Genomic DNA, 72,089 nt, shown 5'->3' on the forward strand with positions numbered 1-72,089 from the left:
AGTATTAGGTACAATAAACCTGACTAATTACAATCCTTGATTGCTGATTGTAGGCACTTGTTCTAGTTTCTCCGATCTGGATCCTTTTGTGATCTGATAATCCTCACTTCTTAAAATAGACTTCCTTGCGAACCCTTGTATATCTTCTCATACATCTTATCTCTCTTTTTCATTTTACAATGAAGTTTTTGTCTTCCTATATAGAAGTCTGATTTGCCTTTACCGCTCAATTCTCCCTCTTCAATTTTAGGGTTTCAAAATTGATTAGGTAGGATACAATGTATCTACCCCATATCTTGTTTTCTTCTTGAAACTTTTCCATTTGTATCTTAAAAATGTTATACATGGTGTTCTGTGCCACCAACTCATCATTCTTATCTTCCTTTTAATTCACATATTTCTAGATAACCTTGTTGGCTTAGATATGGTGAATCTTCGATTTCCTAAATAATGCAGCAACTCGGCATTATTGAGTTACTGGTGCTCGGCCCTTGAACTTACTCAGCACTTGAACTTACTCAGCATCTAAACTTACTCGGCACTTGAATTTACTTGGCACTTGAAGTTACTCGGCACTTGAAGTTACTCGGCATCTGAACTTACTCGGCACTTGAAGTCACTCGAAACTTGAAGTTACTCGGCATCTGAACTTCACTCGGCATCTGAACTTCACTCGAGATCTGAACTTCACTCAGCATCTGAACTTCACTCAGCATCCAATGTGGAATATTATTAAGTGTGTTGGCACTCAAGTGTCAAAAACATTATGATGTTAACAATGACAAGATATATTGTTGAAGATTCTATAGTCAAAGATAGAAAATTGCCTAAGTATTAGATAGTTTTACTAGTAGCATAGAGATTTTTTGTGGTATAGAAAAGAATATAGGGATATTCGGTATGTGAAAATTTAATGGAAGATATATTATAGTGTCATGATGATGTACCTAAGTGTATAAGTTAGTATGATCCATATGGATAGAGTTATAGGATAAATATCAATAAAGACAGTATGCACAACATTACAAAGTACATTAGGTAAAGATATATAAAACTATTAAGGAATTAATTTAGTCATGAAATAATTGCTTATTTTTGTATGGATGACATCCTAGATGTTTACACTTGGTAAGTGTAATGTGTGATTGCATCAAACTGACTACACAAGAGTTTTGTGAAAGGAAATGCTATAAGTAAATAGTTACTTTATGCAAAGTATTGTGATATGTTATATATTTGTGAATGAAAAGTTTATGAAATAAATGTGAACTATCTATATGACATGAAAAGCTATATGAGAATTCTGTGATGTGAATTTTGATGTCATATTAGGCTATGTGAAGGAAAATAGTTAGCTATAAATTTTATTTTTGTATCAATCTCATTTGTATAAAGGCACTATATTGTATAACTACATGTTAGGGCAATGGGCTCTTCTTACATATAGTTGTACTTGTAATACCAACACCTAATAGCATTAAGGCTTTCAATAAGGCATAGTGCTCTAGGAAGGAAAAAGATACTACATGTAACTCATAGACTTATAATAGGGTCATTATCCTTAACATGATTCTTTTGTTTAGTGGATCATCTTCTATGTATCATCCCCTCTAGGGTTTTCCCTTGGCCAAAATTTCCTTAGTTAAAAAATTATGTTGTTATGATTTATCTTTGTATATGGTTTTATTTACTATTCAACATAATTGGTTTACTTTCTTGTGCATGTTGAAAAGTAATTAATACTATCTAGTTGTGGAAAAAAGTTTGTAGAATACTGATTCACCCCCCTCTTAGTAATATCTATTTCTAATAATTGATATCATAGCATAGTTACTCAAAAGAAGCTTTATAGGTTGAGTATGATCCCTATGGATATTGAATGGTTAAAGAGAAATCTTGAAGTAGCCTAGAGAGAAAATTGACCTTCTTACAAAAGAAGGAGACAACCTAAAAGATAGGTATGAAGATGAAAAAGATTACATTGCTAAACTAAAAGATAAGATTGATTACTTAAAATCTAGAAAGGAATTAAAAGAGAAGATTAGTGATAGTGATGAAGAAGAAACCTCCAATAAAAAAATTAAGATATTCAAACATGAGTTGAAAATTATTGAACTTAAGTTAAGTCTTAAGAAGGATGACAGTAAGAACTAGATTTGAAATCCAAGAATGTAAACCTGAGATCTCATATTTCTCAAGTAACATCTAAATTATATTCTATTAGAATAGAACATGCATAATTAGAAAAGTATAATACCATTTTGAAAAATAAGCTTAAAGCAAAATTTGGTGGAGCAGAGGAAGATGAAGAAGAGGAAGACAATGAAGATGAAGATGTTCCTACTCAAGCACCACTAGCCCTAACTAAAAGTCAAAGAGAAGATAAAGGAGAAGAGGAAGTCGAGCTTGAAGAAGGTGCCAAGGGAGAAGAAGCCAGTGAAGTACCTATAGCTACAAAGAAGAAGAAGAGTAAAGCTAAAGCTCTAGCAGTCAGAAATCCAAAGAAGGGTGTAAAACCTAACCCTACAATTCTAGCTACTTGAACCAGTACAAGAGCTATTGCTAAGAAAGCTCAAGAAGTGGTAATGAAAAAAGAAATAAAAGCTAGGAGAGCTATACAAGTTGATGAGTCTGTGAAGAGGCCAATATAAAAGTATGTTTCTCTAGCTAAATCAGATTAGGAGAGGAAAAAATCTAATGATAATAGTCAATTCAAAGTGGTAATTCACAATCCTTCTTTTGATTTAGATAATCTATGTGCAAATATAAAGAATAATGCAGATTTGAGTGGATTTTCACATTTTGAATTTTATAAGCTTGGAAAGTTAGACATGGATAAGGTAGAAGAGTCAATATATGCCATGATAACAACATTTAAGATTACTCCAGTTGACATTTCTAACTCTCTACCAAAGGAATTATATGATAGAGTTGAGAAAAGGTGAAAATATAGTCTCACAAGAGAGATAAACATAAGAGAGACTAGAGGTAATTTGGGTGACTAGGGATTTTTTTAGAATAGGTAAACTACTACGGAGCATAAATAAGACCTTTATTTCCCTAGTTCTAAAAAATTCCAATCCTCTGAATTTGAATGATTTAAGACCTATAAGTCTATGTAATACTATCTACAAGGTCTTTGCAAAGGTTTTAGTGAACAGATTAAAGCCTTTCTTGGAAAAAATTATTGTTAGTCCTTAGAAGGGGTTTGTGCCAGGAAGGTAGATCCTTGATGCGGCTATTACAACCCATGAGGTTATCCATTCAATGGAAAAGAGCAGGCAACTAGGAATGGTATTCAAGTTGGACATTTCCAAAGCTTATGATAAGGTCAATTGGGACTTGCTTTAGGATGTACTAGAAAGAATTGGATTTAACAATAGGATTATAAACCTGATCATGTTGATGGTGAGCTTAGTGCAGTACTCTATCCTACTAAATGGGTCCCCATGAGGTAACATAATGGTAGGAAAAGGATTAAGATAGGGTGACCTACTCTCACCTTACTTGTTTATCATAGTAGCAGAAGTCTTAGGAAGGTCATTCTATAAATTAGTGGATTCGGGCTGCATTAAAGGTGTTAAACCAACCACTAATGCTAAAGCTGAGGTTATACAACAATTTTTGGATGATACCTTCCTATTTGGGGAATCTTCAATCATGGAGGTTGAAGCCTGGAAAATGATTTTATTTAATTATGAAGAAAGCTCAAGGCAACAAGTGAACTACCATAAAAGAAAGATTTATTTTTTTAACACTGATTCTTCACTTCAAAGAAGGATTAGGAAAATCTTGGATTGCCAATCTGCTTGCCTCCCAGACACTTATTTAGGCCTCCCCCTCACTAACAAGGAGGTTTCTAATGAATTTTGGAATACAATAGTGGAGAGAATTCAAAAGAAGCTTGCAAGGTGGAAAGGGAAGATATTAAGCAATGCTGGAAAACTACAACTGATTGTTTCTACTCTTCAAGGAATCCCTATTTATTTCTTATCCATATTTAAGATTAATCTAAATATGGCTGAAAATTTTGAGATAATTCAAAGGAATTTCCTATGGTTAGGGACTGAAGAGAAAAATAAATTGAATCTAGTCAACTAGGAGGAGGTGTGTAAACCAAAAGCTAAGGGGGGGCTTGGGATTAGAAGAATGAAAGACCTTAATAAAGCTCTTCTCAAAAAAATTGGATGGAGGCTGGAAGAAGGAAAGATGGGATGGGGAAATATTATGAAAGATAAATATTTGTATAATACCTCCTTTCGATGGAACCTATATAATAATGACCTCCTGAGAGGTTCAAAGATCTGGTAGAACATTGTTAGAAATAGAGGGCTGCTAAGAGAAGGATTGAGATAGATTGTGGGCAATGGCTTCAATATAAGGTTTTTGGAAGATAGGTGGATGGATGGGAAACCGATGGCCTTAAGTAAATATAGTGGTTTAATGGAACTCCTTAAGGAGGACATAGGGGTTAAAGTGGGAGACTACATTGATCAGGGGAGGAGATGGAAGAAGTTGTATAAGGAGGACTATCCACAAGAGATAGTTATTCTCATAGAGGAACTAGAAGAACTAATAAAGGAAGAGAGACTCCCATTATTTCCATAGGAGGATATCATGGCTTGGGATTTAACTCCGAATGGGAACTTCATTGTCAAATCTGCTTATACCTTAATGTTCAATAAGGAACTATGCCCAACTACATGGAGCAAGATATGGATCAGTATCCTGATACCTAAGATTAATTTCCTTTGGTGGATAGTTCAACATGGAAAATTTTTAACAATTGATAATTTAAAAAAAAAGGGGACTCTACATAACAAACCATTGCTGCCTTTGTGAACAAAAGGAAGAAATTATTTTACCACCTTTTCATTGAATGTTAGTTTGCAGTTGACATCTGGACTAAGGTTTGGGAAAGATTGGGGATGGCTTGGGTCATGAAAGATAACTTGGGATAGTTTTTAGACAATTGGGATTTCCCATTCCATCATCCAAGACTAATCCTTTTATGGAAGATTATGCCACCATATGTATGCTGGCACATATGGAAAGAAAGGAATAACAAGATATTTAGGGAGGAAAATAAGATGGTTGAAGTGGTTTTTGGAGTGATGAACAAATTGTTGAAGGAAACTCTAAGGGTAGCTAAATACAATATGCCAAAGGAGGAACCCAGAAGACTTGAAGGCATTGTGGCTAAGAATTGGGGTTGTTAAGAGGATTTCTTTCTTTTTGATAACTTCACTAGGAGGAGAGAATAGACAATATAGAGATCACCCACCATCACACAGTATAAACTAAATTTTGATGGAGCTACAAAAGGAGGACAAGGAGCGGCAGGAGGTGTGCTGAGAGATAGGAATGGTGATGTGCTATTAGTTTATATAGGCCAAGTGGGGATTGGTAGCAATAATGTGGCAGAAGCTACAACGTTATTATGGGGTCTTCAACTCTCTAGGGAAAGAAACATTTTAGAGTTAACTATAAAAGGGGACTCCAAACTAGTGATCGATTGGGTAAAGGGGGAGGAAAAATTGGGATGGAAGATTAGAAATATCATGCTGGATATTAAAAATATATTGGAGGAAATGAGAATGGTCCACCTACAGCATATCTAGCAGGAGGGTAATCAAGTGGCAGACGCTACGGCTACCATGGGGTTTAACATTAGGGCAATCACATGCTAGGAAAATTTAGTTGATATTAATGAAAATTTAAGGATGTTGATATCCAAGGAAAAAGGTGGCAAAATTCAAAATGGTGATCACTAAATTTAAAATTAAGGCCAAATTTGGCAAGATGGAGAACTTTGTCACTAAATTAAACTTTAGCATTTTGGAAATAAGAGATAGACATGGCCATACAAATGACAAGTGGAGTAATTATGAATTAAGGAAATTGTCTATTCATAATTATGGAAACTTGTTGCAAGCTTCAAATCACTCTCTAAAAGGAAGTATGATAGATATTATGGATTGGGATGTCATAAATCGACGGGGAGAGAAAATTATGTTTTTTTAATACCCACGAATCTCATAATAAGATGTTATGGGATTCTAGAGCACATCCTACACGGGTCTATAATTTTGATCCCTATTTCCTCAAAGGATTTAAGCAATAGAGTAGCCATAGATAATTTGAAATTGATAAAGTTATGATGTGTATTTTTGAGGAAGAGAGGCTAGATAGTGGAGGAATTGAAATGGGAGGTGATCTGAATCGGTTGGAACCAACGAGATTAGAGAACTTCAAGGACAAGATGGCGACCTAGTATCTTCTGAAAGAAGGGGATTTTTTTCCCTATATGATGTCCATGGCTGGGTACAATGAAAATTATGCATTAAATTTGTGAATAATTGGAATGATAGGAAGGTTACAATCAATGGCATTACATTTCAAGTCACAAAGGAGGTAATTGCCATGGCAACAAGACTCACAGTGAAGGGAAAAAAATGGAAGAAAGTCACTAAAGTCTCAGATGAGGCTAGCATGAATAACTTATTTGTGAAGAATGAGGAGCCAATTTGCTATAGAGGAGGGTTTAAAAGGGATAAGTTACCTGAGCCTTGGGATGATGTGTGTCTAGTCTTGATGAAGTATCTCACACTAGAAGGTAGGTTTGGAGTGTGCTATCATTATCATTTTCCTTTGTTGAATCACTTTAGAAATAGGGTTTTCATTTCCATTCCATTTTTCATTCTACATTTTCTTAAGGATATGATTAATGATATTAGGGAAAAAAAGAGTAAAGGCTTAAACTTCACCATTATTCATTAGGGGTTAATTTTTTGTCTATATTAGTTTCACTTAGCTTTGTGTCCCCCCAGAGAGGTTGTAGTGGAAAACCCCCACCATAGTCTGATTTCCCCCTTGAGCTCCAATAAGGGGACAAAAATCTGTACTCCTAGGCCATCTCCTAGCAAGGATACTAAGAAAAAGAAAAAACCTGACATAGCCCTAGAACAAAAGAGAAACAAGAAAATTAAAGTTGATAAGGTGGTTGAGGTTGTTGGAGAGGATTCTAGTGAGGATATTGGGGGAAAAGAAAGAAGAAGGTTTGGTAGGTTAGCTCAATCTCAGGCTAGGGTTAAGCAGAAGTCCATTAGATACCATGTTGAGGAAGTTGAAGAAACTAGCTCAGGCAATACTAGTGATACAAGGGAGGAGGAAAATATTTCCAACTCCAAAAAGGATGAAGATAATGAGGAGGGGGAAAAAAGTTTCAATTCTAGAAACATTTTGATGGATGATACTCAAACTCAAGTGTTAGACAACAAAGAAAGGAATACTGAGACAGCCCATGTTTCAGCCAACTTCTCACTTAAACCTATTACTTTTTGTGATGAGATGAGCAAAAAGGATAATTCACCAATTTCCATTTCTTCCCCTGTTAAGGAAAATTTGAAGATCTCCTCTAACCCATGGGTGTTGCAGGATAAACCATAGGGATAGAAAATGAAGGAGGTTGTTGCAAAGAAGGTTGGGGAGCATAAAGAGGAGACTGAGGTAGTGGAGGAGAATTACATGAACTCGAAGGAAAGGGTCAAAGCTTTGGAGGAGGGGTTTTTCACCTTCTCCAAGTTTGGACTTAAAGTTACTCATGTTGCTTCTATTTCTCTCTAATTTCTGGCATAGGAGAAGGAGGAAGATGGCTTAGACATGGAGGATAACAAATTACTCTTCAAGTTTCTTGCCAATGACTGGGCCTAGATTCTACTTCATGCAAAGGGAAAAGGGAAAAAAGAAATCTAAGTCTTTTTTGGTTCTGTTTAGTTGTGGGGATCTAAGGATCCAAAGACTTTATATACTTTTATGGTAGTTATGGTTTTGCTGGTAATCAGCTATATTTAAGATTTTATTAGGCCTGGGTGCCTTTATGGACTATGTGGTTAGTAGCTAAGTTGTTTCCTTTCTGGTTCTAGCTTTCTGGTTTATGGTACAAGTCTTAGCCTGCTGGTACTCCTAGTCTATTTGTCTATTTTTGTTATTGGCTGGTAATGTGCTGGTTACCAACCTTTTGACTGTTAAGGGCTAAACCCCTTGTTTTTGGTCGCTTTTAATTTCAAAAACATAAGAGATACTACATTTGAAAGAGTGATGCCAGATTTAGATAAATCTAAGATGACAAAGGCCATTAAGAAATATTAAGGAAAATATTCTCCAAATTACTAAGCCTTTAACATTTTATAGAACAAGATTGAAGATATTGTTCAATAGAGCACTCAATTATAGAAGGTAATTTATTGGTTGAGAACAAAAAAGGAAATTGAGTAGAAACCTATTGAGGTAGGTGATGAAAATGATGAACAAGAATTAATTGAGGCTACGATAGTTGACACTAAGATAGTTGCACATATGGAAGGCACTAAGATAAATGCAGATGCACTAGCACCAACTAAAGATGAGGAGCAAACAAAGCAAAGCATACACGATATACAAATGTCAAGCAATAGTCGACAACATGTGATACAAGAAGATACTAAGATTTTATAGGTCAAGGATGTTTCTAACAATATGCCTTAGAACATCAATCTCCTAGCAAAGGAAGAAATGCAAAAAATATTGCTAGACACCACCACCAAGGCACAACTATGTAGTCATCCTATATTGGTGAGTCTAGATGAACTCAAGTAGGCAGAGATGACATCTACAAAGGTGAAAACACAAGGAATATCAAAAACCTCTCAATTTACTATGATACAACCTAGATTACCCCTTGTAGTGTATCAAAGAAAAGAGACAACCATAACAAACATCAGCAAATTGATGCACACCGTGTCTATAGAAGAAGTTTCTATAGAAGCATAGGCTACAACACAAGTTCCAATAGGTTAGGTAGATACTCTTGCACCTACAACAAAATCTCAAGGTGCAATTGAAGTTGAAATGCAAGAAGAGAAGAGGACTAAATAGTCAAACTTGACTACATAGCCTAAGGAATAATTAGCAATATAAACACATGTTACCTTCCTAAGAACTACTACTCCTCCAAGTCAAACACTTCAAAGGTTGAGTGTGGAAGCTACACCACTATAGTCATCATGATTGAGTATAAATAAATCCAAGGTATATTTCATTACATGCTTTGGTGATGTTAACTTGGATGAAGTGATTGTTCTACTAAAGTTTGACTATACAACTATTACTATTGAACAAATGGGCATACTATAGGATGCACTTGTAAGGAAAAAGAAACAAGAAGTTTGTAGAAGGGAGCTTAGGTAGAAGCAAGAATTGCAAGACATCAAGGACATATTTCTTGATGCATTGAACCTACCAACACCTAAAGAAGACAAGCCTATAATGGGGCAGTTGGAAAACATTATAGAATAGATCAGTGATATAGACCTAAATTTGAATGTAAAATTTATTGAATGATCTGAGAGAAAATTTCAAGGAAAGGTAAATGAAAATATATCAAGTGCTATTTCACTTAGTCAAGTTGAGTTAGCAACCAAGATTGATAGTGCAAAGAAATCCTTAGAAAATATTTTCTCACTTTACACCAAGTTGTGTGATACAACTCTATTCACACAAGAATTCTAGCACCATATTGACAATTTGGAGGGAGATACATAAAAAATAGGTACAACTCGACCTCATTCTCTAGCTTAGAGTCAAAAGCACTTTAGGAATTTGACGAATTCCCAAGGTCAGTTAGTAGCTCTACATGCTCAAGATGAAAACATTCGAGCTACATTGATCAACATCCAATCCATGTTGACCCACCACATTGAAATACTTCACAAGAAGCTAGACTTTATAGAGACATTGATGAAGAAATATCCCCATCTTTCAACACAAGAAGCCTTAGTTCATCTTTCTACTAAGTTAGCCATCCAAATCAAATCATTAGAGGTAGCTTGTGATAACTAGGATGTAGCTCTGAAAATCATACTTGAGGTCCATAAACCTTTCTTGGACAAACACACTATACATGCACAACCCATGACATAAGTGTCAAAAATTGGGAAAATAATTTTTGGGGAAAATGAATGAAGGGATAGAATGCATGATAAGTAGAGAGATCATATATAGATAGACTCATGATACGAAGAATTTATTTAGAAAGAGTATTCAATTTTTCAGTTTAGAGGTATCAACTTTGGGGGAGTTATTAAATTTTGAGGTCATAAGTTTTGCAAAATTTTGAAGTTTTGTAATTTTGTATGTATATGGATATTATATGATTTATGCTTGAATGACTAAGGTTATTCATGCATGACCAAGTATTTTTCCACTCATGTCAAAGGGGGATAATGATAATCTTAGATTGGTTTTGACATATGAGTGACAATATACTCAAGTCAGTTACTTAGTTCATGCCAAACAAGTAATACATGTTGAGCATAAGTTGTCAGATAGTATATGCCGAGTGAGAGATATTCAGCATGTGTCGAGTAACTAGTAAGTTCTGAGTCACTAAAGTGCCAAGAAAATAGTAAGTGCTAAGTTATTCAGATGTCAAGAGATCAATGGATGCTGAGTCATTCAAAGGCTAAGTTATAAAATCAAATTTGTAGTTGATACCAAGCATCAAGGACTTCAAGTGTCGAGCAATATAGTTTTGACATAGTTGTTTGTAATGGCACAAACTTCTATGTAAACCATTTTTGAGTCAAATTAATGATTTTTTTGCTATCTTAGATGGTAATAATGAACCTTTATTGTGAATCCCTATGCATTACATGTAGATAATTAGAAAAAAGGATGGATTAAGTAATAATATGGGTGAATCACAATCATTGATTCTATAAGAATTTGGTATAGCTATGATACCATGTAAGAATTTTCCTTAAGGAAAAATTCCCCCAAGAACAAGAAGCACAAGACAAGCACAATATTGACCAAATAAAGTATGATTAGAATAATGATATGAGAATGAATAATGTTCTTAGATATTGGATATTGGATATAAAGTACACTAGGAGTGCATGTATATAAAGGCCTCTAAACTGACTAGGAGTCAACACACTAATAAGTCTTACAACAAGACACATGTCTACTAGAGGTGGATTATCCTCCATTAAGCACAAGAGTTAGTGTGATGTTAGAGGATAAGCCTACAAAGATGTATCATGTAAAATTAAGTTGTAGACACCATGTGCTAAAATAAGAGTATGAATAACTATGTTGTTATCATGACAACTCGGTTAATTATGTAAACTCTAGTGTTGTAAACACCATGTGCTTAATTAGAGTTTCTTACTCCAGTGTTGTCAACATGAGAACTCAAATGAGTACACAAACTCTTAAGTGTCTAACCTAAGAAATAATAAAACAATGCATTTATCCTAAGTAAACTTAAGTAAAGTGTAAATAATAATTATTTACACTAACACCCCCCTTAAGTGCAACTTAGGGGAATGCACTTAAGCTCCCAAAAGTTATGATGAAATGCATAATGGGTCCCAGCTACTAGGCCATATTAGGTACCCATGTAAAAATTAAATACTAAAAATCAATGAAATGTCTCTGCAAATGGGGAAAGAAGGAAGACCTTATGGGAAAAACCCTCCCCCAAAAAGAGAGAAAAGTACAATAAAGAAAAGATGCATGAATGGATGGAGCAATCAACACCCCCCCATGATAACATCCATCTTGCATATACAATAGAGAATCCCTCAATGGAATCCACCCTTAGTGAAGGATCTCATAACAATAAGTGTTTGAAGGCAGAAGAAAATCCAATGTTGAGAAACAATGTTTCTCCCTTGAGGAAGAAGATACACCAACTATAGGTGCAAGTATGCTTCCCACTATGGATAGGGAGATGAAAGAGGAATCTAGATGTAGTATATGGTGGATGTTATCTTTGAAGTCTGCTCAAATGTCAATAAGTCCTTGATGAATAAATATGTCATGAACCAATTTGGTGAAAGCCCAAAATATGGTGGAAAGCAAGGTAACATTTCCATGTATGAACCTAAATTAAGCTCCAAAGATGATGAAGCATCTAGATAGGAAAATGTAGGAAGAGAAGCAATGTCACCACCCTTCAATAATGTAGGCACACCTATGAAATAATCTCCTTGATGAATGAAGAAGCTGCACCATGAAAGTTGAATGAGGGTCCTCTATGTGGGAAGAAATAGTGCCATAGATGTGGTAGAGAACACTCCCCAACTAGTAGGAAGAATCGTTAGAAAATAGGATTCTTAAGGAAATTGGAGTACAATCTCCATAGACTAATGTGTCTCCTCATAAATGAAATATTCCTCCTCTAACTATTATAAAGAAGCCATAATCATGGCATAATGATCAAGTGGTTAAGATTCATAGTGTACCCTTGCAATAAGTGAAGAAGTCTCCTCAAAAAAGAGAAGATTGATTTCATCGATGATGTCTCCTACATCTTCAATGTGAGACTCCACAAATAGCCCTACAATGTCTAGAAGGAAGTCGTCCCACAAAGTTGAAGTAGGAAGAAATGGTATGTCTTGCTACACTGAATCAGGAGCATCTGTGGCTAGAATTGGATGAGTAGAATCAACAGGAGCATTAGGAGGTGGAGGAACCATTACTAAAGTGACTAAAGATAAAATGTCCTCTAGAAATGGAGGCACTTGTGGATCTCTGTATGCTTCCCAAAGAGCCATCCAAATTTCATGAGGAAAACTTATCATACTAGGAGGAGCAAAAGATTCCTCAATCATACTTCTATACATAAAGTGAAGAACATGAGAAAGATATCTCAAAGTAGGATTCGGTGACAATATCTTTGAAGATATATAGGGAAACAATTCCATATGTTCCCTTGTTCTATGAGCAATGATTAATGAACTCCATTTTAGATAGTTCCTCAGTGTCAACTTTGATCTTACATAGACTAACATATTTGACAAAAATCCATGAGATTAATAAATGTATGAATCCCCCAAAATGAAAAAATAATCAATCAAACCCCCCTAATGCATGATTTGGCACTTTATAGGTAGTTTGATTACAATGGGCCACTTTATCACTTATGAGCTTAGTGGACTTCTAATTTTTCTGTTGACAACCTCCTTTTATAGTTCAAATCTAGAACTTTACAATGTAGCTCAAAAATACAACAAATTTGATGCAATACAAAGCAAAGAAAGGACCTATTTCTCAAAGTGACATATTTTTTTTTCACAAAATCCTATAATCTAATTGTAGATCTGGAAAGTAGATGAAAAATTACAAACTTTCAAAAAAATAAAACCTAATTTGGAGTCCAAATGAGCCTATACTAAGCATTTGAGCTTGCAAAAAATAGGATTTGTGACTTGCAAAAAAAATTAGGAATAGAGGTATCAAAAATCCTACACCAATGTGTAGATCAAAAAATTCTAGCCCAAAACAAAATAAATTGCTTGCAAAAAGGAGTCCATACGAGGGAGATATTATTGTTTGAAAATCATCTATGTTATTATTTTTCTGAGTCACCACCACCATGCCTCCAAAAATCAATTGAATCTAGATTTCACCTTAGATGTCCAATTTTGATGAAACAAAAGTCAATTTGGGGGTTTCTTTGACCTTCTAAATATGATGCCAATATCTAATTAGCACCAGCATGATCCAACCTTCACTTGCAAAAAATATCTCCTACTGGCCTGATGGCCAAAAAAATTTGGGAAATAATGCAAATCCAAAAAATAATGTAGAGAAATTGTAGAGATTGAAATAATAAAATATGCAGATCTAAAAATTATATTCAAAGATTTGAAATGATCATATCAAATTTGCAAATCAAGCCTTCGAGTGTTGGCTTGCAAAAAAAATTTGCCTCAATTTTAACTATGGCCCAATATAGGCATATTTATAGTCAATTTTCACCCAATTGATACTCCAGACACAATGGTGAGGTTCTCTTTGACTCTAGATGCTCCCAATAGCTGGACATATGTTGGATCTGAATTGAGGTGTCCTTAAAGAGGTGAAGCAAGAATGGTCTCCAATGGCTATGAAACGATGCCTCTATAGCTATGATACCATGTAAGGATTTGGTATAGCTTTGATACCATGTAACAATTTTCCATAGGGAAAAATTCACCGAAGACCAAGAAGCACAAGACAAGCACAATATTGACCAAATAAAGTATGATTAAAATAATGATATGAGAATGAATACTATTCTTAGATATTGAATATTCAATACAAAGTACACTAGAAGTGCCTACATATAAAGGCCTCTAGACTGACTAGGAGTTAGCACGCTAATAAGTCTTACAATGAGGCACATGTCCACTAGAGGTGGATTATCCTCCATTAAGCATAATAGTTAGTACAATGATGAGAAGGTAAGCCTACAAAGGTGTAGCATGTAAAATTATGCTGTAGAAATCATGTGCTAAAATAAGAGTGTGAATAACGATGTTGTCAACATGACAACTCAGTTAATTATGCAAACTCTAGTGTTGTCAACATGACAACTCAAATGAGTATGCAAACTCCTAAGTGTCTAACCTAAGAAATAATAAAATAATGCATTTATCCTAAGTAAATTTAAGTAAATCATACATAATAATTATTTACACTAATAGATTCATACCTAGCCATAAGTCACTTAAGTCTTCTTAAGGAGGACAAACCCTAAAATTTTAATGAAAGTGAAAGGAGAAAAGAGAGCAGTTTGCATGCACAAATAGAGCATTCATGGTGACTAAGGAGTTGTGATTTGAGATACATTGCAAAATCAATTAGAGGAGAATAGAGGAAAGAAATTAGAAGACAATAGAGATACATCTAATCAAGAAGTACCAAGTACACATCAGGAAAGAGGTGATCTATCATCAAAAAACATAGTGCTAACCATAGGAACATTGATGAAATATTCTAATAGGTGAATAAGTTAAATCTCTTAATAGAATAGTCTTAACTAGTTGTTGTAAATCCTTTAACAAGATGCTTACTTTATTTTAAGTCAAAGTCCTTTTACTAGGCACACTTCTAATAGGGTGTTCAAATCCTTTAATAGTGTAAGATATAACAATCTTGTAAAGCCTTGAATAGGGCAGACTTTTCACAGAGTAGATCATGTTTCATGATCAAAATATTGTAACCTTCATTGGATACACTTGATTATTGTAGTAGCGGAGATTTTTTTGTGTCATCCCCACCCTAGTTTTACCTTCTCCTTGGAGAGTTTCTAGGTAACCAAATATCTTATGTCATACATGTGTTGAATTTTTTACTTTCACACTATGGATGTATATGCTTAATTTGGTATTTCAATTTATATGCATAGATTATGAGATGGATGTGTGATGAATGATTTTGATGTTGAAGCTTTGAGTGATGATTCACCCTGCCCCCCACTTTTAGAGTTTACTTTTCCCATTGTATTTCCAATAGGTAGTGATGATATCAATGTGTCATCATTTGTTGAACTTCTATATAGAGAGGGAGACACTCATGAGCACTAGGTAAAAATTTAATTAAAATTTATAAAGTACATATTTATTTACTTTCTACATATATGCATAATTATATTAACCATATTAATGTATGTTGATTTTTAATTAATAGAAGATGGATGATACTATTCCTCCTAGGTGTGATTATAATCTATTTTTGATACATATAGACGTTGGGATCTCTCTTATGATATGCACTTTGAATTACATTGTAAATAATGTACATTGGAACTCAAATTTAATAACATGTGTTCATATGTTATTTGTATATGATTTTGTAGGGATTGTAGTTTGTTACACAGTTCGATGTTTGAACAAGTCCTAATCCATCAACCACTGAGGCACTTTTGAAGACAAATAATTTGTACTATTTTTATGTACACATTGTTATTAACTTATATTTAATTTTCATTCATGTATATAATTTGATGTATTTTGGATATAGTAATAGGAGACGGATCATACTTATCCATGTAGGCCTCAGTATAGTTTATTTTTGGCTCCTTCATCTTTTGGCCATTTGAGAGATGTCAATGATCATCATGGTGGCATAGATTTAGAGACCTCTGTGACACTGGCTACTACTCAGGTATGATATATATCTTTTTATTTGAAAAAAATGTAGTGTAAATTATGTACTTTCTAGTTTACATACTTTCTAATTCATGTACATATATAATTTTGACTCAAAGTTTATGTATCCATAATTTTAGGAATATGTCACCATGTGTGTTGCTAAGAGTATGTGACTAAGCCGAATGGAGGTATAGAGATCATCTTTTGAGGTTAGTATTGTGATTTATGCATACATAGTTCATTATGATCTTTATCAAATTTTTAAAAAAATATGTATTATAAATTACAGAACCTCACCACTTCCACATTTGGTAGCTTTCACAATGCACCTTCTCCTATTATAGAGGGACACCTATCTCTTGTGGTATTGTTTTTATTATGTACTAAATATTTAATTTATTTTCTAGCTAGATTTTTAAACCCATTTAAATTAAGCATGTACATATTGGCTTCTTAGGATGTGACACATGATGCTCCATATGGTATCCCACATGATGAAACTTCATATGAACATCTTCGAGAAATTTAAAAATCACCATCCAAGTCACTGAACATCTAAATATGATGACTGGCTTAGGAAAATACTTTTTAACATCAATAGGAATGACATTTGGGAAACCATAGATACCATCGAAGCATAATGCCATGTATCTCTTGGTAGAAAAATATCTACAAACATCACTAATCAGATGCATACTTGATGGAAAGAAACTTGATATTCTATAAACTTAAAGCTCATTCACTATAAATACTTTCAGAATTCATTACTTGTAGTAAATCTAAAAATACTTCTTACCAATTTCAACTTTAAACATACTTGAAAATGAAAAAACACTTTTACTGAATCTATCTCTCACAAAGTATGTTGAGATGTATTAAACCATTTGATGGAGAATCCTTTGTAAAGTTTACTTTCATGGAAATAAAATCACATGAAAGTGGAAAATACTACTTTCTTTCATGACAAGAATGACATCATGAAAAATAAAATACCTTAAGTGTTGATGTTGGAAACATTAATCTGTTGATTGACATAGATGGCAATTTCAATTCCTCACAACACTAATCAAATCCTTGTAGAGTTGCCATCTCCTTGAGGACAACAAAATGAAATCATCGCTATAATTCATTTTCAAATTCAAATTCTTATGACAATAGATCAACAAAAAACTTTAAAACTCATTAGTCAAGAACTCATAGACTCTATCTTCTTTCCTAAAGCTTAACATAACTTTAAGATTTGTATAACCAATCTAAAAACTCTTTGAAAACATGTATATCAAACAAATTTAAACTAGCACTAATATCCTTTAGAGATTCACCACTCATAATTGTGAGAAAGATTTCAAAACATGATTCATAACATGAAAAATCTGATCTAGATTTTCAACTTGTATCACTTTGCAAATCATCAAGCACTTAGAAGAGAAAAACCATTTAAAAAAATTATGACTCTGAATTTATAATAGTACTTTGAAAACCAAACTGACTAAATTGATTGAAAATAATACTTAGTAGCAACACAATCTGCATTCAATCCTTCAAAGCTACTATTATCCTTAACAAAGCATGACTGGGGTGCAAGAAATTTGAGTAAGAAAACTGGAAAAACACATCAGAGACTTACTGCTGCAACTTTTTCCATGCACTTCTCCTACTACATTGAATCTCCTTTTTAAATTCACAAGTTTTGTCTACCATTTAGATTGAATACACTCCCTAGTAGAGTCACCATTTTTTTGGTGTTTTGAAACACTACAGGTTTCAAATTACTCTGAAGATAATAGGATACATCTAGGGGCAACTACTTCCCATTCTTAACATATCACTTTAGACACTAGGCCAACTATAGGGCTAGAGCCTTCTTCTTCTTTAGGCTCTGCAAGACCTAGGTGGGTGGACCTCAAATTCAATTTATATTCTATTCGTGCTAAACATATTCTTGAATCTTTTAATAATAGATGAAACCCTTATTTCTCTTATTGATTCATGCAATAACATAGATTTTTAATAGGTAAATGCAAGATAATGCAATTCATAAGTTGAGTGAGGGTTAGACTTTGAAAAAATTTCAACATAAAGAGAAAAGATGATTTAATATGTTGATAACAACAAGACCTCGATATCAGCAAAAAAATTGAATGATCCTATCGCTGATTAGTGCCTTATCTATTAGGAAATTGCATGAATTAAAACCATACATCTTCTAGAAATCTTTGACATAACTCCTACATCAAGATCCCTGATCTATCTTTCACCTTATGAATAGAAATCTTCATCAAAATGAATCTCATACTCAACCTATCCTACCATGAACTCTGCAAACCCTGTGATAAATATCAAGCAATTACATGACTCTTTATTCCACAAGAAAAATACTTCAACTGCATGTGTTTTTTTTTTAAATGCAACCTAATTCATGTTCTTTGTTCACAAATTAGAAGAAATTATAAACCCATGAATAGGAGACAAGATTCAAAATAAATGTAAAACCTTTGCTATGATTTATTCATTTTCCTTGTAAAAAAATACATGAAAGATGTATAGAAAATGACTCACAAATCACCTAACCAATGAGAATTATCTATATAGCACTTAATTCTATTCATTATAAGAGAATTTATTGAAGGAAATGGTATCACAATAGTGAGCAATTTTTCTCAAAAACTGGAAACCCCATGAAGAATGAGAAAGAGAATGATATAGAGGAGAGTGAATTCTTGGATCTGTTGTGCATGTAACATGTTACCACTTCAAAAACATCTCCTAGAAGTGACAAAATATCTCTCTAATCTCTCTCTATAAATAGTAAATCAAATCACCTATCATTTGGCCTCCCAAAAGCATAAAAAATATCTCAGATTTTTGATGGAACAATAACTGCTTTTGATGTCAAATCTAGAATCAAGGCAAAGGAAAAAATTATTAAAAATGACCTCTAGAAGCCAAGAAAACATTTCAAGATTCATATATGCTTCAACAAACTTCAATATTTGCACTCCAACTGATTTTGATACTCAATGACGAAATTTACCCATTTTGCGGAGAATGCCTCAAAAAATATAAATCTATTTATAGAGCGAACCAATGAATATTTGTGCAAAATTTGATTTCATATTTGGTAAATTCATCTAATCCTAATTCCAACAATATATTAGAGTGCATATTTTAGACAAAAATTACCCCTGTGATAGCCATTTGAAAAATAGGCTCCTTCTATAGCCTTACACAACTTTATTACAAAAACTTGAATTATTCAAAAGTTTAGAACTATAGAATAATTCAAGCTTTATTTAAAAGTTTGATCTGCACATTTAGAAGAGGAAACAATTAAAAAATTATTTTTTGGACCTGGCATCTTTTCCCTCCTTTTATCAATCTAGGTCAAAGCTATTTGACCACTCTTCTAACATGTTTTATCTTGTCATTGGCTCCTTCTTGCTTAGTCATCTAACATATGCCACATGGCTGCTAGATGTTTGCCATGTCACCGATTGCCATGTCACATGATGAGTCAGCATTGTACCACATCATTGCAACATAGTGACTACATGACATGTGTCACCTTCCACCACCTCAACCTCTAGTTATTGGTCCACCTTCACTTGACACATTAGTGCCAACTCATTGCTACATGTCACTTAAGAGTTGGGTCAACATGTCACATGGTTAATAGTCTTGCAACTTCCCTTTGGCTACATACAAACCACTGTCATATCTACCACACGTCACCATCCTATGCCTCTATGAGATATGTGCCACATCACTACCTGATGGTCATTATGCTTGTCCACCTCTTGCAACATACCAATGCATATCTGGCTCTCAAGTCCACATCATCACTGAATCATCATACCAAGTGGGCCCCACAATCTCATTGGATTAGAAGTATTCTGGGAGATTGCCATGGTGCTTAATGAAAAACCTCCCATTTTTTAGTGGTAACATGGCAACCACTGGATTCTTAAAATTTTTTGATGAGTTTTCTCCTTGGGACACTTGGTAAAAATTTATTCATCTTCTTCATCCAGTCGATGATATGCCCCACAATGCATGAGCCTTGCCTTTTAAAAGGTAGTGTCTTATAGAAACCATGCAATGTGTGTGTTTTTCTATTTACACACTTGAATACTCTACCACATAACAAATGTGGAATATATTTTTAAAATTGTTTCTACACCTGTTGATTGTCTTCTCACCCATACCACTACTTTACTCTTCATTGGATGTTATTGTTATTAAATGACAATAAAATGTGGGTGAGTCCAGATATGGCTTTGATCTTTTCCTCCCTACAACTTCAGCTTGACCACTACTAATGGACGTCACCTCTCTATGGGGATTTCTCCTTGCTATTGATGTGGATACTCTACTTTGTAGCAGCCATGGGCTTCCCTCTTTTTACCAATCCTTAGACTTTTGGCTTTTGTGGCTTTCCCTACCTTGTTACAAGGTACAAATTTGTGTATTTTTTGTGGGGATATCTTTGTCTATCGTGGCAACATTCATAGCCCCCTCTGACTTTTCCAACCATCTCTTGTTCTTAACTCAGCCATAAAGTTCTCTTGAATTCATGTATCAGCTTCCTCCATAGTCAACCCCTACATCAAAGTAGTCATTTCCTTCCAACACTAGCCTTATCTCCTCATCTAGATCAAGGTGCTCCTCAAAGAAATTCTTGAGCTTGTCCTCATAGTTTGGAAGTTTATTAGGGGACGAAGTGATTGTGTCTGAGTAATTGCAGCTTGTCTCCTAATTGATCTATAGGAGCTCTTCATAGGTATCAAAACTGTCACCCTCCAAGTACCAATACAAAACTCCCAAATCTACTAGCTTCTATAGTGAGATGTATTCTTTTGGTTCATAGTGATGAGGCAGCCATTGATCTTCACCTTCACAAATATCCTTCATGTACCACACTTCCATTCTCAAAAGCCTCCAAAAAAATGCAATCTATCTTTCTTTCTCCATGTAATGCTCTACATCTAGATGCTATGTAGAGCTTTCCTTTCCTTTGCATGGATGACTCCCCTATAGATTCTTCCTGGGCATGAGTCTCCTTGTTACCTCTACCCTGCCTCCTCATTTGTTACGGCCTCCTCAGAATGAGATGTTAGCTTGAGGGGATGGTAAGGTAGGAGCTTGTTGAAGGAACTTGTAGGATGGTATGTAAATAGTAATGTAGGAATTTAGTGGTACTTTTAGGGCTTCCAAATTTTTTTTTTAGGGTAAACTTACTCAACATCTAAAACATAGATGAGGGAAAGAGAACATTTGTGAGTCTGTATGAGGATTGGAATGCATCTAATTAGAGACCCATCTATGAGCACTAGGAATGTAGTATCAAAAGAGAACTTTCCTATCGTCATTGGCTATCCAGAAGGAATCAAGCTTATGTGTACTCTATCTAGAAATAAAAAGTCAGCTATTAATAATTAAATGAGAAACCAAATTCTTGGACCTAATGTCGTAGCTTCCTAAATTGACTAGATTCAAAATCGAGCACTGCTCTATCAATTAAAACTCATTTTATCACTTTGTTACAACTTGTCAATTTAGTGCTAGGAGGTCCTGTGGTTGGCTTTAAAAACTAACAAAAACACTTGCCCAAGCTCTGAGATCTAACATGTTGATTCTTTGTTCCACATTCCTACACCCTACCAAATCTCATCTTGGGATGGATTCTCAGTCAAAACATATTTACTATTGAAGTTTCCATCTTAGAACTTCCTCCAAGAAAATATGTTAGAAAACAATAAATCACATATAGAATCGACTCTGGAAATAGGGAAAACTGACACTTGGGGAAACAAAAACTATGACATTGGTTCATTTTCACGAGGATAATAGGAATCTAGGATTGGGGCTCATGATGAATAATTGGACACAAATGGAAAGTGGTCAAAGTGGGCTACTCAGAATTTGTAGACTAGAAACACTGGTAAAAAGGTGATTTTTCAAATGGAATGGACCTAGGAAAGTTCATAAATAGATTCATCAAGATTTCAAAATTGCTATACTAGAAGTATTTTCATAATAGAACACAATGATATAATTCATTTCATTTCACCTATAATATATTCAAAGTTATGACCTCACGAATAGGGGTACTGACAAATCTACACTTCTTGACTCTAGTAAAAAGTTACAAGTTGCATTTGGAATCATGTTCAAAAACTAATCAAATAGATTTATCATAAGCTCAAAATTGAAACATAGAAATTCTTTGACCTCTAAAATGCAACATAAAAGGAATTTTCTTAGTTTAATGAACTGGGTCAAAATTATAATAAGTCAAATAGGGCTTTCTAGAATTCAAAACAATTCACATCAACATGACATCTATAAAAGACCAACTTTGAAGGATTTGAAACCTAGTCAAATAGACTCAAACGATTTGAAACCTAAAAAATGTTCTCTAGCATGGACACTGAACACTCCTAAAGTGGTGAGTCATGAAAAATTACTGGGTGTGAGATATTCAATTGCAAACATAGCCTAATATCACTACTTGACACTTAGGCAAAAAATGCAGAATTGAACATTGCTCAAAACAAGACTTCACAGGATGGCTTGGAATGGCAATTTATCATCATGGGATGAGTGGATATATTTAATGCAAGGTTTTAGAAATATTAAAAGCTCTTATGCCTCACAAATTCAACTGGGTACACGTATCAAAAAACATTCATAGGGCCTAATTTTTTTAATGGTACTCAAAATAGGGGCTTCAATTTTGATTCCCAACAAGTTCCAAGGATTTAGTTTTGAAATTATTATATTTACATAAAGAAATATGCAAAGTGTTGTTTAGAATCTAGAAGAAATCTTTAAGTTTTGTTAGTTTGCATGTTACTGTCGAGCATGAAAAGTTTCACTATAGTTGCCAAGTGAAATATAGTTAGTGCCAAGTTATTGTAAGTGATAGTGTTGACCAAGCTCGTAGTGGTTTCCAAGTGTAAAATAAAGTACATGGAACCTAAGTGAGTTGAAATTTATATTCAAGCTGAGCTTATAGTTGTGTAAGTATTGAGCATTAAATGCAAGGTCTTAAGGTCTAAATGATCAATTTTTGACTCATTTGACATCATTAGAAATTGGAGAGAGCACAAAGAGGTAAAGGAAAATTTAAGAGACCATTCCAAGCATTTTCAAAGTGAATTCAAACACCATTCAACACCATTCATTAGATTTGAAAAGGTATTTATCATGTGTTGAGTTATGTTGTTTTGAATTTGTGCAAACCCTAGATATTAAATGGAATTTAATTCTCATGCTACTAAGGTCAAAGAAGGAAATTAACTTTTAAATGTTCAAATTAACAACAATGAGATTAGACAACCAATTTTCAAAGTAATTCCTGACATTTCTTATAAATAGGACCCGTCTAGTGCATTATCCATATACCACCACAATTTCTAATGATTCAAGATATTAGATGTTGTTACACATGCAAGGTGGGTAGTATAGGAGACATGGAAATCAAATAAATATATGATAAATTGTGTGAAAATGGAATACTGAAGGAGGAACACAAAATTATAGAAAGAAAAGGGTTAACCCATGTTCTAGAATTTCCAAACATCTTTAAGACAGAATGGATTAAGATTGTCTTGAGTAGAATTCAAGATAATTTTGTATGGTTTGATAATGGACCTCTCAAGATAACAAAGAAGCTTGTGCAGAGGGTAATACATTATCCAACCCTAGACAAACTCATAACCATGAGAAGTGAAGCAAGAAAGGTGATTAAGGAGAACACAAGGGGCTGTGTGGAAAAAAAGAGGAATGAAAATTAACACCATCATTGATCCCATAATTTCTTTTGTATTTAGGATAATTTTACACAAATTATTTCAATTAAGTAGGTTGAATAGTGTACCTTGTATTTTTTTTAACGCAGGCTACATGATAGTGAAGAAATATCATACTTATGACCTTGCCAAGTTTCAGTTGCAACAATTATTAGAAAAATTTGGAGCTATAAGGAAAATCAAGAGTGCACAATGCAAGTTTGGATTAATACTTTTATGTGTATTTTTCTATGTGTAGAGCACATTTCTTTCCTTTTAGAAGGTATCATGTAAGACAAATAGATCTATCATAGTGAAAATAGGTGAATTCATTGAGTAGATGGAAGAGAACTTTGAGTTTGTTATGACTAGTTATTTCAAGGACTTTAAGAAGTCTATGAAACAAAGATAGGATTCTAGTGTCACTAGTTGAGACATATTTGAATGATGTTTTCTTTCTAGTTGATACTAACTTTAGATATGTAAAGGATGTAGTTCCAAGTGTAAGATGGTTAAGACCTCTAGGATACGAGATCAATATAGATGAGGCATCTATAGAAATTACAACTTTTATTGAAAAAGAAGTAGATAATAAGGCTACTACATTCAGAAATTATAATGTTTCTAAATCAAAGATAACTATGGACTTAAAAATAGCAACATTATTAAGAAAGAATAAAAAAATGGTCAAGAAGCTTAAAGAAAAATTTGGTGGAGCAGAGGAAGATGAAGAAGAGGAAGACAATGAAGATGAAGATGTTCTTGCTCAAGCACCACTAGCCCTAACTAAAATTCAAAGAGAAGATAAAGGAGAAGAATAAGTCGAGCTTGAAGAAGGTGTGAAGGGAGAAGAAGCCAGTGAAGTACCTATAGCTACAAAGAAGAAGAAGAGTAAAGCTAAAGCTCTAGTAGTCAAAAATCCAAAGAAGGGTGTAAAACCTAACCCTACAATTCTAGCTACTTGAACCAGCACAAGAGCTACTACTAAGAAAGATCAAGAAGTGGTAAAGAAAAAAGAAATAAAAGCTAGGAGAGCTATACAAGTTGATGAGTCTGTGAAAAGGCCAATGAAAAAGTATGTTTCTCTAGTTGAATCAGATTAGGAGAGGACAAAATCTAATGATAATAGTCAATTCAAAGTGGTAATTAACAATCCTTCTTTTGATTTAGATAATCTATGTGAAAATATAAAGAATAATGCAGATTTGAGTGGATTTTCACATATTGAATTTTATAAGCTTGGAAAGTTAGACATGGCTAAGGTAGAAGAGTCAATATATGCCATGATAACAACATTTAAGATTACTCCAATTAATATTTCTAACTCTCTACCAAAGGAATTATATGATAGAGTTGAAAAAAGGTGAAAATATAGTCTCACAAGAGAGATAAACATAATAGAGACTAGAGGTAATCAAATCAGAGGTAATTTGGGCAACTAGGGATTTTTTTAGAACAGTTAAACTACTATGGAGCATAAATAAGACCTTTATTGCCCTAGTTCCAAAAAATTCCAATCCTTTGAATTTGAATGATTTTAGACCTATAAGTCTATGTAATACTATCTAAAAGGTCTTTTCCAAGGTTTTAGTGAACACATTAAAGCTTTTCTTGGAAAAAATTATTGGTAGTCCTTATTACCGATATGTTCAATTTCATCTTGGGATGAATTAATTTCAACCTTCATGAAACAATTTGGGGAAAGAATAAGCATCTCTGATTATTTTGATAAGTTCTTAAAAATCCAAATCAAGAATGATTAATTAGTTCCTAAATTTAATATTAGATTTTCAAATGTTTTAAATGAGATTCTTGAAAGGTGTAAGTTGGATGATCAAGTGTGTTTAGTGGTATATCTCGACACATTTGATAAAAATATGAGTTATCTATTATGAGATAAAGAACCTAAGACTTTGTATTAGGAATTCATGATAGCAATGGAGATCAAAAACAATATAAAGTACAGATTAACTAGGAGTCACTTCTCTAGGAATGTTTGGTTAAAAGATAAGGTCATAAGGAAGAATCAATGTCATAAAGAGTGTTTGATTTTAGATCAGAAAATAGGTACTACTTCTATTGTAAGTTATTTTGTAGAAAATTCAAAAGTAGCATTGCAAAAAGGAACTAAGTCTATCCTTGATGAATTGAATGCACATGTTTATAATATCACAACAGCAAAAGATAGAGTTGATTCATTTGACAAAGTATACATGCAAAATATAAATTCAGTGGTTTCTTCTCCTATTGATGACTTGTTTTATGTTGAAAACATAAGTGATCATGAAGTTGAAAGATGTTCATCTCAATATGATGATAAAGAAGCTGAAAGTTATGTTTCAAGTGATGAAAGTGAAGTTGCTAATCTAATGTATTATGAAGAAGCATCATGTGAAGACAATGATGAGAGTTGTTCCTCAAGTCAAGAAGAGGATAGTGGTAGTACATGTTCATCTTCATGTGAATCTGATGCAAATTGGGAAGAATAAATCAATGACAAAAGTGAATACTCTTATGAAAGTAAAGCTATGAGTTCTTTTCCTAATTCTAAAAGTGAAGTTCCATTCTAGAGTTATACAAGTCAGTTTGATGTTAAAAGTTATGAAGAATATTTATCTATACAATATGAAAATAAATAAATTATCTATAAGAATGGAGTACCTGATTGTGTAGATGAATGTCTTGAAGATATATGTAGTAGTAACCAATGATATTAAAATGATTCTGAGGTGAATGCATCAGCACCTAAAGATGATTGGTTTGTAAGACATTTGAATCACATGAATGAAGAAAATGCAAGTAATATTGACTCATAGTCTACATGCTTTGTTGATGGAGTTAATGGTGTGTCTTTGGGTGATGACTTTAATTTTTCTTCTTCACATGCTGAAAGTGTCCATGATAATGGTGTTAGAAATGGTTTTAAGGTTTTCACTAATTTTTTGTATGGTGAAGAGTTTAATGTTGATCGGCACATCACTTGTTATAATGTCTACAAAGGAGCTTTGCATGGAGTTATCAACCTACTTTTTGAAGAGCACATGGAATGTTTAGATTTAGTTGAGGATGATTTTAATGATGATACATTATTTTACTATTGTAAGAGATTAGATTGTTCTTTTTCTAGATGTGATAGTGAAAATGATGATGTCACATCTCATGAGATTGATAACAAAGTGTTTTATGAAGTTATTAATGAAAAACAACATGCACCTTGTAATGAGTTTCATGATGAATACTCTAATAGGATGGCTAATCCATTTGCTGATTTCAAAAGACTATTGGAGGATTATGGATTAGTTTCAAATTCTGACATTGATGATATTTGTGAGTACAAATCTGATTTCTCATGTGAGTACTCTTCGGTTATGCATAAGGATACACAATTTTAAGGTATGTGTGATCCCTTTCCCCAAGTTCAGTATGAAGCTTTCATACTCAAAACCAATAGCATACATGATTCATTTGTTGAAGAAGATTTTCATTTTGAGTCTAATATTTTTGAGTATGCTGAGAAAAACTTCCATAATGAGCAAGTGGTTGAAAGTGAATCTAGTTTTTATATGTGTTATGAAAGTGAAGATGTAGATTTAGTTTGTCCAAGTGAGTTGATTCATAATGCTAACCTAATTGGTGAGACTAACATGAATAATATTTCTAGCTTACCTCATGCATATTCAGATGAAAATCAGATTTATGACAAAGGTAAAAGTTTTTGTTGAAGTTTGGTGACCTAGGGCCATTGTTTGTACATAGTAGAAGTAGTTGTTTTTGCTTTCAATAAAGTTGTTCAAGAGAGAAAGTTTTTTCTGCTAGGTGTGTTGTCTACTTCTTCTAGAGATATGAATCCTTTCCATGCCCACAAGGGACATGTATCCCCAAAAAAAGCCACTGTTGGGACTCAAAATCAAAGCCCCAATTTTGAGTGACATTGAAAAATTAAGCCTTATGAATGCTTTTTGATGTATGTGTACCCTATTGAACTTGTGAGGCCTAAGAGGTGTTTAATGTTTCTAACTCCTTAAATTTAGTATATCCACTTATCCCATGACAATAAATTGCGATTTTGGGCTATTTAGTGAAGTCCTATTTTGAGAAATGTCCAATTATACATTTTTTGCCTAAGTGTCAAGCAATGATAGGATGTTGTGTTTGTAATTGAATATCTCACACCTAATAATGTTTCATGACTCACTGCTTTGGGAGTGTTTAGTTTCCATACTAGAGAACCTATGTTTTAGGTTTTTAATCATTTCAAATCTATTTGTCTAGGTTTTGAATCCCTCAAAGTTGGTATTTTGTTGATGTCATGCTGATGTGAATTTTTCTGAATTTTGGAAAACCCTGTTTGACTTGTTATAATTTCAACCCAATTGATTGAATTGAGAAAATTCCTTTTGTGTTGCATTTTAGAGGTCAAAGACTTGCTATGTTTCAATTTTGTGCTTACAATGAATCTGTTTGATTAGTTTTCAAACGTGATTCCAAATTCAACTTGTAATTTTTTACTAGTGTCGAGAAGTTTAGATTTGTTAGTACCCCTGTTGGTGAGGTCATAACTTTGAATCTTTCATAGGTGAAATCAAAAGGATTGTACATTTATGTTATGTTGGTGTTTGAAATGCTACGGGTTTCAAATCACCCTGATGAGAACAAGACACATCTAGCAATGGCTAACTCCCATCTTTAACATGTCATTTCAAACACTGAGCCAACTATAAGGCTTGACTCTTCTTCTACTTCAGGCTCTACAAAACCTAGATGGGTGAACCTCATATTCAATTAATATAGTACCAACGAAAAAACATATTCTTGAATCTATTAAGAAAATTTAACCCATATATCTCCTAATAACTATGCAATAACATAGATTTGCATTACCTAAGTGTAAGATAATGTGATTCATAAGCTGAGTGAGGGCATCACATTTAGGTTCATCAACATGAAAGGGAAATAAAATTGATTAATGGTGTTGAATTTAGCAAAACCCCAAATATGTAGCAGTAAGAGTGAATGATCTTGTAATTGATCAGTGCATTATCCATTGGGAAGTTTCATGAATCAAATTCATATATCTATGATATCAAGGTCATATTCAATGCACCTAAACATCAGATCTATCCTAATAATTTGTGAATCAAACATCAATGCTCATAAAGACCTCATTCTTATGAAATATCCTTCTCAAAATAATCAACAATTCTGTCAAATGTATTAAGCATTTATTTGGCTCTTTTTTCTAACAACAAAACACATAAGACATACAACTTTAAGGGGATGAAAATGGGTCTTAGTTCTTTGTTCCTAGACCACATAAGATTGTAGATTACTAAGATAAGAGATGAGAATAAGAATGAAACTAAAGAAATCCTGGCTGATTCATATTCATTTCTTTGAAACAAAACATTCAAATGCATGAAATCAAAACATAAAAACACCTAATAGATATGAACTTTCTATGTTATCTTCATTATTGCTATTAATACAAGAGAAAATGCTAAAGAATGTGGTGTCATAGTGATGGGAACACATCAAGACTAGAACCCTAGTTTCAAAAATTTGAGAGAACTTTAGATTGAAACACACATGGTATCACAAAAATGACTCTTTTTTTTCTCCAAAACTAGAACGATTTAAATGAGAAAGAAAGAGAATGATATAGAGGAAAGAATTACTAGATCTATTCTGCATCTAACATGTGTCCACTTGGAAAACCTCCTCAAGAAGTGAAAAGAATCTCTGTAATCTCTCTCTATAACTAGATATCAAATCCTTCATCATCACTAAAAATTGGAGCCAAATTATACCAAAAAGGCATAACAATGTCAAAATAAATCCAACTGACCTTTTAACATGTGTTTTTACCAAGCCTATAACTGCATCTTTAAATTTTTCCCATTTCACTAAGAAGGCACAAAATTTACTTTCCTACCTATAACTCAAACCAATGAACACCTATGCTATAACAAACTCCAAAATTGGAAAGTTTATCTTCTCCTAGTTTTAGAAATATATAATAAACCTATATTCACTTATCGAGAACTCTCAGAATCTCATTTGGAAAAAATACCCTTGTTGCAAATGGTTTCTAGTCTAAACTTTAAAATTTCAAAAATTTAAAATAATTTCTAAATTTCAAACTTTAGAAAATATGCCTCTGTTCACTTTAAAATCCATGCGAGACCTTTTGGAGAAGAAAAAATGACATTTAAAAAATCATTTTATTTTTTACTCTCAACTTCCATTTTAGGTCAACCTTTTTTGACTGAGGTGCCACATGTCAACCTCTGATTGGCTCATTTCTTGCTTTGTCATCTAACCCCTCCAATTAGGCACCACGTGTTAACATCTCATTGTTCCTCTATTTCACCATGTCAGCACACCATGTCATCAAGTGACATCACTATGCCACATCATCAGTCACTATGTTGCTATCCCAGTCAACATTATGCTACATCATTAGTGGCATAGCAACCTTGTGACACGTGTCATCCTCCACCATGTCAGCACATGGTCATCAGTCCACCTCACCATGCCACATCAGCACCGCCTTGCCATGTGATAACATTTTATTTGGTCACCATGTTGTGATGATAATAGTAATGCACCTTCACCTTGCGGACATGCCGACCATCGTCAGATCTACCACGTGTCACAATCTAATCCATCGTTGAAATCTAGAACACCACATCAATGCCTAGTTCATTAATCTATCATCACATGCTACTACTTGTTAGTTCTTAATTTACCAATTGTATTGTGCAAGCCCCACAACTCCTCCTATCATATTTCCATGGTTTTTTGGTGAGTCACTATGTCACTACTAGAAAAGATCACCATTTTCCAATGGTAACATAGAACTTTACTAGATTTTTCAACTTTTCCAGTGCCACCTGGTCATGCTAATGTCATATTTTTTGTATTATGTGTTCCTTAAAAATTAACCACTTGGTTGCCTCTAGCTAGCTTCATCATCCAGGTCAGGTCCTACAAGCCACGACTTCCCAACTAGGAGTTGTCTTTAAGACATCCTATTATGCATGTTTAATTTTATTTAAAGAGATTGAACTCTCTAATCATGGAAATTGTGGGATAAATTAAGGCAGACGTATCTCCATTCTCCCTACCATAGACATGGATTGTCCGTAATTGTTGTAGATGCCCCTTTATTTCACCTCCACCCACCTTAAGACCCTCTTACAAACAACTCATATTGAAGACTCCTATAGTGTACACCTTCTCAAAGTGGTATTAATAAATCCTTTTTTCCCTTTCTAGATTAGAGATAACAGATTACAGGTTTTGTGATGATCCACTTCCATTTTGATTATCGCAAGTGGAGTATGCCCTCACATATGATTTTTCTTGCACTTTTTTGAGATGGGAGGCATGAAACTACATAGAGATATACAAGCTAGATTGTCAAAGGTACATAAGTGTAGAGGTGTTCCTTTAAGTTTCCCATTCTTGTTGGTTAATGTTACACTAACTATGTTCACATCGCATATGTTCCTTTCAAGGTTGAAGGACAAGAAGATTTTAGAGCTTGCCATACTAGATTTCAATATATTGTAGTGTACCTACAAGATGGAGATGAAAATCCTCTCCAAGTATATATTGATTATGTGTTGCATTCTAGTATCCAACACGACTCCCAATCTTCAATAATAATGTAATTCATATTAATATTATTAAAATCCATTTCCTTCATTTCCACACTTCATGCCATGGATTGCTCAAAACATGGGCTAGTACTCCTTTTGGCATCCCCTACTACCATTTGGAATAGGGATGGCTCTTAGATGCTACTCCTATCATTCTCCTATTGGCTTGTATGTGGAGTTGTGATGATCTTACCTATCATGAGTTTATTCAAAATGGATCCTCTACATTGAAAAATGGTGGCTCTGCTTCAAGCCTTCTCCTTTGCATTGGATAGTGCTCTATTTTTTATGAGTCATGCCTTCTCTTGTTCAATGTGGGCCTCTTGTATGGATGCCTTGTTTTGTTCTTGTTTTGCACTAGGGATCTCCTCCTTTGACTATGGCTTTTAATATTGATATTGCCCTCTTCCCTTGATTTTTCTTCTATCCATGCCATTGAGATTTCCCCTCAACATCATCTGCTTGTAGAAACTTGTCCATGCTGACTTGCTTGTGACTTATTTCCTTCATGCACATGGTTTTGTTAGGCATGGAAATCCTTGCTGATGGAACTTTTCATTTTGTATTGGTTTTCTAATCCATAGACCATCTTCATTCCACCAAGGGTTATCCACACTTTTGCACTGGGGCACATACTTTTTAATGGTAGTCAAATTTCATTTCAATTTTGCATATCAAATATGTTAAATTAAAATGTGAAATGGAAAATATGGTAAGATTGGCACTTGGAAGTAATATTTTATTGCACGTGGTCTACATATTCATATTCACTTGCATCCTAAGAAACCCCTTTAAAATCATTTGTCACTTTCCACTTGTCTAGAGGCTTTAATAATGTTGTCACTAATCTTAGCTTTCTTAAAATCTATTTTGTTCTTGTTCATCTTTCCTAAACCATCTGCTTTATAACTAACCATATCATCAGAGTGAACAATTAATATTTAACTTAAAAGATTTGAAATACCCCACTTTGAAAATCATATATCATACCCATTTCATCATCTTAGCACACCATTCCCATAATACATAGTGAGTCTCTGACCTTTACAATGAAATGCAAAAGGAATTTCCTCATTTTGGTCAACTAGGTGAAAATTATAACAGGTCAAACAGGGCTTCCTAGAATTCTGAATGATTCACATCAGCATGACAACAACAAATGACCAACTTTGAGGGATTCAAAACCTAGCCAAATAGATTTGAAACAACTCAAAATCTGAAACATAGGCTCTTTGGTATGGGTACTAAACACTCCCAAATTGGAAATTCATGAAACATTACTAGGTGTGAGATATTCACATGCAAACATGGCCTCATGTTACTATTTGACACTTAGGTGAAAATGCAGATTTGACAATTACTCAAAATAGGACTTCATAAAATGACTTAGAATGACAATTTATCTTCATGGAACACATATTCATACTAAATTCAAGGTGCTAGAAGCATCAAACACCTCTTGGGGTGCAAAAGTATAGTTAGGTACATATGCATCAAAAAGCATTTAAAAGGCTTGATTTTTCAATGGTACTCAAAATCGGGGCTTCGATTTTGCATCCTAATAGTGGATTTGTCTGGGGACACATTTCCCTTGTGGGCATGGAAAGGATTTAGATCTTTGGAAGAATCAAACCACACTCCCAACAACAAAAAATTCCTCTTGAATACATTTACTGAAAGAAAGAAAAGAAGTACTCCTACTATGTACAAGCGATGACCCTAGCCAACCAAACTTCAACAAAATTATCTACCTCTATCATAAACCTGATTTTCATCTGAATGTGTATGATGTAAGATGGAAATATTTCTTGTATCAGTTTCACCAATTAGATCAGAATTTTAAACAACTCACTTGGCAAAACTAAATCTACACCTTCACTCTCATAATGCGTACATAAAAACTAGCTTCACTCTCAACAATTTTCTTATTATGAAAGTTCTTATCAGGATGCTTAAAAATATCAAACTCAAGCTGAAACTCTTCCTCATTTAATGAATCATGCATGCCATCAGTTTTGAATATGAAAGCTTCATACTCAACTCGGGGAAAGGGATCACACATACCTTGAAAGTGTGCATCCTTATGCATAACTGGATGGTATTTGGGTGAGCAATCAGATTTTTATTCACACATGTCATCAATGTCATAATCTAAAACTAATGTGGGATCTTCAAATGGTTCTTTAAAATCAACAAATGGATTAGTCATCACCTTAGAGTGTCCATCACAAAACTCCTTACAAGGTGCATGTTGATTTTCAAAAATATCTTTTCCAAACACCTTGTTATCAATCTCATAAGATGCAAGATCATCATTACTTTCACTACCACATCCAAAAGAAGATAAATCTGATCTCTTACACTAGTAAGACAACATATTATCATTAAATCATCCTCAACTAAATCTAAACATTCCATGTCATCTTCAAACAATGGCTTGATAATTCCATGTAATAATCCTCTTTGAACATCTTGAGAATCTATAGGCTGATCATCATCATGATCTTCATCATATAAAGCATTATAATACAGTATAAACTCACTACCAATTTCATCTTCATGGAGACTTTCAGCATGTGAAGAAAAATCAGAACTATGTGGAGACTCAACATCTACTCCATCAATGAAGCATGCATAAATTAAATCAATGTTATTCTCATTGTCTTCAGAATAATTTGTATACTGTTGATTATTACTAGTTGCATCTTCACAAGATTCATCTACACAACTAATAAATTCATCTTTATAAATGATATCTTTATCCTCATATTGTGTAGAAAAATTTTCTTCACACTTTCCAACCTCAAGCTGATTCACATAACTCTAAAATGGAACTTCACTTTAAAATTTAGAAATAAAACTCATACCTTTACTCATGTAAGAGTACTCACTTTTTTCATTGCTTTCTTCTTCCCAATTTGCATCTGATTCATATGAAGATGAACATATACTATCATTTTCCTCTTCTTGACTCGAGTAACAATTCTCATCATTGTCTTCACACGATGCTTCTTCATAATATGTTGGATCAACAATTTTACCTTCATCACTTGAAAGATCACTTGCATCTTCTTCTTCCTCATATTGAGATGAATATCCTTCAACTTCAAAGTTTAAAAAATTCTCAAAAAGAGGCATATTATCAATAGGAGAAGAAACAAATAAATGTATTTCTTGCATATTTAACTGATCAAGTGAAGTAACTTTGTCATCTATTTTTGCAACATTATAAACACATGCACCATTTTCAGCAAGGAAAGAATCAGCTCCTCTTTGCAACAAAGTCTCTTCATCTGCACATGTTTTTAATTTTGAAACTTCAACAATATTATTTACAATAGTAGGTGTACTTATTTGCTGATCTAAAATCAAACACTCTTTATGACATTGATTCTTCCTTTAAACTTCATCTTGTTGGCAAACATTCCTAGAGAAGTGACTCCAAGTTAAGTCATACTTTATGTTGTTTTCAATCTCTATGGGCATCTTGAATTCCTAATGCAAAGTATTAAGCTCTTTATCTCTTAATAGATAACTCATATTTTTATCAAATGCATCAAGATAAAAAACTAGACACACTTGATCATCTAGCTTATAACTTTCAAGAATATCGTTCAAAACTTTTGCAAATTTGATATTAAATTTGGAGCTAACTTACCATTCCCAATTTGGATTTTTAGGAACTTATCAAAATAATCAAAGATGCTAACTCTTTTATCAAACTAATTCATGAAGGCTAAAAGTAAATCGGCAGAAAGGGAAACCAATCCCTAGCACCACCTTCTAAAGTTTGAACAAACAAATTCATATGAATGTCTTCATGAGCTATTTCAAAATCACCATTCAAGTCACTAAACATCTAAACATGATGATTGTCTGAATTTTCATGATTCTCATTGAATTTAGGCAAATCATTTCTAAGGTTATATGTGATAGGTTTTGGGAAACCATGAATGCCATCAAAACATAATGGCATATATCTCTTGGTAGAAACAGATCTATAATTCTCACTCACTGATTGCATACTTAATGAAGGGAACTTATATATTCTTCAAACTTAAAACTCATTTACCATAAATATTTTTAGAATTCACTACTTGTAGCAGATCTAGAAATCTTCTACCTATTCAAATATTCAAACATACATCAAAATGTAAAAACACTTTTGCTGATCCTATTCTTCACAAAGCATGCTAGGATACATCAAACCATTCTCCTACTTAGTGCTAAAATTACCACTTGATAGAGAATCTTTTGTGGAGCTGTTGGTACACATATGTACCTAGATTTTAAACTTGCAATTTCAAGTCTTGAACCTTTTTGAACTACTTTGAACTTGGTTCAAAAGTGGTTCAAAGCAGTTCAATAGTTCAAAATAGTTTGACGTGATTCAGTGGCTTGGTTTTGGTTATTCATTCCCAGTTTAGAGATGCAAATTTGTTGGTCTAAAAAGTTTAAGATTCACTCTCAGTTCATAACTTAGGGTTAGCATAGAATTTTAGAGGTCATAGTTTGGAGGTGCACCTTAGTCAAAGAATGAATTACCATCATGATCAAAGGGTTGGAGTAAAGACCCAAATGAAGTCCCAATATTTCATTTGTTTGAAGGGCACAAATTAGTCTAGATTCCAAAATATCTAATCCATCTAAATATCTTTAGCTATAAAGTTTCATTTTGCATCAAAAGACCTTTAAGATTCAAAGTGTTAAAATAAAATTTCAATATTATGGATAGTAGAGTCAAGTTTAGGTGAAGTTTCTCTATTCTATAATTTAGAACTTCAAAAGATTTAGTCATTTTGCATATAATCTCCATAGAAATAATGATGCTCAAATCCTTAGTATCTAAGGTATTTTTTCTAAACAAATCTTGATGATCAAATGAGGGAATCTGGTAAGAAGGTGTCTCAAGTTCAGCTGAATAGAATATATGAGAACCTCAAGTTTTGGAAAAAGTTAGTTTGGGAGATTGAACAACAACAATCACACTTTATAGAAGTCTGAGGGTACTCATGCAATATTAGACACACATTCAAAGACTGAAAAGATATTCTTTTGAAAAGAAAGACTACAAGAGTATGTATAATTGCGATGAATTGCTCCAAATATTTCTATGAACATGGAATATCGATTGATAGACATACAAATTATTTCACAAAACCTCTCCATCATCATAGTAACCACTGTGTATGACTGGTAGGTTGTATTGAAACATTTTTAATTACAAGCTAAGGCTACTATGGATGCATGCATCGGGTTCATGACCTGGAGGCTCACTATTGCTTTTTGATGTTCATGGGCCATGGCCTATTACCTACTAAAAAGGAAAATGATGTGCTTGATCATATACCAAATATGACTCATAAAACCTATGTAATCTCATACTATGGTATCCAATTAGTAGTTCAAATTGTAGATTCTTATGAACAATGATGTGAAGGTTTGATTGAACTCAGATGAGTAGCAACAAATCACCAAGATAACCCACAATTCATTTTATCTACAGTGGGGCCAAATGCATATCCATGCATAAAGGGTGTCAAACACACATGTTGGTGTTGAAAGTTGTAGCATCCACACCCGGCAAGGTGGAGTTGTTACTCTCCATCAATGTGTGAAAGCCTGACAGTGTGGTGTTAAAGCATAGTTGCGACAAGAACAAGGAATACGTTTCAATGGATGGAAAGGTGCTCATTATTTACACCATTAAATCACCCCTAAGTTGAGCACATTATTTATAGCTTGAGTTTATCCTAAGTAATGTGGCTTTATTCATTCTAAATCTGTATGCAAATTTGATGATAATTTTTAAGCAATTCTATGGGTCGGTTCCCAAAGTTATCGACCAGATAAAATTGCAAACATTCTCAGCATATTATTTATGGTGCAAAGTTTGAATTAGAGCATTTTATTGCCTTTATCTGATCGTATTAGACCTAGTATATATAAATTAAAGTCTAATGTATTGGAAAAACTAGGAGGATGCTCATATAATGTTGGCAAAATATCTACAATTCATCACCAAACCTGACCTAGAAACTAGTGCAAATGCAAATTTAAACATCCAACACTTGATTAGAAGTTGCAAACCTGATAACCAAAAATATTCAAGCAGGATGTGTATGCTAAGTTGTGTCTTACTAGCAAGCTAGGGGAAGTAGTCTCAACTTAAATATCTAATGGAGAAAGGAATGTGGTATTCAATGAGAGGTTATAGCTCAAAGTCAATATTCATCTAGATACATCTCTAAAATGTGAAGTATGGATGCTAAGCCATGCAAGGAATTGGTTAGAAGACTAGTTGTTGGGATTTTCCTTGGTGCCCTTGGCTACTATTGTAGTACCCTCAGATTATCATAGTCACTCAATTGATAAAGAAAACTTTGCATTTTCATCATATGCTTTAATTTCATAATTTTTTTTATTGAGTCATGGAATGGAGAACTCTAAATCTACTAATTACAGTAACATTGAGTTCCCTTACCTACAAATTGCTAGTGAAAATAATCAAATGGTTTTTGAATACATCAAAATGGCCTCAAATGATCTGAAACCTGATAACTCCATAAAGCTAGCTAATCCAAATGAAAGTGAATTTGGTGAATTTGGTAGAGTGCCATTTTCACAATTGGATACTTTTCCCTCAATAGAAGGTGACTATGAAATGGCGTCCAACGTGATAGCTGAGAAATGCATAGATTCTTCAACTGTTATTGGCAATGTTGATAATTCATATGATTATGGCACTAACCCAAATGTAGAGAACTCTTCTTTCCATGTTGTTAGCTCTACCACAACCAGGTCAAGTGAAGGCCAATGCCCTCATGATTTTAATATTTAGAAGGGTGGCTCTAGTCAAGAATCCTCTAGGTTTCTTGGAATTGAAAATCGTTCTAATGGAATTGAATACTACTCTATCAAGGAAAACATGACTTTGAAAAATTTAGTGAAAGGATTTGTAGCTTGTAGTAGTCAACCAAAGGTTTGTGAAGAGGGAATGGTGATGTCATTCACAAACCCTCTTGTAAATATTGAACTTGAACAGACTATGGTGCAATAGTGAATAGTTGATATGTATATGAAGAACATGCTACATATTAGTGGTAACCTGAGAGATGTGGTGTTGGCAAATAAGAGCATATGGAGGTTATTATTTGAGCCTAGAGATGTTAAATAAAGAAACATGGGCACTTATCCTTTATAATATTTACTTCCCTTTTCAAACTTTGAAGATGCCACCTATCCATGCATATACTATAGAGGCCTCATATTTGTAAGAGATGATTTTTATAGGAATATAAAACCAAAAAGGGAAATCATAAAGGCTTTTCAAGATTTAGTTAGGGAAACTAAAAAGCCACAAGAAGTGAAAAGATAAATAAGCTAGTATCAACAAAGAGGGGGTTCCATTTTTTCCCTTTCCAAAAAGGAGATTTCATGGTTCTTTTGGGGGGATTCTAGTTTTCATAGAGAGATTGTCCAATTCTCTAGGAGAGGAAGGTAGGCTTTGGAGCTATAGCAAAATAGAGCTTTACTTTGCTAGACTTTGTGTTAGTTATTAAGGGGAAAATTGATGTCAAAATCTAATGTTGGGAGAGGGTTTTTTTTTTCTTTTGGATAATAAATTTGACGTAGCATGTAATGAGATATGTATAGTCTCTTACATCTTAAATAAGGGAGATTTGAAAGAGAACTGCAAACTAGAACTTTTTATTTAGACAGTTTACTTTCCACTGATTATTATTTTTTCGCAACTTTCAGTTTTCTTCAAATGCATCTAATGTTTCCTTTCTTTGAATACATTTGATATCAAGTTTTCTTTGAAGCTTTGATTCTTCTTTCTCTTCAAAAGATAGAAATTATTCCTTTGATCATTGTCCTTTTGTAATGCAACATGTAGTAAATGAACTTTATGTGGTATGTTGTTTTTTGTTTATGTGTCTACTTTTTGTTTACATATAGATTCTTGTAATCCTTTCATGCTTTCATGTTTATAAGAATCCATAATTAATTCATTGAATATCTCACAAGGGGAGCTATACCAATAAAATTCAGAGGAAGGTTATCAATCCAATGATAACCTGTCCAACTATTGGTGTGAATTTAGTCCTCTCACTTGGGCATTCAGGGTTATATTTGCACATCTTTTCTTGGAGGACAATATATTAACTAACAAGAGCTTACTTTCATGGAAATGAAATCTCATGAAAGTGAAAAAATACCTTTAGTGTTGCTGCATGAAAACACTGTTATGCTAATTGCCATAGGGGGTGGTCTCAATTCTTCACACCACTAATTAAATTCTTATAGAGCTGCCATCTCCTTGAGGAGAACAAAATGAAATCACTACTATGATTAATTTTAACATAAAAAATTTCTTGTGACAATAGATCAAACAACACTTTAAAACACATTAGTCAAGAACTTGCATATCTCTCTTCTTGCTCAAAACTTAACATAACTTTCAGATCTGCACCATTCAGTTGAAATATTCTAAAAACAATTATATGTAACCAATCTACACTAGTACAAAGATCTCTTAGAGTCACCACTCACAATTGTGAGAAATATTTAAGACATGATTTATAGCATGAAAGATCTAAAATGAAAGTTTAACTAATATAACTTGCAAATAATTAAACATTTAGAAGAGAGAAACCACCTTTAAACAATTCTGATTCTGAATTCATAGCTGTACTTTGAAAACCATAACTAGCTGAATTTATTGAAAATAAAACTTAATAAAACATAATTTGCATTTAATCCTTCAAAGCTACTTCTATCTTGAACAAAGCCTCACTAGGGTGCATGATATTTGAGTAAGAAAATAGGAAAACACATCAGGGAACTTAATGTTGGAACTTTTTCCATGCACGTCTTTCACTATATTGAATCTCCTTTCAAATTCTCCTTCCAATATAGTCCCCAGTAGAGTTTCCATTTTGTTGGTGTTTTGAAATGCTACAAGTTTCAAATTACCTTGATGAGAACAAGACACATCTAGGGGTCAGCTAACTCCCATCCCTAACATGTCATTTTAGACACTAGTCCAACTACAAGGCTTGACCCTTCTTCTACTTTAGGCTTTGCAAAATCTAGGTGGGTGAACCTTAGATTATATTAATATGGTACCTATGCAAAAACATATTCCTAAATCTATTAAGAAGATTTAACCCTTATATCTCCTAGTACCTATGTAGTAGCATAGATCTGCATTAGCAAAGTGCAAAATAATGTGATTCATAAGTAGAGTGAGGACATCACATTTAGGTTCTTCAACATGAAAGGGAAATACAATTGATTAATGATGTTGAATTTAACAAAACCCCAAATATGTAGTAGTATGAATGAATGATCCTGTAATTGATCAGTGCCTTATCCATTGGGAAATTTGATGAATGAAATATATACATCTATGATATCAAGGACATATTTCATGCACCCAGACATCAGATCTATCCTATCACTTTGTGAATCAGACATCAATGCTCATAAAGACCTCATTCTTATGAAATATCCTTCTCAAAATAATCAACAATCCTATCAAATGTATTAAGCATTTACTTGGCTCTTTGTTCTAACCAAATAACACATAAGATATACAACTATAAGGGGATGCAAATTGGTCTTAGTTCTTTATTCCTAGACCACATAAGATTGTAGATTACTGAGATAGGAGATGAGAATCATAATGAAACTAAAGAAATCATGGCTCATTCATATTCATTTCTTTGAAACAATACATTCAAATGCATGAAATCAAAGCATAAAAACACCTAATAGATCTGTACTTTCTATGTTATCTTCACTATTGTTGTTCATACAAGAGAAAATGTTGAAGAATGTGGTGTTACAATTATGGGAACACATCAAGACTAGAGCCCTAGTTTCACAAATCTAAGAGAACTTCAGAATGAAACACACATGGTATGACAACAATGAGTTCTTTTTTCTTGAAAACTAAAACACTTACAATGAGAAAGAAAGAGAATGATATAGAGGAAAGAGTTATCAAATCTATTTTGCATCTGACATGTGTCCACTTGGAAAACCTCCTCAAGAAGTGAAAAGAATCTCTCTAATCTCTCTCTGCAACTGGATATCAAATCCTTCATCATCACTAAAAGTTGGAGCCAAATTATACCAAAAAGGCATAACATTCTCAAAATTAATCCAACAGACCTTTTACCATGTATTTTTACCAAGCTTGTAATTGCATCTTTAAATGTTGCCCATTTTATTGAGAAGGCCCAAAATTTACTTTCCTACCTATAACTCAAACCAAAGAGCACCTCTGCAATAACAAACTCCATAATAAAAAAGTTCACCTTCTCCTAGTTTTGGCAATATATAATAACCCTATATCTGCTTATCAGGAACTCCTAGAATCTCATTTGGAAAAACATACCCTTGCTACACATGGTTTCTAGTCTGAACTTTAGAATTTCAAAAATTTAAAATAATTTCTAAAGTTCAAACTTTAGAAAATATGCCTATGTTCACTTTAAAATCTGCACAAGACCATTTGGTGAAGAAAAAATTACATTTAGAAAATCATTTTATTTTTTTCCTTCAACTTCCATTTTGGGTCAAACCTATTTGATTGAGGTGCCACGTGTTGACATCTAATTGGATCATTTATTGCTTTATCATTCGACCCCTCCAACTGGGTTGCCATGTGTCAACATCTCAATGGTCCTCTATTTTTCCATGTCACCATACCACATCATTAGTTGCTCTGTTAGTATCCCAGTCAACATTATGCCACATCAGTGACATAGTGACCTTGCGACATGTGTTGTCCCCTGTCATGTCAATACTCAGTCATCAGTCCACCTCATCATACCACATCAGTGCCACCTTGTCACCAGCTCATTGCCAGATGTAAACTTTTCATTGGGTCACCATGTTGATATGTTAATGGTCATACATCTTCACCTTTGTGACAAGGTGACCATTTTCAGATCCACTACGTGTTGCAATTTGATGCATTGTTGAAATCTAGACTGCCACATCACTACCTAGTTCATTAATCTATCATCACATGCATCCACTTGTTAGTTTTTAATTTTCCAACTGTATTATGTGGGCCCCACAATTCCTCCTACTAGATTTCCATGTTTTTCTAGCAATTCGCTATGTTGCTACTAAAAAACCTCACCATTTTCTAATGGTGACATAGTACCTTGCTGCTTTTTTCAACTTTTCTATTGCCACCTGATAATGCTAATGTCACAATTTTGTATTGTGTGTTCCTTAAAAATTAACCACCTAGTCACCTCCAGTTGGCTTTGTCATCCTGGTTAAGTCCCACAAGCCATAGCTTCCCAACTGGGACTTCTCTTTAAGACATCCTATTATGCATGTTGAATATTATTTAAAGAGATACAACTCTCAAAGCATGGAAAATGTGGGATAAATTAAGGTAGATGTATCTCCATTCTCCCTGCCATAGACATGGATTGTCCTTGATTGTTACAGATGCCCCTTTATTTCACCTCCACCTACCTTAAGACCTTACAAAATCCTCATGTTGGAGACTCCTACAGTGCAAGACTTCTCAAAGAGGTATTAATAAATACTTTCTTCCCTTCCTAGCTTAGATATAACAAATTATAGGTGTCATGATTTTTATTGCACTTTTCTGAGATGGGAGACATGAAACTACATAGAGATATGCAAGCTAGATGACCAGAAGTACACAAATGCAGAGGTGTTCCTTTAAGTTTCCAATTTTTGTTGGTTATTATTACGTTAACTATGTTCAAATCTCATCTCTTCATTTCAAGGTTGAAAGAAAAGAAGATTTTAGAGCTTGTCTAATTAGATTTCAATATATTGTAGTGTACCTACAAGATGGAGATGAAGATTCTCTCCAAGTATATATTGATTAAGTGCTACATTCTAGTATCCAACATGACTCCCAATCTTTAGTAATAATGTCATTCATATTTATATTTTTAAAATCTATTTCCTTTATTTCCACCCTTTACACCATGGAATGCTCAAAACGTGGGTTGGTACTCCTTTTGGCATCCCCTGCTACCATTTGGAATATGGACAGCTCTCAGATGCTACTCCTGTCATTCTCCTATTGCCTTGCACATTGAGCTATGGTGATCTTACCTACTACAACTTTATTCTAAATGGATGCCCTGCTTCGAAAAATGTTGCCTCTGCTTCAAGCCTTTTCCTTTGTATGGGATAGTGCTCTATTTTTTATGAGTCATGCCTTCTCTTGTTCAACATGGGCCTCTTATATGGATGCCTTGCTTTGTTCTTGTTTTGTGCTGGGGAGTTCCTCCTTTGACTATCATTTTTAATATTGATACTACCCTCTTCCCTTGATGTAGCTTTGGTCCATGCCATTGAGATTTCCCCTCAATGTTGTCTGCCTATAGAAACTTGTCCATACCAACCTGCCTATGACTTCTTTCCTTCATGCACATGGCTTTACTAGGCAAGGAAATCCTTCCAGATGGATTTTTACATTTTGTATTGGTTTTCTAATACATAGACCATCTTCATTCCACCAATGGTTATCCACACTTTTGCACTTGTGCTCAAACATTTTAATGGTAGTCAGATTTTGTTTCAATTTTGCATATCATATATGCAAAATAAAATGTGCAATGGAAAATATGGTAAGATTGGCACTTGGAAGTAATATTTTATTGCACATGGTGTACATATTCATATTCTCTTGCATCCTGGTAAACCCCTTGAAAATAATTTGTCACTTTCCACTTGTTTGGACATTTTAATGATGTTGTCACTGAACTCAGCTTTCTTAAAATCTATTTTGTTCTTGTTCATCTTTCCCAAACCATTCACTTTAAAACTAACCATATCATCAAAGTGAACAATTAATGTTAACTTAATAGATTTGAAATACCTCAATCTAAAAATCATATATCATACGCATTTCATCCTGTCAGCACACAATTCCCATAATATTGTCTTAGTAATCTAATGATAATCAACAGGGCACAAAAATGGGTCTGTGTAAAAAAAAACTTTGTTTTTGAACAACTAATATTGTAGAGTAATCCATTAATAATCTCAAATTGACTGAAATTAAATTTGATCACAAATTCACCATTGAAAACTCATTTTAAAATCATTTCTGTACCATTGTGAATTATGTGTTAGGAGGCCTGTTGCTTAGCTTTTAAAATTGATGTAAACACTTGGCTAGGCTCCTGAACCCTTGATATCCTATCTCTCTAACATATTCAACAGGCCTGCCAAATCTTGTCACATGAAAACATCAGGGTCAAAAGATATCAACCTCCAAATTTGTTTACTTATAATCATCTACAAATAGACATGTCAGAAAATTGGAAATTGTGTTTTGTTTTGGCTCTAAAAACTAGGCAAACAGATACTTGAAGGCTTGAGAACTGGGGAATTAGTTCATTTCCATGAGGAAAATGCAATTCTATGATTAGGTCTCATGATGAATAATGGGACACAAATGGCAAGCAGTCAAAGTGGCCTACTCAGAATTTAGAGACTAGAAACACTAACAAAAAAACATTTTCTGCAAATGACATTGAGCTGGGAAAGTGTGCAGATAGATTCATCAAGATTTGGAAATTGGCACACTTAAAGTATTTTTAGAGTACAACATAGTGTTACAATCTATTTGATCTCACCAATCAAAAATTTAGAGTTATGACATCACAACTAGGGGTTTCAACAAATTTGCACTTCTTAACACCAATAAAAAGTCAAAAATTGCATTTGGAATTGCATTTGAAAACTGATCAAATGGATTCATCATAATCTCAAACTTGAAACATTATGATTCTCTAAAATTTACAATGCAATGCAAAAGGAATTTCATCATTTTGGTCAACTGGGTCAAAATTATAACAAGTCAAATAGGGCTTCCAAAAATTCCGAACAATTCACATCAGCATGACAACAACAAATGACAAACTTTGAGGGATTCAAAACCTAGTCAAACAAATTCAAAATGACTCAAAATATAAAACATAGGCTCTTTGGTATAGATTGTAAACACTCCCAAAATAGCAAGTCATGAAACATTACTGGGTGTGAGGTATTCACATGCAAACATGGCCTTTTGTCACTATTTAACACTTAGGTGAAAATGCAGATTTGACAATTGCTCAAAACATGACTTCATGAAATGACTTAGAATGACAATTTATCTTCATGGAACACATAGGCATACTAAATACAAGGTGCTAGAAGCATTAAACACCTCTTGGGGTTCAAAAGTATAGTCGGGTACATATGCATCAAAAAGCATTTAAAGGGCTTGATTTTTCAATGGTACTAAAAATTAGGGCTTCAATTTTATGTCCGAACAGTGGCTCTATCTAGGGATGCATTTCCCTTGTGGGCATAGTAGGGATTTAGATCTTTGGAAGAAGCATACCAAACTCCCAATAGAGAAAACTTCCTCTCAAATAGTTTTTTTGAAAGCAAGAAAAGAACTACTACTATGTACAAGTGATGACCCTAGGCCACCGAACTTCAAAAAAATTCTCTACCTCTGTCATAAACCTAATTTTCATCTAAATTTATATGAGGTAAGTTTGAAATATTTCTTGTATCAATTTCACCAATTAGATCAGCATCTTGAAACAACTCACTTGGAAAAACAAAATCTACACCTTCACTTTCATAATGCATATAAAAACTAGCTTCACTCTCAACCATTTGCTCATTATGAAATTTCTAATCAAGATGCTTAAAAATATCACATTCAAGCTGAAACTCTTCTTCATTTAATGAATCATGCATGCTATCAGTTTTGAATATGAAAGCTTCATACTCAACTTGGGGAAAGGGATCACACATACCTTGAAAATGTTCATCCTTATGCATAACTAGATGGTATTCACATGAGTAATAAGATTTGTATTCACACATGTCATTAATGTCATAATCTAAAAATAATGTGGGATCTTCAAATGGTTCTTTAAAATCAACAAATCGATTATTCATCACCTTAGAGTGTCCATCATAAAACTCCTTACAAGGTGCATGTTGATTTTCAAAAATATCTTTTCCAAACACCTTGTTATCAATCTCATAAGATGAAACATCATCATTACTTTCACTACCACATCTAGAAGAAGATAAATCTGATCTCTTACAGTAGTAAGACAATGTATGATCATTAAAATCATCCTCAACTAAATCTAAACATTCCACGTCATCTTCAAGCAATGGGTTGATAATTCCATGTAATGATCCTCTTTGAACATTTTGACAATCTATAGGCTGATCATCATCAAGATCTTCATCATATAAAGCATTATCATACACTTTAAACTCACTACCAATTTCATCTTCATGGGGACTGTTATCATGTGAAAAAAAATTAGAACTATATGTAGACTCAACATCCAATCCATCAATGAAGCATGCAAAAATTAAATCAATGTTATTCTCATTCTCTTTAGAATCATTTGTGTACTACTGATTATTACTACTTGCATCTTCACAACATTCATCTACACAACTAATCAATTCTTCTTTATAAAAAATCTCTTTATCCCCATATTGTGTAGACAACTTTTCTTCACACTTTCCAACCTCAAGCTGATTCACATAACTTTGAAATGGAACTTCACTTTCAAATTTAGAAATAGAACTCATACCTTTACTCATGTAAGAATACTCACTTCTATTATTGCTTTCTTCTTCCTAGTTTGCATATGATTCATATGAAGATGAACATATACTGTCATTTTCCTCTTCTTGACTCGAGTAACAACTCTCATCATTATCTTCACATGATGCTTGTTCATAATATGTTGGATCAACAATTTTACCTTCATCACTTGAAAGATCTCTTTTGGCTTCTTCTTCCTCATATTGAGATGAATATCCTTCAACTTCAAAGTTTACAACATTCTCAACAAGAGGCATATTATCAATAGGAGAAGAAACAAATGAATGTATTTCTTGCATATTTATCTAATCAAGTGAAGTAACTTTGTCATCTACTATTGCGATATTATAAACACATGCACCATTTTCAACAAGGAAAGAATCAGCTCCTCTTTGCAACAAAGAGTCTTCATCTACACATGTTTTGAATTCTGAAACTTCAACAATATTATTTACTATAGTAGGGGTACTTATTTTCTGATCTAAAATCAAACACTATTTATGACATTGATTCTTCGTTTGAACCTCATCTTTTTGGAAAACATTCCTAGAATAGTGACTCTGAGTTAAGTCATACTTTATGTTGTTTTGAATCTCTATGGGCATCATGAATTCCTAATGAAAAGTCTTAGGTTGTTTATCTCTTAATAGATAAATCATCTTTTTATCAAATGCATCAAGATAAACAACTAGTCACACTTGATCATCTATCTTATAACTTTTAGGAATACCATTCAAAACTTTTGCAAATCTGATATTAAATTTAGGAACTAACTCACCATTCCCAATTTGGATTTTCAGGAACTTATCAAAATAATCAGAGATGCTAAATCTCTCCCTAAACTGCTTCATGAGGGCTAAAAGTAATTCATCCCAAGATTAAATTGATTATGTTGGTAGAAAGGAAAACCAATCCCTAGAATCACCTTCTAAAGTTTGAATAAACAACTTCATATGAATGTCTTCATGAGAAATTTCAAAATCACCAATCAAGTTACTAAACATCTGAACATGATGACTAGCTGAATTTTAATTATTCACATTGAATTTAGGAAAATACTTTCTACGGTTATATGGCATATGGATTGAGAAACCATGAATGGCATATATCCCTTGGTAGAAACAGATCTATAATCCTCACTAATCGGTTGCATACTCAATGAAGGGAAATTTTATATTCTTCAAACTTAAAACTCATTTACCATAAATATTTTTAGAATTCATTACTCACAGTAGATCTAGAAATCTTCTACCAATTCAGATATTCAAACATACTTCAAAATGTAAAAGCACTTTTGCTGATCCTATTCTTCACAAAGTATGTTGGGATACATCAAACCATTCTCCTAGTTAGTGCTGAAATTACCACTTGATGGAGAAACTTTTGCGGCGCTTACTTTCATGGAAATGAAATCTCATGAAAGTGGAAAAATACCTTTAATATTGTTGCATGAAAACATTGATCTGTTGACTGGCATAGGTGCTAGAGCCACCATCTCTTTGAGGAGAACAAAATGAAATCACTATTGTGATTCATTTTAACATTTAAAATTTCTTGTGTCAACAGATCAAACAACACTTGAAAACTCATTAGTAGAGAACTTAGATATCTCTCTTCTTGCTCAAACCTTATCATAACTTTCAAATCTACACCATTTAGTTGAAATATCCTAAAAACAATCATATGTAACTAATCTACACTGGTATAGAGATCTCTTAGAGAGTTGCCACTCACAATTGTGAGAAATATTTAAGACATGATTCGTAGCATGAATAATCTGAGCTGAACTTTCAACTGATAGAACTTGCAAATCATTAAACATTTAGAAGAGAGAAACCACCTTTAAATGATTTTGACTCTGAATTTATAGCAGTACTTTGAAAACCATAACCAGTTGAATTGATTGAAAATAAAACTTAATAGCACACAATTTGCATTCAATCCTTCAAAGATACCGCTGTCTTGAACAAAGCATCACTAGGGTGCATGATATTTGAGTAAGAAAATTGGAAGATACTATTAGTCTCATAATGGTTTTGACATTTGAGTGCCAACACACTTAACCACTTTCTACATTGAAGCCGAGTACACTATGTATGCTGAGTTAGAATTCCAATACGCATCGAGAAATCTTTTGTATTTCCTATGCAATCTACATACAACCAATAAGAAAAATGGAGAAGACATGCAACCAATAATAAAAGTGCAAGGAATGAGTGGGAAACATAAATTCAATATGGATCGTAGATCCACATCTAACCCTAAGTCTTTGAATGTCTTTATAAGGAAGATGAAATCTCATTGTATAAGAGATGGATGAAGGAGTGTATGAGAAAAAATATTGGAGTTCAGAGTGAAGAGTAAAAATACTTAGAGAAAAAGAGAAGAAATTAGATATTTAGTTGATTAGAACAAAGTAAGGAATACAAACAGTTATCAGATTTTAGAGAATCAAGATCAAAGAAAGCAGATCAAGTGCCTGAATTTAGCAATCATGGATTGTAAGCTATCAGATTTATTATACCTAATACTCTCTAGAAATTGTATTAGAAAGGAAATCCTATGTTGATAGATTAGCTTAACAGCTAGGTTGTAGATCCTTTGAAGAGGTGATTAAATCCTTTAACAAGGTAACACTTCATGTAAAGTGTTTGTAAATCCTTTAACTAGGTCACTATTGACACAGTGTAAAGTGTTTATCAGGGTAGGCCTTTAACAGGACAGACCATCAGAAGTGGTCAAAACAATTATTGTTGCAGTAATTTTGTGGATATCATCCCCACCCCAGTTTTACCTTCTTATTCCTGGAGGGTTTTTGGGTCACCAAAATCTCAAGTGTTATGTGGTGATGCATGTTTTTTTTTCATGGTTGTTTGATATGTTTACATGCATGCAATTTACTTTTAGTTAAAAGTTTTAATGGATAAAATGCAATACTTATGATTCACACCCCCCCCCCCCCTCTCAAAAGAATTCTTCTCATTTGAATATTCCAACAGATACATCAGAGAACTTACTACTGCAACTTTTTCCATGCATGTCTTCTGCTTTATTGAATCTCCTTTCAAATTCTCCTTTCAATATAGTCCCCAACAGAGTTGCCATTTTGTTGGTGTTTTGAAATGCTAGAGGTTTCAAATTACCCCGATGAGAACAAGACACATCTGGGGGTAGCTAACTCCCATCCTTAACATGTCATCTAAGACACCAGGCCAACTATAAGGTTTGACATTTCTTGTACTTTAGGCTCTACAAAACCTAGGCTGGTGAACCTTAGATTCAATTAATATGGTACTACTGCAAAAACATATTCCTGAATCTATTAAGTAGATTTAACCCTTATATCTCCTAATACCTATGCAATAACATAGATCTACATTAGTTAAGTGCAAGATAATGTGATTCATTAGCTAAATGAGGGCATCACATTTAGGTTCTTCAACATGAAAGGGAAATACAAATGATTAATGATGTTGAATTTAGCAAAACCCAAAATATGCAGCAATAAGATTGAATAATCCTATAATTGATCAGTGCCTTATCCATTAGGAAATTCCATGAATCAAATGCATACATCTTTTATATCAAGGACATATTTCATGCACCCAAACATCAAATCTATCCTATCACTTTGTGAATCAGACATCAGTGCTCATAAAGACCTCATACTTATGAAATATCCTTCTCAAAATAATCAACAATCCTGTCAAATGTATTAAGTATTTACTTGTCTCTTTATTCCAACAACAAAACACATAAGACATACAACTTTAAGGGGATGTAAATGGGTATCCATTCTTTGTTCCTAGACCACATAAGATTGTGGATTACTAAGATGGGAGACAATAATCAAAATGAAACTTAAGAAATTCTAGCTCATTCATATTCATTTCTTTGAAAGAATACATTCAAATGCATGAAATGAAAACATAAAAACACCTAATAGATCTGAACTTTCTATGTTATCTTCACTACTATTGTTCATACAATAGAAAATGCTGAAGAATGTGGTGTCACAATGATGGGAACACATCAAGACTGGAAACCTACTTTCACAAATCTAAGTGAACTTGAGATTGAAACACACATGGTATCATAGAAATGAGTCTATTTTCTCCAAAATTAGAACCCTTACAATGAGAAAGAAAGAGAATGATATAGAGGAAAGAATTCTCATATTTGTTCTACATCTAATATGTGTCCACTTAAAAAACCTCTTCAAGAAGTGAAAATAATCTCTCTAATCTCTCTCTGTAACTAGATATCAAATCCTTCATCATCATTGAAAATTAGAGCCAAATTAATCCAATAGAACTTTTACCATGTGTTTTTACTAAGCTTGGAACTACATCTTCAAAATTTTCCCATTTCACTAAGAAGGCCCAAAATTTACTTTCCTACCTATAACTCAAACCAATGAGCACCTAAGCAAAAAGGTCCTCCATAATTGGAAAGTTTTTCTTCTCTTAGTTTTGATGATATATAATAAGCCTATATCGACTCATTGCAAACTCCTAGAATCTCATTTTGAAAAACATACCCCTACTGCACATGGTTTCTAGTCTAAACTTTAAAATTTCAAAAATTTAAAATAATTTCTAAAGTTCAAACTTTAGAAAATATACCTCTATTCACTTTAAAATCTACATGAGACCTTTTGGAGAAGGAAAAATGACATTTAAAAAATCATTTTAATTTTTTCCCTTAGCTTCCATTTTGGGTCAACCCTATTTGACCAAGGTGCTACATGTCAACCTCTAATTGGATCATTTCTTGCTTTTTCATCCAACCCCTCCAACTATGTGCCATGTGTCAACATCTTATTGTTCCTCTATTTTTCCATGTCAACAAACCACATCATCAGTTGCTATGTCACTATCCTAGTCAATATTATGCCACATCATTAGCAACATAGTGACCTTGCAACATGTGTCATCCTTTGCCATGTTAGCACTCAGTCATCATCCACCTCATCATGCCACATTAGCACCATCTTGGCACCAGATCATTTCCATGTGTCAACTTTTTATTGGGTTGCCATGCCACTATGTTAATGGTCATGCATCTTTGCTTTGGTGACATGGCAACCACTTTTAGATCTACCATGTGTCACAATCTGATGCATCATTTAAATCTAGACTACCACATCATTGCCTAGTTCATTAATTTGCCATCACATGCTGCCACTTGTCAGTTTTTAATTTATCAACTGTATGGCATGGGCTGCAAAAGTCCTCCTACCAAATTTCCATGGCTTTCTCACAAGTTTCTATCAATACTTGAAAACCTTACCATTTTTTGATGGCAACATAACACCTTGGCAGAGGTTTCAACTTTTCAGGCACCACCTAATCATGCTAACATCATAATTTTGTATTGCATGTTCCTTCAAAATTAGCCACTTGGTTGTCTCCAATTGGCTTCATCATCCAAGTTGGGTCCTACAAGCCACAACTTCCCAAAAGGGAGTTGTCTTTAAGACATCCTATTATGCATGTTAAATAGTATTTAAAGAGATAGAGCTCTCCAAGCATGGAAAATGTGGGATAAATTAAGGCAGCCATATCTCCATTCTCCCTACCATACACTTGGATTTTCCTTGATTGTTGTAGATGCCCCTTTATTTCACCTTCACCAACCTTAAGACCCTCTTACAAGCACCTCATATTGGAGACTCCTACAGTGCAAGACTTCTCAAAGAGGTATTAATAAATCCTTTCTTCCCTTCCTAAATTAGAGATAACAGATTACAGGTGTCGTGATGATCCACTTCCATTTTGATTATTGCAAGTGGAGTATGCCCTAACATATGATTTTTTTTGCACTTTTCCAAGATGGGAGGCATGAAACTACATAGAGATATATGTGCTAGGTGATTATAGGTACACAAGTGTAGAGGTGTTCCTTTATGTTTCCCATTCTAGCTAGTTACTATTATGCTAACTATGTTCACATCTCATCTCTTCCTTTCAAGGTTGAAGGACAAGAAGATTTCAGAGCTTTCCAAACTGGATTTCAATATATTGCAATGTATGTACAAGATGGGGATGCAGATACTCTTTAGGTATGTATTGATTAAGTGTTGCATTCTAATATCCAACATGACTTCCAATCTTTGGTAATAATGTAATTCATCTTTATATTGTTAAAATATGTTTCTTTCATTTCCAGCCTTCACACCGTGGATTGTTCAAAATGTGGGTTGCTAATATTTTTGGCATCCCCTGATACCATTTGGAATATGGATGGCTCTCAGATGTTGCTCCTATCATTCTCCTATTGCCTTGCATGTGGAGTTGTGCTGATCTCACGTACTGCAACTTTATTCTAAATGGATCCCCTATGTTGAAAAATGGTGGCTCTTCTTCAAGCCTTCTCCTTTGCATGGTATGGTGCTCTATTTTTTATGAGTCATGCTTTCTCTTGTTCAATGTGGGCCTCTTGTATGCATGCCTTGCTTTGTTCTTGTCTTGCACTGCGTAGTTCCTCCTTTGATTGCGGCTTTTAATATTCATACTACCCGCTTCCCTTAATGTGGTTTCTATCCATGCCATTGAGATTTCCCCTCAATGTCCTCTACCTGTAGAAACTTGTCCATGCTGACTTGCCTGTGACTTCTTTCATTGATGCACATGGCTTTGCAAGGCATGGAAATCCTTGCAGATGGAGCTTCACATTTAGTATTGGTTTTCTAATCCAAAGACCATCTTCATTCTGCCAAGGGTTATCCACACCTTCGCATTGGGCACATACATTTTAATGGCAGTCAGATTTCATTTCATTTTTGCATATCAAATATGAGAAAGTAAAATGTACAGTAGAAAATATGGTAAGATTGGCACTTGGAAGTAATATTGTATTGCACGTTGTCTACATATTCATACTCACTTGCATTCCAGGAAACCCCTTTAGAATCATTTGTCACTTTCCACTTGTTTAGAGGTTTTAATAATGTTGTCAGTAAGCCCAGCTTCTTAAAATTTATTTTGTTCCTATTCATCTTTCCCAAACCATCCACTTTAAAACTAACGATATCATCAGAGTGAATGATTAATTTTTGACCTAAAAGATCTGAAATACCCCAATCTAAAAATCATATATCATACCCATTTCATCCTATTAGCACACCATTCCCTTAATATTGTCTTAGTAATCTGATGATAATTAGCCAGGCCCAAAAAAGGGACCTGCTAAAAAAAAATTCATTTTCAAACGACTGATATTGTAAAGTACTTCATTGATCATCTCAAACTTATTGAAATCAAATTTGATCACAAATTCATCATTGAAAACTCATTTCAAAATCATTTCCACACCACTATGAATTTTGTGTGAGGAGACCTATTGCCTAGCTTTAAAAACTAATTTAAACACTTGGCTAGGCTTCAAAACTCTGGATATCTTGCCTCTCTAACATATTCAATAGGCATACCAAATCTTGTCACATGATGACATCAAGGTCAAAAGATATTGACCTCCAAATTTTCTTACTTATAATCATCTACAAATAAACATGTCAGAAAACTAGAAATTGCATTTGGTTTTGGCTCAAAAAACTGGGCAAATAGATACTTCAAGGCTTGAGAACTGGGGAATTAGTTCATTTCCATGAGTAGAATGTAATTATGTGATTAGGGCTCATGAAGAATAACAGGATGCAAATGGCAAGTGGTCAAAGTGGGCTACCCAGAATTTGTAGACTGGAAACACTGACAGAAAAGCATTTTTTTGCAAACAGAATTGACCTGGGAAAGTGTGTAGATGGATTCATCAATATTTGAAAATTAGCACACTTAAAGTATTTTGAGAGTACAATATAGTGGTACAATATATTCAATCTCACTTATCATGAATTCAGAGTTATGACATTACAAACAGGGGTTCTGACAAATCTACACTTCTTGACACTAGTAAAGAGTTATACATTGCATTTGGAGTGACATTTGAAAACTAATCAAACATATTCATCATAAGCTCAAACTTGAAACATAGTGAGTCTCTAACATTTAAAATGCAATGCAAAAGGAATTTCATCATTTTGGTCAACTGAGTCAAAATTATAACAAGTCAAATAGGGCTTCCTAGAATTCTAAACAATTCACATCAACATGAAAATAATAAATGACCAAATTTAAGGGATTCAAAACCTAGTCAGACGGATTCAAAATGACTCAAAATCTAAAACATAGGCTCTTTGATATGGATACTAAACACTCCAAAAGTGGTGAGTCATGAAACATTAATGGGTTCAAGATATTCACATGAAAACATGGCCTCCTATTATTGGTTGACACTTGGATGAAAATGTAGATTTGACAATTGCTTAAAACATGACTTCACGAAATGACTCAGAATGACAATTTATCTTCATGGAATACATAGGCATATTAAATGCAAGGTGCTAGAAGCACTAAACATCTCTTGAGGCTCAAAAGTACAGTTGGGTACATATGCATCAAAAAGCATTCAAAGGGCTTGATTTTTCAATGGTACTCAAAATTAGGGCTTTGATTTTGCCTCACAACATGTTCTATTCTAAAAATACTTCAAGTGTGCCAATTTTAAAATCTTGAAAAATCCATCTATGCACTTTCCCAAGTCCATGTCCTTTGCAAAAATCACCTTTTTACTAATGTTTCCAATCTACAACTTCTGAGTAGCTCACTTTGACAACTTCCCATTTACGCCCAGTTATTTCTTATGAGCCCCAATCCTAGATTCATATTGTCCTCATAATAGTGAACCAATGTCCCATTTTTCATTTCCCCAAGTTTTAGCTTAGCCTATTTTCAGAGCCAATTCTGATTGTGATTTGTTGTTTTCTGATATGTTTTCTTGTAGGAAGTTCTGAGAGGGCAACTTCAACATTTAATATCTTTTGATTGAGAATTAATACTAAGATGAGATTTGGCAACATACAACAATGTGGAACAGAGAATAAACATGTCAGATCTCAGAGCCTAGTTAGGTGCTTTTATCAGTTTTTAAAGCCAATCAAAGGACCTCCTGGCACTAAATTGACAAGTTGCAAGAAAGTGATAAAATGAGTTGTAATTGACAGAGTAGTGTTTGATTTTGAATCTAATCAATTTAGGATGTTTCAACAGATCAATTTGAGAAATCAAGTGTTTGAATGCAATTTTTTTTAGCTAGACCCACTTTGGGGCCTGACCTATTTCAACATATTGATTAGGGATTAGTTTTAAAAGGGATGTGTAATGATCTTATTATTATTTTGATATGCACATTTGTGTTTGAAGACTGAATGACATCTAAGGAATGAACATATAGAATGTTTTTTCATCAAGCTAGTATTAGGCTTATATCTTTTATGTAATGAAATGATTGAGAGTGGTGGTCATTAAGTAAAGAATGTTCCATAAGAGGTTAGCATGATTAAAGTGCATTTAGGAATGCAGTCAATGATAGGAATAAACCACAAACAAAAATAAAAATTACATGCAAATATAACCAATATTAGAAAATAATAGATTACAGAGAAAAGAACACAAGACACCAAGATTTAATGTGGTTCACCCAATCCCTAGGCCACATCCACCAAATAGAAAGTCTAATATTATTATGATCTAGTGATTATAACCTCATTATAATCCATAATCCCTTATAGCTCAATACTACTACAAGAACCAATTTCACATCACCATATGAAACAACCCTAACCCTAAGCCATTTTATACAAGCATTCAACTGCTTTAGGGTTACAACATGTCGGCCATAAATTGGAAAATTGGAAAATAGTACCAAATTTTGGGGCGATTCCTCGAGCCCCAAAGAATTTATGAAGTATGTACAGTACTTTCCTGATCAGTCATCACAAACTAACAATCTCCCACTTGGGGACTAATCAAAATCCACACTAAACAACAATCTCCCACTTGGAGACTGATCTTGTAGCTATGTCACTACTCCATGAGGCTCCCACTGGATGAAACCACCTTGGACTCTGTTGTTCTATTATTCATGTTCAATCTAGAAGACCAACCAAAGCTAAAGAGGAGTTCAACTTCTCCGTTGTTACTACCTTTGTCAAAAAATCTATTGGATTGTAATTTGTATGTATCTTCTCCAACTTTAACTATCCATCCTCCAAAATTGATTGAATGAAATTGTACCACAACTATATGTGTTTGGTCTTTAAATACAGAGCTAAATTCTTTGCAAGATGATTGGTACTTTGACTATCTGTAAACAAATAATTATCCTTCTAAGGATTTCCTAATTCTTCTAAGAAGAACTGAAGCCAAATCATCTCCTTTGCTACCTCTATAGTAGCTACATACTCTGCCTCTATAGTGGATAAAGCATTAACCTTTTGTAACCTAGAAACCTACCTCATGGCTACCCCACCAATAGTAAAGACATAACCTATAGTTTTCCACCTGGAATCAATATCCCCTACCAAATTAGAGTCAACATAGCCCTGTAAATTAGTAGTAGAGCCCCAAAATTGTAGACACTTATTAGATGTTCCTCTCAAATATCTGAGAATCCATTTGACTACATTCCAATGCTCAATTCCTGGATGACTCATACACCTGCTAATGACTCCCACTGCATGTGCAATATCTGGCCTAGTACATACCATAGCATACATCAAGCTTCCTATAGCTAAAGCATAGGGTACCTTGGAAATCTTATCTTCCTCTTGTTGTGTATTAGGACACATCTCCTTAGTCAACTTCAAATGACCAGGTAAACATGTGCTGATAGCTTTACATTCTACATAGAGAAACATTGCAACACCTTCTCCACATAATCAGCCTGAGATAGTGTCAATTTTCTATTCTTCCTATCTCTACAAATATTCATACCAAGGATTTGTTTTGCTACCCCCAAATCCTTCATAGCAAATGCATGTGCTAACTAGTGTTTCATCCCCTTAATATGATCCATGTTAGACCTAGCTACAAGAATATCATCAACATATAAATATAGAATAATGTAGTTGTCATCATCCAACCTCTTAAAATAAACATAATGATCTAAATGACACCTATTGTATCCATGCTCATGCATAAAATAGTTAAATTTCAAATACCATTGCTGAGGTGCTTGCTTTAAGCCATATAAACTTTTCTTCAATTTTCACACTAAGTTCTCCTTACCTTTGACCAAAAATCTTGTGGCTAAGCCATATATATCTCTTCATCCAAATGACCATGAAGGAAGGTTGTTTTAACATCAAGCTTCTCTAAATGCAAATCTTTAGTAGCCACAAGACTTAAAATAGTATAGATAGAATTCATCTTAATAACAAGAGAAAATATCTCATCAAAATCAATGCCCTTTTTCTGTGTAAATCCTTTTACAACTGACCTAGCTTTAAATCTTTTCTTACCTCCTTCCTCTTCTTTTAACCTGTAAACCCACTTATTCTACAAAGCCTTTTTACTTGCAGACAACTTGCACAAATCCCATGTCCTATTCTTCAACAAAGAGTCCATTTCATCTTTCATTGTAGACTCCCACTGAATCTTAGTATTCACCTGCATAGCTTCATCATAACATTTAGGTTCACTAGCATCAGTAAGTAAAATAGAATAAAAAGAGGGAGAGAATCTTTCTAGAGGTCTAATTTTCCTTGTTGATTGTCTAACATTCACCAGTGTGTGTGGTATTTTTTGTTGTGGTTGTTGCACATCATGAGAAATGGCTAGAACATCATCTTTTGGAGCATCATCTAGCACTACATAATCATCTTCTTTCTTCTCATGTTTTTGCAACAAATCTTTATACAACACTTTCTCATTGAATATGACATCCCTGCTTCTTACAATTTTATGATTTTCAAAATCCCAAAACTTATAACCAAATTCATTAATGCCATATCCAAAAAATACACATTTCTTTGACTTAGCTTCCATCTTGTTTCTATTTTTAGAAGCTATGTGAGAAAAGGCTTCTAAACTAAAGGTCTTGAGAAAAGAATATCTCACCTTCTTACTAGTCCATGCTTCCTCTAGAATACCAAAACCCAAAGGAGTAGAGGGACCTCTATTAATCAAATATATAGTAGTATTGATAGCATCTACCCACATGTGTAAGGGCAACCCAACATGCAACCTCATGCTCCTTGCACACTCCATTATAGTCATGTTCATACATTCAACCACTCCAATTTTTTGTGGAGTCCTTCGAATAGTTTTCTATCTATGAATACCATTAGTGGAGCGATAATCTTCAAATTTGTGACTACAATACGCACCACCATTATTAGATCTAAGACATTTTAATTTCTTACCAGTCTCATTTTCAACCAAGCATTTCCATTTCTTAAAAGTTTGAAATACATCAGATTTCTATCTAAGGAAAGAAACCCATACTTTTTTCGTTGCATCATCAATAAATGTAACGTAATAATGAGAGCCTCGAAGGGAAGATGCCTGAGCTAGTCCCCATACATTGGTATGCACAAGCTTTAATTTATCCTTTTTTTTAAATCCTTCCTAATCTTTACAAAACTCACTCTCTTTTGTTTTCCATACATGAAACTTTCACATAAATCCATATTAACACATTTTAGACCTGGTAAAAAATTCTTTGAATGAAGTATTTTCATACCTTTCTCACTCATGTGCCCAAATCTATTGTGCCACAATAATGTATTAGAATCTATAGTAGCTATTTGTTCTGCCTACTCAACTATAGTAGTTGTTCCCGAACGTTCATTTTCTCCTAAAATAATTAAAGTACAAGGAACAATATGACTTGTACAAAGATATAAGGTGCCTACTTTCACACCTTTTGCTACTATAAGGGAACATTTTGTAACCTTCCAATTTTTATCATTAAAAGTAACTACACAACCCTCATCACCAAGTTTCCCTATTGAAATTAAATTCCTACTCAGCCTTGGAACATGTCTTACCTCATGTAGTAGCCAATGATTTCAATTTTGCAACTTGATCTTAATTTTTACCTTCCCAATAATCTAAAAGGGTTCATTATCCCCCAAATAAACAAGCCCAAAATCCCCTTGGGCATAATCAATTAAATAACCTCTATGAGGTGTAGCATGAAATGAAGCACCAGAACCTAAAACCCATGAATTATCAACACTTTCTAAAGATAGAAGTAAAGCATCCTCTTTGGATTTGTTACTTATCACATTTTCCTCCTTGTCTCAATTTGATTTATCTCCTTCATTTTTCTTTTGATTCCAAAAATCTTTCTTTTTGTGCCTTAGTTTCCTACAGTACTAGCAATGGTTCAGTCCTCTCGATTTAGACCTCCTCCCTTTTGACTTTCCTCTTGATTTCCCATAATTTTCAAAATTATATCCTCTCTCAGTCATTATGCCCCTACTTTGTGCATTAAAAGAACTTCTTGATGTAGATCCACCTGAGGATTTCCTACAAGTTTCCTCACTCAAAATAACACTAATCACATCATTATATTTTAGGGTACTAGATCCAAGAACATAATTACTCACAACCATTACCAAGCCATTCCAGCTTTCAGGCGAAGAACACAAAATCCAGAGAGCCCTAATTTCTTAATCAAAATTGACACCCATAGAAGATAACTAACTAGTAATATTATTAAACTCATTTAAATGATCTATAATAGATCCATCTTCTACCATTTTAATATTTAATAAATGCTTCATGAGAAATACCTTGTTTGAAGCAGAGGGCTTTTCATACAATGTCGCTAGGGTTTTCATCAAGTCTTATGTTGTCTTCACTTTTGTAATATTAAATGCCATTGATGGTGCTAGGCATAATCAAATGTTTCCAAGTGTCTTTCTTTCTAAAAGATCTCATTTATCATTTGACATAGATCCATGATTCTTTTCTTTTCCTTCTAACAACTTCCATAAATCCTTCTGATGAAGATAGTCTTCCATTTTCATCTTCCATAACTGGAAGTTTTTCCCATTAAACCTATCAACCATCAGCTTACCCTCATCTACCATTACTCCCACTCAACTATGAGACTTTCCTACAAAGGATAACTAAAAAACAACCTTGCTCTAATACCACTTGATAGGAATAAACCATAGATAGAAATAATAATTACATGCAAATATAACCAATATCAAAAAATAATAGATCACATAGAAAAGAACACAAGACACTAAGATTTAATGTGGTTCACCCAATCTGAGGCTATGTCAACCAAACAACAAGTCTAATATTATTATGATCCAGTGATTATAACTTGATTACAATCCATAATCCCTTATAGCTCAATACTGCTGCAAGAACCAATTTCACATCACCATATGAAACAATCCTAACCCTAAGCCCTTTTATACAAATATTTAACCACTTTAGGGTTACAACATGTTAGTCATAAATTGGAAAATATTAGCCACTACTTTAGTGGCGAATTGGTGAATAGTACCAAATTTATTTTTTTCAGGTGATGCCCTAAGCCCCAAAGAATTTATGAAGTATGTATAGTACTTTCCTGATTAGTCACCACAAACTAACAATCTATTATTGCTAATTCATTCATAGATTTGTTTAATGGGGCTCTCTTAGACAAGAAGATTTGAAGAAATTATTTGTGGAAGTTGGTGAGAGTGTAGAGATACAAATGTCAAGGAACCCTATAACTTAGAAGAACAAAGGTTTTTCTCTCATTCAATATGCAACTGTTGAGCAAGAAAAGAAAGCCTTAGCTAAACTAAAGAACCTTGAGGTGAGAGAGAAGTGAATGTGGAGATGGATGAAGTGATTTCACAAGCAGTCAAGGAAAATGTTTTCAAGAAAACCATTGATGAAATATTTTCTTTGGGGACTGGAGATTTCAATGAAAAAGATGTTTGTGAGAGAGTTTGAAAAGACTTTGGAATAGATACTGATAAATGTAGGAAATTTGAACAAGCAATGGCTAAAATTAGAATTTGAAAGACAAATTTTTAAAATAAATAACATAATAAAATATAGAGGAAGCTATGGCATTGGGTCCAGGAATTTGGTTTCTCATTTAATTATTCATAGCTAACTTTAAGTTTCTAGATAGTAAATGATGTTAGGAAACTTTTCTTTTGATACTGTATTCTTAGTGTTGATAGATTGTTCTCTAATTAGATGTATTCCAATGCTCATGGGGACTCACAAATATTCTCTTTCCCTCATCTATGTTTCAGATACTAAGCAAGTTTACCCTCAAAACAAGTTTTGGAAGCCCTAAAGTATCACTAAATTCCTACATTACTATTAACATACTATCCTACAAGTTCCCTCAACAAGATCTTGCCTTACCATCCCCTCAAGTTAACATCTCATTCTGAGGAGAACACAAAAAATGAGGAGGTAGAATAGAGGCAGCAAGGAGACTCATGCCTAGGAAAAAATTTGTAGGGGAGTCGTTCATGCAAAAGAAAGGAAAGCTCCATATAGCATTTAGATGCAGAGCATCTATGTGGAGAAAGAAAGATAGATTGTATTTATTTAGAGGCTTTTGAGAATGCAAGCATGGTACATGAAGGATATTTTTGAAGGTGAAGATCAGGAGTTGCCTCATCACTATGTACCAAAAGAATATGTTTTGCTAGAGAAGCTAGCAAATTTGAGAGTTCTATATTGGCACTTGGAGGGTGATAATTTTGATACCTGTTGTTGGTGTTTTAAGAAGTACTAAAACTACTAAGCAACAAAAATCTTAATACCAAAATGATAGTACATGCACAATCTAAAGACTAGCCTATTCTTATTAACAATTACATATGTAAGGTATTTGAACCCAACTTCAACAAAACCACAGATGGTTTTCTATTCTTTTGGCTCTACAAAACCAGGGTGGGTATACCCAGGGATGGTTCAAAACTGGAACAACTATATGAGGATTATTCTTAGTTTCATTCTAATTCTCATTTCAAGATCCTCAAACATATACATGATTCTCACTAACATGGTAAACATATCCTATAAAACAGATATGGCCAAGAATTCTTCTATGGATCTACAAATGTTTTTAACAACAATGGCTAACTGAAGCTAAAACATCCCATGCAGACAAGTGCTAGCCAACTTTGAAGATCTACAGGAAATAAAAGTAAAATTTGATTTGATGATACATTTGAAGAACCATTTATAATATATTTCTCCTTCAGCTGAAATAACTTGATCAGTGCCTAATCCATTGGGATTTAGAGTCTATAGCAAATTCTTAGATCTAATTTATTGCCTTACAACAAATTCTATCAGCAATTCTTATCAGAACTTATCATTCAAAATCCTTTTCAATACTTAAGGAATCTTATCACATTCATCAAAGCCTTTATTTAATCCATTGAATTAACAACAATGATAAATGGATATACAACCTAACTAGATTGCATTCAATTGCACAAGATTTTACTCATACAACATCAAGGTAGCTAAGTATTTAAAAGGAGACAAAATTCAGAAAGAACTGATATGGGGACAGTTCATAATTTGTATTCATTTCCTTTGAAATGGGTATATCTTTTACAATAGACTCAGAATGGCCTTCAGAAAGAAACATAGCTCATTCTATATTCATGTATTCTCAGAGAATTTGCAAAAAAATACATTACAAACTTGCTTTCAAATTTTGGACCAAAAACCAGACTAAGCATAATACTTAGAAGAAATAGAATTCAGACCCTTCTTTAGCCTTGGGATCTCACTTAAATAGTGTGAGATGCAACAAGCTTCAAGCTAAAGACAAATGACAGGTGTCCTTTTAAAAGGCACTCACATACACTTCTGTCAAAAGAAAAGAACAAAATAACAGAAAGGCTTATTACATCAAACAATTCTTTGGTGGGTCCCTTTCTGTTATGCTTCTCAGTTGTTGAGACAAGAAATATGATCTGATCTTACAATCATTCTTCATCCTTGGAGTACATAGCCATGAGGTCTGAAAGTGATGTATCATCTTCAGTTACCTGCAAACTCACTTTAACCTAGGGATCTTCCATGTCTTCATTACTAACTACAAGGGTAACTATTACTTTTGCATCTTCCTCCTCATCATCTCCTGACATCTGTTCCAAAAACTAATTTTTCCATTTATTAAAAGCATCATCATCTAGCCAATCAAAACTTAGAGCTTCTCTTTGTATCTTTATTAAAGAATTTGCACTTTCTTCTAAATCATCAAATTCTTTTCGCATAGCAGTATAAAATAACTGTATTTTTACTAGCTCTTCATTTGTCTTTGCCCAAAACCAGTGGCTAGTCTCACTCATGATGTTTATTATTCTTTCATTAAATAACTCCTCTAACTCCCTTTTCCACTTTTCCTTTTCCTTTATTGTATCAATAGATTCTAAAGCACAAGGAAATAAAGTGATTTTTTCAGCCATATATTGGGAAAAACAGAGTGTTAATCTTCTCTATAAAGAATCTCTTTCATCATCAAAATTCTCTAGCTTATTTAATAAATCAAAAATCTTCTCAACTTGATGATAAGGCATTTGGACTGCAAATATACATATGATTGTAATATCATTATTTCTTTTCCTCCATTTCTGTGCAAGAAGAGTCAGTTTATCTCTGTTCAACTCATCCATGAGGGTTACAATTCTTGTCAACTGATCATAAAAATTTGACCATTGTATTTTATCCCTCAAATATACCACACCCTACTTTAATTTTTCTTCCTGTTGATTTCTAAATTCTATCTACAGCTCATGTAATTTGGTTTTTTCTGCTTCAAAGTCCTCTGCAGTATAGAATTGGGGCCTTTCAGGGGTGTCAGGTATTTCAATGATAGGGGTTGATCTAAAAAATGACTATGGGAGGTATGCAATTCTAAGTGTACTAGATTCTCCGACCTTTCTTCTACCAAGTATCTTCTCCAATTGAGATGCCTTGTTTTCCAGCTCAATTCTTCTTTTGACTTCTTGATTGTAGGCATCCACCACTATTTCATACTTACTCTGCAGATTAGTCATTTCCTTTTCTTCTTTTTCTGTAGTGGCCAAGGAAAATTTAGAATAATCCACATTCATGTGGGCTGCCTGTACATGTGAAGCATCTGCAACCCTCCTCACAATGATGCTCCCTATTAGTCTTGAATCATCAGGCTATAATGGAGTAGTCCTACATCCTCTTCTTAATGACCACATAACAAGGGCAACTTGATCATTACTGAATGCTATTCCCAAGAATTCCTCTTTATCTGGATCCTCTGATCCTAAATTATTTGACACATTTGTAAAAATTAAGGCATTAGCAATATCCCAATTGGGCAATAATAAAATGTTTGCATTTTTCACCATCTGTCTACCCTCGTCAGGGGTTATATTCTAGAACTCTTGTATCATTTTTTCCTTTATTTGATTCTGAATGGAGGCTTTATCCATTTTTGGATGCTCTATTTTCATATTCCTACATCTTTGTTCAAAAATGTGCATGTTTTCCCTCCATGCAAATTGATGGAAAGCCCTAGATTTTACAAAACTGTTATCAGACAAAAATTTCTGATTGGCTTGTTCCAAAATAGGGTCTAATTCCCTTCCTCTAAAATCTGCTACAGTTAATTCAAAACTCAGCATAGGAGGCTCCTGGGGGTTTCCTTCATCAATCTCTGCTTGAGTAACAAAACCTGCTCCTTGTGACCCCATTTGTTCAATTTGCTCATTGGTGAGCTGCTCTTCCTCAATTCCCATTGGAGTTTGGGAAGGTGAGTAACCTTCATCATGGGATTCCTCTTCCCTTATTATTTTTCTTCTCTTAGGAGAAGGTTTAGGGGGTCTTTCTTCAAGGACAGTACTAGTAGATTCAATTATTTGCTTTTCTTTGTTTACAATGGGCATCTAATCCCGAATAACAGTATATCCTATCCTCTTTCGCACAACCAGTGGACCTGCCCCTATGTTAGGGGTGAAACCCAATTTCCTCATAACTTCTCTGGCTTTATCTAGAAAAGAATCAATAAAATATTGTTTCTTCTCATTCATTACCTCCATTATTTCTGAGAATGTACTCATGAGCTTATTTATTCTATCTGCATTAGTTGCAACATTACTAAGAGGATTGTAATCTTTGTCAAAACAATTAATAAACTCCAAAACTTTTGAATAGACTCTCCATTTCTCTTTCTTTATTTCTTGCTCCTGGAGAGAATATTCATTCCTTATTATATCTTTAGGGAAATAGAATTCATGCTGACTTGGATGAAGCTTGATCCTATGTCTAAGAGCAAAATTAAAGAAACCTTCTATGTCACAAAAGTGAGCATGAGATACTGCCATCTTATACTGATCCAAAAATTTGTAGAGGAAGATCCACCCTTCTTTAGTTATTACAAACTAGTGGGGTACAGTGCAAGTAGGAAAAATTGATCATGTTCCCCTTTTGTGCAAAAAGGTCTCCTCCACTCCTCCCAATTGCCATAAAAATTCAGCTACTCCTACCTTTAAAGGCACCTGATAGGGTAGTACATAGGGTGTCCCTTTGAATCCATAAACCTTAATGACAATTGAGACTAGATATGGGATTATATCTCCCTAATTATGTGAAACTTTTAGACTATGGGGTCTATCCATAGGCCTAATAAGGTGCATTAGTGCCTTAGGAATTCTAGGATTGTCACTCAATATGATGCATCTTAATTTAGAAGCAAAGTGCCTATCAAATCTAACAAAACTAGCATTTTCTACTTCCCCAGTCATGTCTGCACTCCATAACTGAACTAGTAGTGCTTCCCCTCTTGTTCCCTATTTAAAACCATTTCTTTACCGAAATATGTAACCCCTTTAAAAAGAAACATGTGCATCAATAGGGAGTACTGACCCCAAACCTTTTCCACCTTGCCCTTTGTAATCCCCACCAATCCATTGTGAATATCATTAGCTAGGTAAGATGAAAAATCAAAAATTATTTCTACACTGAAAGAGGAGATTTGGGTGATCATATACATGAAGCTCACAGGAATAAAATCTTCTTCACCCTCTCCGAAGACTCTGCACAGGGTCCTGTATATCTCTATTGCCCTGGCATTAAAACATGATTTCTTAAAAGGTTCTTTAGAAGATGATGTTATTGCTGGTAGGTTTCCAATTCTGCCTATGTGGGCCTTCAGTGCACCTTGTCTAACTACATCCCTTTTGGACATATATTCTTTTTCTAACTCTATCAAATCAATGGGCACATGATACCTAGTGAGAGGTCCCAGACTGAAAACTTCCCTAATTTCTTCTAGACTGATGGTAATTAAAGCCTCACCATCCATTCTTCTCACTAGCTTAGTGGCTTGATCATAACTTTTTGCTACAGCTTCAAGAAGGTCATAATCCATAAACACACTGGGAACAACTAGCTTTCCAAGATCAAAATTGCATATATTGGCATGAGGAGCATATAATTTTCTCTCTGCAAACCATTTTTTGAACAAACTCAAAACAGTTTGAGAAGTTTGAGCATCCTAGACCCAATTACCCTTATCATACAATCCATCAACTATCCTTAGCCTAGGGTTCAGAGAGGTTAACCTTTTAACTTGCACTATCTCTACAGTAGACTCAAGAAGCAACTCAAGCAAATCATCATGCACATTTCTATCCAAATAGTTTATTTGACCTGAAAATCCCTTCTTTGGAGGCATCTTGGACTATTTTTTACAGAACTGAAAAGCCTACCAAGATTATGGTAGTACTACTTACTTGGATTCTGTCTTTTTTTTCCTCTATATTTTTGCAAACTTTCCACAAACAGACAACTTCACAATTTCTACCAGACTTCGGCACACTTTCCTTCAGTAATTGCTTATGTACAAGAGTGGCTCAAAATCTTTGCTTGCATAAGATGAAATTGATGAAATCTCTCTGTATTATACTCTATTTTTTCTCATGGATGATGCTTTGATGTCTAATTAATACAGAGAGTGGCACCACATTCTATGTTTAAAGCTACACTATCGATTTTCAAAGATCCTACGATCATGTGATACAGAGAGAACAACTAGGCATTGCACTTGACATGTTGGTCAATTTACCCAATGAGAACTTACCATGTACATAACTCTTCCCTTGATGGCTCTTATATCCAAACCCAATGGTAACTAAGGACACGTGTTAGCATGTTGGTACTTTGTTATGCATAAAGAATGAGCACCTTGCCATAGCGAAGCAGCGACAACTATCGATCTGATCCAGAATCGGTCAGATGATATGTTATTGGGGCTGCTCAGAAAAAAGGTGGTGGGCCCTATTCGCTATGTCACTATAAATATCTCCCTCACAAATCTTCATAGCAAGATTACGATGGCCATTAATCACAGGTTTAATCAAGGGTGAGGAAATTGCATGGAGTCTTTTGATTCATATTCGCTATGTTGGATAGCTTAAAAAGCATGTAACTTTTCAAAGCGAGGTAGCGAGGACTGTTGATTCCATCCCAATCTGACACTCAGGATGTCTTTGTACATTTGATCAGAAGGGCATTGATGACATACGAAATTCTACATAGTTGGCACTTTTCAAGATTTTACTGTAGTCTTAATTATCATCTCACATCACCAAAAGTCCCACCAATTCTGCAATTTCACGGGGCCTCGCTACTTCGCTAACGATGAAGTGTCTAATTTTTTCGATAGCGAGATAGTGAAGCTCCGACACTTTAATGAAATTTGGCACCATGAAATGTAAGAGGGCATTAGATAATTATTTTTGTTATTTAAACTGCTTTTGACAATGGCATTTATTACTTGTCACGTCACTTGGTGTAGTTACGGTACTAACAAATTGCAATGTCACCGACTCTTGATTTCACGGGGCCTCACTACTTCGCTAACAGCGAAGTGGATAATTTTTTCGACATCGAGATAGTGAAGCGTCAAAAAAATCATCATTTCGGCTCTGATTTTAGACATTCTGCTGGGTCCCCTTTCCTGTTTTGATGGTAATCTCAATGTGTACCTACATAATAAATCTTTCAGAAAAAAAAGCTCCGACTGTTGTATCTTCATTTTGCGGTCCCGTTTAGGAAATTATTCAGCACTTGCTACCTCGCCATACATAAAAAGTGGCCATGTTTGGATAGCAAGGTAACAACATCGGTAGATCTACTTAGATCAAATGGCTGGGGAAATATGAGAGGAAAGGTATCTCGGGGGCATAGAAGATGAAAGGCGACAGAATATTCATCTTATTTTGAAAATTCAAAACTTTGCACCCGACAATTTACGATTAGGAAGAACGTAGGGTTCTCATAAGGTTTTTTTTTTTTAAAGGCTAGATAATGGATGGATTATCTAGAAACCCTATGTTTCACTCTAGAAATAAAAGTCTGACTTTTCTACAATTGAACAAAAGACTTTTGTTACACAAAAAGTCAGACCAACACCTATGAAGAGTTGTAATGGATCTATCAGGGGAGGGGCTACAATTACTCGAACATAATCACTTGCTCCCTTGATAAACTTCCAAGCTATGAGGTCAAGCTTAAGAATTTCTTTGAGGAGCACCTTAATATAGATGAGGAGATAAGGTTGGCATTGGAAGGTAGCAGCTACTTTGATGTAGTGGCTAACTATGGAGGAAGTTGATACATGAAAAAGAGAGAACTTTATGGCTCACTCAAGAACAAGAGATGGTTGGAAAAGTTAGAGGGGGTTGTGAATGTGGCCAAAGTAGACAAAGATATCCCCACACAAAAAGCACAAAGTTGTACCTTGTAAAGAGATAGGGAAAATCACAAAAGTTAGAAACTAACATCTTGGTAGAAAGGGGGAATCCCATGACTACTATGAAGTAGAGTTTCCATGTCAATAGTAGGGAGAAGTCCCCATAGAGAGATGACATCCATCAACAGGGGTAAACCTGAAGTTGTAGGGAGGAAAAGATCAAAGCCATATCTACACTCACCCACATTTTATTGCCATTTAATAATAATTACATCCAATAAAGAGTAAAGTAGTGGCAAGGGTGAGAAGACCATCAATAGGCATAGAAATAGTTTAAAATATATATCCCACATTCATTATGTGGTAGAGTATTCAAGTGTTTAAATAGAAAAACACACATATTGCATGGTGTCTATAAGACACTGCCTTTTAAAAGGCAAGGCCTGTGGTTAGCTATGGGGCCTATGGTTAGCTATGGGGCTCATCATCGACCAGATGAAGAAGATGAATAAATTTTGAGAAAATGTCCCAAGGAGAAAAGCCACCAAAAAAGTTGAAGTATTTTGTGGTCACCATGTCACCACCAAAAAATAGGAGGTTTTCCAACAAGCACCATGAAAACCTCTCAAAAAACTCAAAAATTGGTGAGATTATGGGGCTTGCTTGGCAGGATGACTCAATGATGATGTGGACTTGAGAGCCAATTACACAGTGGCACATGGTGAGAGGTGGAAAAGCATGATGGCTAGTAGGCAATGATGTAGCACATATCTCATAGAGGAATAGGATGGCGACATGTGGTGGAACTAAGAGTGGTCTGTATGTCACCAAAGGGAAGTTGGAAGACCATTAACCATGTGACATGGAGACCCTACAAGTAGGTGACACATTGCAATGAGTTGGTGTTGATGTGTTAAGCTTAGGTGGACCAATGACTGGAGGCTGAGGTGGCAGAAGGTGACATGTGTCACATGGTTGTTATGTCACAATGATGTAGGATGATGTTGAATCATCATGAAACATGGTGACTGATGAGATGGAAGACATGTGGTAGCCATGTGGTATATCTTAGATGACTGAGTAGGAATGAGCCAATCACAAGATGACACATATCAGAAGAATGGTCAAATAGCTTTGACCTAGATTGATAAAAGGAGGGAAAAGGTGCCAAGTCCAAAAAAATAAAATTTTAATTGATTCCTCTTTTGAATGTGCAAATCAAACTTTTAAATAAAGTTTGAATTATTCTATAGTTCTAAACTTTTGTATAATTCAATTTTTTGCAATAATGTTGTGCACGACTATAGATGGAGCCTTTTTTTCAAATGGCTATCAAAGGGGAAATTTTTGTCCAAAATAGGCACTCAAATATACTGTTAGAACTAGGACAAGATGAATTTTCAAAATATGAAGTTAGATTTTTCATAGATATGCATTGGTTCACTCTATAAGCTGATTGTATTTTCTAGGGCATTCTCAGCAGAATGGGCAAATTTTGTCATTGAGTATCAAAATTAGTTGGAGGGAAAATATTGAAGTTTTTTGAAGCCTAAATGAAATTTGAAAATTTTCTGTGGCTTTTAGAGGTCATTTTAAACTAATTTTTTTCCTTTTCCTTGATTCTAGATCTGGCATCAAAAGTAATTATTGTTACATCAAATATCTAAAGATATTTTTATACATTTGGGAGGCCAAATAATAGATGATTTGATTTACCAATTGTAGAGAGAGATTAGAGGAATGTTTTGTCACTTATAGGAGATGTTTTCCAAGTGAGCACATGTTAGATGCACAATAGATTTGGGAATTTACTCTCATTTATATCATTCTCTTTCTCATTATTTGTCAAGGTTCCAATTTTTGAGAAAAACTAATCACTATTGTGATACCATTTCCTTGAACAAATTCTCTTGTAATGAGTAGCATTAAGTTTTATATAGATAATTCTCATTTGTTAGGTGATTTGTGAGCCATTTTTTGTACATCTTTCAAGTATTTGTTTTCAAGGAAAATGAATAAAACATAACAAAGGCTTTACATTCATTTTGAATCTTGTCTCCTATTCATGTGTCTATAATTTGTTCTAATTTGTGAACAACGAGCATGAATTATGTTGGATTTTGTCTAAAAATGCATGTAGTTGAAGTATTTTGCTTGTGGAACAAAGAACCATGTAATTTCTTGATATTTATCACAGGGTTTGTAGACTTCATGGTGGGATAGATTGAATATAAGATTCATTTTGATGCCAACTTCTATTCACAAGGTGAAATATAGATCAGGGATCTTGATGTAGGAGTTATGTCAAAGATTTCTAGAAGATATATGGTTGTAATTCATGTAATTGCCCAATAGATAAGGCACCGATCAACTGGAGGATCATTCAATATTTTTGCTCATATCTAGGTCTTGCTATTATCAACATATTAAATCATAATTT

General features: G+C 34.0%; 1 pseudogene; it reads left to right on the forward strand.

Moving 5' to 3' along the window:
• Positions 1–6,423: 6,423 nt before the first annotated feature.
• LOC149531657 (uncharacterized) lies at positions 6,424–38,599 on the forward strand (annotated as a pseudogene).
• Positions 38,600–72,089: the final 33,490 nt, after the last annotated feature.

The sequence above is a fragment of the Cupressus sempervirens genome, chromosome 11, assembly GCF_028749045.1.
Source record: "Cupressus sempervirens isolate cs-2001-9-10 chromosome 11, ASM2874904v1, whole genome shotgun sequence".
NCBI classification, from domain to species: Eukaryota; Viridiplantae; Streptophyta; class Pinopsida; order Cupressales; family Cupressaceae; genus Cupressus; species Cupressus sempervirens.